Source organism: Quercus suber, unplaced genomic scaffold (genome assembly GCF_002906115.3).
Source record: "Quercus suber isolate HL8 unplaced genomic scaffold, Cork oak 2.0 scaffold_409, whole genome shotgun sequence".
NCBI lineage: Eukaryota > Viridiplantae > Streptophyta > Magnoliopsida > Fagales > Fagaceae > Quercus > Quercus suber.
In genome coordinates, this window is record NW_027069860.1 from 204,842 (window position 1) to 258,163 (window position 53,322).

At 34.4% G+C, this 53,322-nt stretch overlaps 2 protein-coding genes across 2 annotated transcripts; both read right to left on the reverse strand.

Moving 5' to 3' along the window:
- Nucleotides 1-17,514: 17,514 nt before the first annotated feature.
- On the reverse strand, nt 17,515-25,361 carry LOC112005651 (la-related protein 1C). Its single transcript, XM_024037943.2, has 6 exons — nt 24,481-25,361; nt 23,496-24,030; nt 23,284-23,422; nt 23,055-23,145; nt 18,897-18,968; nt 17,515-18,646 (listed from the first exon to the last, which is right to left on the reverse strand). Exons 1-6 carry the CDS (start codon nt 24,982-24,984, stop codon nt 18,365-18,367), a joined length of 1,623 nt encoding a protein of 540 aa, XP_023893711.2. The 5' UTR covers nt 24,985-25,361; the 3' UTR covers nt 17,515-18,364.
- Nucleotides 25,362-43,297: 17,936 nt separating this feature from the next.
- LOC112005649 (uncharacterized) lies at nt 43,298-49,714 on the reverse strand. Its single transcript, XM_065761382.1, has 5 exons — nt 49,376-49,714; nt 48,657-48,775; nt 44,479-44,536; nt 44,259-44,336; nt 43,298-43,649 (listed from the first exon to the last, which is right to left on the reverse strand). Exons 1-5 carry the CDS (start codon nt 49,557-49,559, stop codon nt 43,456-43,458), a joined length of 633 nt encoding a protein of 210 aa, XP_065617454.1. The 5' UTR covers nt 49,560-49,714; the 3' UTR covers nt 43,298-43,455.
- Between the last annotated feature and the right edge of the window lie 3,608 nt (nt 49,715-53,322).

A 53,322-nucleotide genomic window follows, 5' to 3' on the forward strand; every position in this document is an offset into this window, starting at 1 on the left:
AATCAACACTCATAGCATCCTTTGTAGCAACATTGCAAAGATTATTGTCTGCTTTTTGTAAATCTACATCCTTAGAGAGTTCCTTATTAGAAGGGTTCTCCTCAACAGAAACACTCTCAACAACTATAGCAGCAGCAGTGAAAGCAATGAAATTTCTATCCTCATCACTACCAGACTCATTGTCAGAAACTTCATCATCACTAAGGATTACAGCCATAGCCTTACTCTTAGACCCCAACTATGTAGAACATTCAGATTTCACATGACTATACCCTTGGCACCCCAAACATTGTTGACCCATATAATTATTTGAAGGTTGGCCTACTTTCTCTTTAGGTTTTTCAATGTTATTAACCTAGTGGGATCATTCCTCCTAAAATTTATAGGTTTAGCCGTGTTCTTACCTCTTGCTCTTCTGTTACTATTCCTAATAAAGTTTCTAAAGTTCTTGACATGATAGGCAATCTCTATAACAGAGAGCTCATCATCAAATCCATTCACCTCAGCATCATCAATAGACTTAAGAGCCATTGATTTGGATTTGCTAGTCTTAGGTAGGTCCAACTCATAGGACTGAAGTGATCTTACAAGTTCATCAACAGGTATGGAGTTCACATCCTTGCTTCCAGTGATGGCAGTCACTTTGGGTCTAAAATCTTCAGTCAAAGATCTAAGAATCTTCCTAACAATTTTAGGTTGATCATAGATTTCACCCAAATTATAAATAGAATTAACAATATTATTAAGCTTAGCATAGAATTCAGCAAAAGATTCATCATCAGACATCCTAATGCTTTCAAATATAGAAGTTAATTGTTACAATTTATTTATCTTAACTGCCTTTGTGCCTTCATGCACAGTCTGGAGAATATTCCAAGTAGTATAAGCAATCTCAACATTAGAGATTCTTTTAAATTCCTCCATAGAAACAACATTAAAGATAGCATTCATAGTTTTGCTATTAAAAACGACTGCTTTTTTCTAAGAAATTTGCCACTCACTCACAAGAGTATTGGGCTTCTCCCATCCGTACTCAACGGAGTTCTAGACTCTCTCATCAATAGATTTCAGGAATGCTTTCATCCTTTCTTTCCAATAAGCATAGTTATTCCCATCAAAGTGAGATGGAATAACAAGAGAGTATCCGTGTTCCATAACAACAAGGGTCAAAGATCAGCTCTTAGATCAAAAGATCTATAGACAGAGAGCTACCTGCTCTGATATAACTTGTTTATTTTTAGACCCCATAAAACACAACCAGATTAACCTAATTAATTAACCAAGTGATTACTTAGTCAAATTATCAAATCTAGGTTAACACAAATATATCATATCAATGTAAAGTACGAAAAATAAAGAATACAAAGATATGATGACCCAAGAAAACCAAAACAGTAAAAAACCTGGGGAGGATTTAAACTGAATGATTATCAAGTTCTTGACATACTCTTGAATTTTGGAAACTCTAAGTATGTGTGAAGACAAACACCTTTAGATCTCACAAAAGATTCATACACACAGCATAAAGAGCAACCTTAAAACGTGGCTAGGGTTTTCCCTTTTATACTTAGAGTAAAACATAAAACTCTACACGTCAAACAAGCTTGGGCTGAATTGGAAAATCTGCAGAGAAAACAATTTGCACAACTTTTGATCGGTCGAGTCTAATTCTCGATCGATCGAGCCAGGCAAATTTACACACTAAATCCTGCAGCAACTCGATTCCAACTTTACATAAAAAAACATATACTTTGAGCAAGTGTAAACAAAACTTAAAACGTTTTGATCATGGTTTGCCGACATTACAAAATGAAGTTCTAATACATTAGTTCCCAATTCTTAGAACCTAACACTTTCTTTCAATTCCCAGCCCCTTTTTTGCAATGGGATTCTTCTCCTTTATATTACCCCCTATCTTCTATCTCAGCTCTCCACGTGTAGATCAAATGGCTGGCTTTTATCATTGTCCCATCAACACCTTCTTAAAGCTTTTAGTGGCAGCTATAAGGCTGAACATCATTGTTCAGGCATTACTTTCACATTAATGTGGTCAAAGAGTTAGTTACAGAGCATTTAATGCAGTGGTAGCAGCTTTCCCTCAGATATTTCTCACTTTCTTTTTACCTTATCCCTTCCTAATGTTTATCCTTACCAGCATAATCACCTAGAACGTTGTCCCTAATGTCAGGCCAACCCTTTTGACGTCTGCCCTGTTAAGCCGAGGTGAAATTTGTCCTCGAACATACTTCCTGGAACCTTAAAACCAAACACTTTTGCCCTTTCACTATCTTGCACTCCCACACCAACATCTACCTGTCCTCGGACTGTAGAATGTCTTCGGATAGGGCCCATGGCCCAATATATCCTTCTGGGCCTGACATCCCTACAACTCTTATTTTAAAATAAAGGGTTTGATATATAGGAATATTTTGGGAGTTTTAGTAAAAAAATCATTAAATCTAATTTCAATCCCTCTCATTCTTCCCAATTTCGGGGGGAATGAGAAATTGAGGTTTTAAGAGAATAGAGAGGAATGAGTGTTCCTTTCTATTTATTTCATTCCCTCCTACTTAAACTCTCAAACAATAGAAGGGACTTCCCATTTCCTCCATTAAAACTCCCAAATAAGGGAATGAAAAAATATTCTAAAATTATTCTTTTCATTCCATTCCATTCCAATCTCTCCTCCCAAATAAGGGCTTAAAGTTTTGAATAAGTTTCATTTAAATCTCAAAGTTTGAAATAAATTAATGAATCAATCATGTGATGTTAACGCTCTTAACATAAATAAATAAAAAAAAAAAAACAAAGTGATAAATGAAACATTTTTTGAAACTATAAGAATTAAATAAAACATTTCAAAATTTTAAGGTTTCATTAAAATTTGGTTGAGTTAAGCAAAGAGTTTCCAACAAAAAGACTTTGATTTAAATTCTCTCATCCTCAAATATCAGTGTATTCAAAATAATAATAATAATAATAATTATAATACCTTACTTGTGCTTAAAGTACATCTCATAACATGATAGATAAATTACAATTAATTCCATGACTTTTTTAGGAGGTGGAGTTGAGGAGCAAACCAGGTCACTTTATTAAGATGATACACTTTGTCTATGAAATTTCTAGGGTAGTAAACTAACCAATTTTACGTGCTGCCCTAGAATGCAACAAGCCTAGGGGCTATTTGAATTTTGTGAAAACTAAGGGCCCGTTTGGTTTGTGTTTAAAAACTGAAAATTATTGTTTAAAAACATTTGTGAAAATACGTGTGAGTGAAAAAGTGCGTTGAAATGCGTAAAATGTTGTTTAAAAACTAAAAATAATTGTTTGAAAATACTCACCAAACACCCCTTAAGTGATATAACTCAGTTTTCATCACTTGTTACTCAAAATATGGGGACTCACAAAAAACCTTCATTTGGGAAAAATTTTTAATAATATTTTCATCACTCAAAACTCTAAAAATTTGAGTTATTGTAATAAAAACTGAAAATACATTTAAGATGTTTTCAAGAGATTAAAAACTGAGTTTAATGGCAAAGTTATAAAAAAAATAAATAAAGTGCTAGAACCCATTATACTTGCTTAAGTAAGACTTTACTACTCTCTCTCATCGGTCATTCTCCACTTTTCTTTCTTTTTTCTTTCTACTTCACTTTTTTGTTTTTTTTGGTCTCTTCTTTGTCAACAGTTAACACCAAGAAGCAACTGAATTCGACTTTCTTTCTTCTTCTTCTTTTTTCTTTTTTCTTTTTTCTTTTTTTCCCTTCCTTTTCGCCATTCTTAGTACATAATTTTTTTTTTCTTATTCTTTCTTCTTTACAGATCCTTTTCTTTGTGGGTTTATAGGTTGAGATCGGTGGGTTTATGGTTATTGTGATTTGTTTTTGCTATCTCATTCACATTAATGAAAAATTTGTGGGTATTGTGATTCTTGTTTTAGTTATGGCGTTGAGTTTTAGCTAGGCATAAACAATACTTTCTTGGTCCCAAAATAAAGTGTACGGAAAGTTTATATATTTAACAAAATTGTTGAGGAATGAGTTTTAGGATTGGCTATTTAGAGAGTAATGGCTACCTCCAATATTCTTCACCCAATCATGTTTATATAGGCCATAGGGTGAGTGGCTTTTACACCAAAGGAACATTAGTAATCAAACGTTTGAGGTTTGACAATAAAAATGATGGTAACGCACGGCTATTACTGAAGGTTTGGATAGCCATTAAGTTACAAACCGTTTGAGCATTTTTATGTTCACTGAATTGAGCAAACTAATGGGACACCGGACACTCAAGAGAAAAGCTGTCAAATGACCATTTTGACTTTAATAAGAAGATAACAGGTATAAATATTAAAATTGATGAATTTATATTCCATCAATAATTTAAATTATGACTGTTTAATCAAAATTAAGTCCCTCAAAAAAAATCAAAATTAAAATATATTTTACAAAAATAGTCCAACAATCCTCCACTTATTTTTATAAAATTATAATTAAGTATATATAAGACCTTTTTGGATTAAAATATTTTTCAGTAACATAGTTTTAAAAATCAATAATAAACCATAGGACCTGAATCTAAGCTTTTTGGGTGAAGTATTCAAGCCTTACTAACTAAACCGATCTCATTAACTCTATTCGATTCTTCATTAACTTATAATTTAAGTTTGGAAAATATATATTAACAAATGCTGCTGTTAAAAAACATTTTGTTAAGAAAATGATAAAATAATTTTTTATTATAATTTATTAATAATTACCTTAAAAATATCAGTTAGCTCGATCGTTTTTTTGTCCAAAGTGGAAACCACTTGCAGCGCTGCAGTTATTTTGCCACCTAGGTGGTTTGGGGTGAATGTTCGTACAAGTTTTGTGTTAGTACTTAGTATTAGTGTTTACAGTTTGAAGTGAAATGTCATTGGCGCACTTGTTAACTCATTGAAATTTCCATCCTCAAATCTGTGAATGGAAAGAGATCATTTTAAAAGAAAGAACTTATGATTTGACTGATTTAAAGAAATTGATATAATAATACGTTTTGTTGTTATATTTTGATAAGAAGACGTTAAGAGAAGCAGAGAGTACGATCTTCTGCTTTGAATTAGGGAAGGGTATGCGTCACAAAAGAGTACATCTTTGGGTAAGCTTGTGGCATTGTGCAGCTCACGTTCTCTCTTGTCTCGTCGTGTAAACGTTTGTTCATAATACAATTGTTAATCAATTATTTAAAAAAATATAACACAATTTTTATAAAAAGTATAAAAAATTATAGTTTTTTTTTCTTTTTTCATAAAATTTTTATGAAAATAATCTCCAAAGTCCAAACCAATTTCTTTAGAACTTCTTCCCTTTATATTTTGCCCATACAAAAATACAAGAAACAAAGTACTATCAGTCTGTGAGAACCATTATTATTCATGGGATAAGTCGTTGCTCGCGGTTTTCTCTTAGACACTACCCCTCAGTACTTGCTTTCCTTGGAGAAGCCACGTCTCACGCCATTCTATCTGTGATCATTTTCCTTTGATCCATAGCTTTCACCCTTTATTCTGCTGTGTGTGCTTTTTGAGGGTAGCAGGTACCGTCAATAGTCAACACTTTTATTATCTGCTCTGCCTTGTTTTGATGGGATAAGGTCTCTTTATTTAGAAACTTTTCTCTTTTTAAGCAGGACAGGACAACATGAAGATTGTAGGAAAGTCACGAGCATAAATTTCAATCTCCTTTTAGAAGTAATCTGATTTTATTTCCTTCAATATTTTCATTTCCTTATTTTGTGTTGGCTTAATTCTGTGTTAATTTTGTTTAATTTATTATATTTTGTGTGATTATTTGGAATTTAAGTACAAGTATTTGAGCTGGAGTTACTGCCGGGAAAGGGACTTCGTTCAAGCGAAATGACACGTGACATGGGAAGACTCCAACATTATTGTTGTGAAACTTGCTGGCAATTTCATTCCCGCGAAATGCTGAAGATGGTGCTAAGGGCATCCACGTTGCCGGTGGCAAAACAAATGGCAGCAAAAATTTTAGCTTTCAACGTCACAAAAAAGGTTTCTCCAAACAAAAAACAAACGTCACGAAAAAGTGAAAAACTATTCTATTTATTTTATTACCCAAAAAGTATTTACAACGGTAAAACTAAATTTTTAGTTAAAGCTAAATTTTTAGTTTTTTTAGTACCATAAAAAGTTATTTTATTTATTTTATTTTCTCACATCTAACAGTAATAGTTTTATTTTAACTTTTAACACAACAAAATAATATAAACACTATAATAAAATAATATTTCATTTATCTACTAAAACACAATCACAACCAAAAGTAGTGTGAACGCATGGTGGACATTGGAAGAGACACAGAGAGGTAGTGAGAAGAGAGACAAAAGCCGTGTGAACGCAAATTCTTTTTTTATGCCCCTCAGTAGCAGCTATGCACTGTAACTGTGGAGCCAAAAAAATAGCTATATAGCTATTTAGCACCACAATTGCTAATGCTCAAAACATCTAACATCAATGATTTTATTTTAACATTAAACACATTAAAATAATACAAACAATACAATAAAATAATATATACACTACAATAAACAACAACCACAGCCATGGAAACTACTGCATAGTCACAACCAAAACCACCACAAAGAACATAAAACACCACACAACTAAAGAGAAAGTAGATCTGAAAAAAGAATATGATCTCAGAATAAGCAATGTGCTGATTTTGAATAGACAAAAATGTGGAGCTGGATTGTGAATAGCAGTGCACCTCATATTTACAATGTGCAAAGAGAGGCCGAAACACAAAGAGAAGCTGAAACACAGCCCGAAACATAGAGAGAGGTTGAAACCCACATCCGAAACACAAACCCAGCACAAAACCCTCGCCGAAACACAAACACCAACAATGGAGGCTTAGGGCTTGGGCTTGGGTCGACTGCGAGTTAAGGAAGAAAAATGGTCGGAGGAAGAGAGAACCGAAGAGGTTGGTTGAGAGAGAGAGAGACGAAAAATAAAAAAGAATAAAAATGGATAAAGAAATAAAAATTAAATGAAATGCTAATAAAAATAGAACCATTGATATTGGGTGTGTTATATAGTGATGTGTTAAAATAAATAAAGTGAGTTTTTGAGATGCTAAAATCTAAAAATTTTAGCTCCATCAATGCTAATGCTTTAAGACAGTTTATTTGCCTGCTTTGCCAACCTAACCTAAATCTATATAACTTGTTCTTACTCACGAAATACGCGAGGGAGAATTAGAGAACAATATTGCGTATTTGAGAGAGAGAGAGAGACATACCCATTTGTAGAGACATACTCATAGTCTTTCTCTCTTCTCTTTCCCTCTCACCATTTTCATATCAATAAGAGGAGATTATCTCATCACTAACTTCACTATACTTGAGTGTTAAGATTTGTCTAGTGTTAGGAATCATTGGAGTAATACCACAAATCCAAGGAGACTTGATTGCTTACAATTGGTGGCTCAACTTGCAGATCTAGCAACTAGATAAAGAAAGGACTCGACATAGTCAGCTGTTAGTTGAAACTTTGAGGGCCCAAGTATTAGGTGAGGATGAGCTCAAGCTATCTTGCAAAGGAGATTAGCGATAAGTCCATCCCTATGGTGTAAGATAGTGTTAAGTTGCAGAATTTGGTGAGGATGAGTTTAGACTCTTAATGGATCCATATCCCTTCCTGTTGGGATGGGGTGTATCTGCATGCACTTTTGATGGATGTCACCGACTAAGTTACAGATTATTGGAGGTTTAGCCTTAAGCTCTTAATGAATCCATATCCCCTACCTATTGGGATGGGGTGTATTTGCACACACTCCTTATGGATGCCACTAACTGAGATGCAGATTATTGAAAGTTGAGCTTTAGGCTTTAATGGATCTATATCCCTAACTATTGAGATGGTGTGTATCTACACATACTCTTAATGGATGCCACCGACTAAGTTGCAGATTATTGAAGGTTGAGCTTTTGCCTCGTAATGGATCCATATCTGTTGGGATTAAGTGTATCTGTCCGCACTCTTGATGGACTAAATTACAGATTGTTGGAGATTGAGTTTTAGGTTCTTAATGGATCCATACTCCCTACCGATTCGGATTGGGTGTCCTGCACACACTCCTAATTAATGCCACATATGTATGAGTGGAAGTTGTGCCGCTTCCAATCAGACTTTTTGAGTAGGTCTCTAGAACTCTCATGAAACCCAGTGGTTAATGGTTTGGATAAGGCGCCAACCCACTTAAGAACAATCTTGGGAAAGAAAGTTACATGAGTGGTAAGTTTGGTTTACTAATAACTTGGTTAAGAGAGTTTTAACTCCACCATTGTCTTATAGTTCCTACTTATTTATCCTAAGTATGGTTAAAACCTTTTGGTACCATATTGATGCATGATTTCTTTGGTTGCTTGCCTTTCCTATTTTGTGTTTGTAACATGTGAGGGATTGTTGGTGTAAGTGTATGTTTCAAACACTTTTATTATCATTTATTTTCTTGTAGTTAGGAATTTATGAATAAAATAACCGTCGGGCAATTATAAGAATAATAGCTGTTGAGAAATAATAGATAATATAGTCGTTGGACTTTTATAAGTTATTAGTAACTAATAACTATAGACTGTTATTGTCATGAATAGCCTATAATACCCATCATTGCACTCTTTGATTTATTTAAAAAAAAAAAATCATATTTTACTACTCTATATTTAGATATACACAATTCTATTATATTTCTCTCCCACATATTTTTCTACAATTATATTTTTGTTTAAAGGAAAGGCAATAGAGAGTTGTTCTTCAATCTTCGTGAGTGGAACTGCATCCATCACGAAGGTTGACACTATAGTCTAATCCTAGGGGGTTGTTTGGCCAAGAGAACCAATCCCTTCGAGTTTTACTCCAAGTAGCATGAATCAACCTTTAAGAACAATATTTTTGCAACGTTATTCTATAACATTGTGAAATTGTTCCTATATTTACACACACGCACACACACACACATATATTGTTGTTCTTGCAAATTATTTAGGATATTATTTGTTGAATCAAAACTTGTTTATTTACTAAAATATTTCCATCAACATGCACCCAATTCAATTCGGAGACAAAGAATTTATTGATTACTAACAAAAGGGGTAAAAATTGGTTAATTAATTTGATATATTTTGAATTAAATTTTTGAGCTTGAGGATCAAGAAAATCATAAAAAGAAGTAAAAATTCAGACGAAATTATATCGCAACTAAAACAAAAGTTGACGAATTGAAAAGGAAAAGATATAGAAGGATTTGGACCCAAATCCCTAGACCTCCTTCCCTGCTTCCAATTGGTGGAGTTTTTTGGTTTCTCTCTCACCAATGTGTTTGGTTATTACTAAGAATAGAGTGCATGGAATAGGTCACAAGTATTTGTGTGGAGTATTACTTAGATACTCTCGGAGTATGGAAAATGATACTCCCTCTTCTCATGTTTATGTTGCGGTTTATTCATTAAATTAATGGTGGAGTTCACCATAAATGCAAAAAGAGGGAGTACTATTTCTTCGTACTCCAAGATTACCTAAGGATTTTCCATTTGTGTTGGGATGGTTTTTCAACTTTTTGGAACCTAGGTTCATCACAAAGTTCTTCTCCAATAATGAATTAGATATATTGAGGTTGATTTTTACTTTTTTTTTTTTTTTGGTACTTTTTTGAGTTTCTTTCTTAAGAAAATTTTTATTTTTTTAGAAAATGAGAAAGTGTGTTTTTTTATTTATTTATTTTTTATATAGAAAAATGATAAAGGTAGTCATATCAGAGAAAAAATATAAGAAAAAAAAATGGTAAAAATGGGAAAAAAAAATTCTAGCAAAAAGACAGAAATTTAAAAAATATTATATATTAAATACTTTTTTGACATGGACAACAATCATCATGATGTTCGTTTTAACTCATTAAAATTATATTATATTATTTTGAGCTAAGGTGGTACTTAATGGCTACCTCGTTGATGGACATGAACAAAAGGACTTAGATAAAGGATTTAAATAAAAATGAAATGTAACATTAAGGTTATGAATCCAAAATTTGAAATTTTAGAGAGTAACAATAAAATTACCCTGATTTTTAAGTGTGTAAATGCAATTTAGTCTAAAAAATAATTGAAAGAATAATTCCTATTGGAAAGAATTTTTAGTAAATTGCAAAGTACACTCTTAAAGTTTGAGATTAATTGGATTTTATATCCTAAAGTTTGAAAAATTAAATTTTATACCGTGAAGTTTGCCTTTGTTAGCAAAAGTAACCCCTCTATTACACGTCAAATGCTAGCGTGTCACTTAACGACCACGTAAACGAATCTACTAACGAAGGGGTTGGTTTTGCTAATGGAGGCAAATTTTAGGGTGTAAAATCTAATTTTTCAAATTTGAAGGTGTAAAATCCATACATTGCCAATCCTTAGATGTATACTTTGCAATTTACTTGAATTTTTAACTGTGGTAGACATATAAGTACTTGTTAATTTCAGAAGGATTAATACCTATTTTATTTAACTATATAAAATAGTTATTTTATCTTGTTTGACAATGCAATTATCTTGATAATTTTAAAAATAAATTTATCAATTAAAGGACGTAATAAATAGAGAGCCCAATTAAGCTGAAATCCCTGAATTATCTCTTAAGAATTTTGAAAATTTGAATTAAAATCGGAAAACAAAAAAAATAGGACCCACGTAAGTGTTGATCGACACTCTAGTTCTAATTCTAAGTCTGCATTTAAAAATAAATGGTTGCAGACATATAAGTTGTTGTTTCAGTTTGTTTTGTTTTGGTGTTTTTGTTCTTTTCCCTTTTTATTTTTTTTCCTTTTCTGTTCCTGTAAACGCGGTTTTTAAATCAATGGATTTTGGTTTTGTTTTTGTTTTTAATTAAATGGTGGTTTTCAAAAATACCCTTAAATCTTTATCTAATTCTTTTTAAAGAGAAATTATGATAAAGCATGTACAATGAGAATATATATATATATATATGCGTGTGTGTTTAATATAATGAAAAATATTTTTTATTATTTAATAAGTACAAAAAAAATATTTATTATATTATGTAATAAGGTTATAAAATTAATTTTATACAACTTACAATTTTTTATCCTTTTACGATTTGAGCTCAAAAGCCTACAGTAAAGCCAACAGACTCTAGAAAAGCCACCAGATCCACCACGGGTGTGGGCAATGGTGTCTAAAGAAATCTCTCTCTCTCTGTCTCTCCAACATGTCATTTAATAGCCAAGGGTAAGGTTTTTATTAACTGAATCAAATTTCAGAGTATAATTTCAAATTTCTCAAACCTAAAGGCATAAAATCGAAGTAACTTCAAAGATATTCTGGGCAATTTACCCTTTTATCTAAGTATAAAAATAAAAATTATTGTGAAATAAGTTTTGTTGTTGGATTTTCTCGTTTAAGTCCGAATTCATGAAAATTTTCACGAAATTTTTTATTTTTTTATTTTTTTTAAAAAGAAATCTTTTATGAGTACCCCAACTAACCTAGCACCAGCAAATTCCAACCATTCTAAAGCATGCGAATTTGGTCAAGAGTGGAAAGATTGAGGGGTTCCACTACTAGAGAGAGGTTGATCAGAGTTTACAGAGTCTTGTCCTGAAGTCATGACAGCTGTCGACACTGTATTACTCTGATCGAAACTCTTTCACATCTTTTTCAGTACTTTCTGCCAAACCGAACCTGTCCTTTTTCCTTAGGTCCCACCACCCTTGTTTACTCGGTCACTGTTTTCACCTCTCTCTTACTACAAACCACGTTGGGTGCAACCCCCACTCACTTCCCTTTAAAAAATTTCTTGTACCAACCAAAAAGACAATCAGAAAGTTTAGGGACGCGAGTCTTGCCCAAATTCACAAAGTTTTTAGATGTGACATTTTTAAATTTAAATTATTATAAGAATTTTGTGTGAAATCCAATCACAAAATCACACCTAAGTAAGTTGTGAAATTTATTCTCAAAAGGAAAAGAAAAAAAAAAGAGTAAGTTGTGAAATTATATATGAGTTTGGGTGTGAGCGTTTTTTGTTGTATTCTTTTTTTTTTTATTAAAAAAAACCTAACTTTACTAATTTTATTAAAATTCCCAAGTTATGATTTATGACACTAGCCAATTATGACACCTATTTGTTTGGTGGCCTAGTGAAAAGGGGGAGGTATATCTTGTACTTAGCATATATGTCGAGTACTTCACAAGGAGGCGGGATCCACATATTGTGGGGTCCACCTCTTAGTGAGATACTTGGTATATATGTCGGGTACATAATATACAAAATTAGTGAAAAGAGCCTTGGGCCAATAAGGCTGTGTGAATAAATATAGGTTTGACTCACCATTCTCTCATTAGTAATGTGTTGGTGCTCATTATATTTCATCATAAATGAAGTCTTAGCTTGAAAACAGTTAGAGGCTACTATGATAAAGCCCCGATTAGAGAAGGTCACTTCGGTCTACAATTATTTCATTGGGATAAAAAAAAAGAAAAATATATATGAGTAATGTGGTCTCTCATTCACCCGTACCCAAAATTATGGACCAATAGAAATTGAGTCCAATTAAAATTCTTGATTATATTCTAAAAAGAGTGAGTGTATTGAATCATCATTCATTTTCAATTTTTATAACAATTTGAGGCTGTAATTTTTCTAATTCAGTATTTTACATGATAAATTGTCAATATTAACTACTTAATCTTCCATGCAAAGTTAATTTATATCTTGTACACAAAACTATCTCTCTCTTTAACTTAAATTAAAATTGAAAATTAATTTCAGTTTTCTTTCATTTGACATTGCCTTACTCAAAGTAAATTAAATCTTGTTTTTAAAAAAGAGAAATGATATATCCACAATATTTCCACAACAAGTTTTAAGTGGCTGGTTGTTACTGATTGTTATTATTGGAGCAAAAAATTAATTTTAGTGTTAGGTTCAAATTTGAGCTAATAATAACTAATCACCTATGATTTGTTGTGAAAATGTTGTAAAAATGTTGTGAATATAGCATCTCTCTTTAAAAAAGAAAATAAAAAATTTTAATATCTTGTTATTTAATTTTACGGCTAAACTATGATGTTTGTTTCTTTATATGAAATTAATATTTGTTCGATTATTACTAATACATTGAGTTATATGTTGAATACGTCTTTGATTTGAGCAAGTTGAGTTTGTTAAGTGATTTATCATTAAATGAATTTGCAATAGTAACCTTTGATAAATTAGATTCTGTTGCCTTAAAATTTAAAATTTATTTTATTTTTATCATATGAAAAACTAAGTAAAGAAGAAACCAAAATTAATTGAATCTCAAATAGGAGCTTTATGTAAATTTATTGCTAAAATATGAAAAATATAATAGAAAAATTATATGTGATAATGAACAAGGAATTCATTAAAAAGAATCAAAATCATGCAAATAGAAAGTTCTAAATTTTGTTCGGATGCATGTATAGCTTGCATAACTAACTGCAGTTAATTAGCAAAAATATGCATGGACCAGATTTTTCACTTAAAAAAGAAGGTTTATGGATGGCAAAGATTTAAGGACATTCCGTCGGCAATTTTAAATGGTATATGTAAATAAAAAAGTAATTTTTTAAGATGATAAAATAGGATGTGAAGAAATTTGTAAATGCAAATGCTCTTATCGGACGACCAGACCTAAAGATGGTACTTTCTATATATAATGACTTTCCGTATAGAACATATTCTCACTCTTCTGCGCGGTGGTTTTATATGATCGAGACCCATCGAAATCCCAAGTGTTATAAGGTCCAGAGGAACTTGGATGATAAGATTCTGATTCCTTTATATTATCTTCATAATTTATATACATGGAACCGGTTTGTTTAGGTCTTTTCTGTTCATCAACCAAAAAAAAAAAAAGTTTTGGTCTTTTCTTATTGTCCAATGGAAGTAAGAGTGTACAGAATTTATACCCGATGGACATTCTTGTTATGCACGATAGCCAAGGCAATCAATTGGATATGGTGGATCCCCTAAAGCAAAGCTGATGGCTCCTGAGTCCTGGCACCAAAAAAGCAAATACCGCTCCAGAGGGTGGGCATTAATTAGTGTTTGCCAAATCTATGAGCTCTTTTGATCCTGGGAATTTGCCAAACTTTCAGTTTTAACCAGCCAAATCCACGCAAACCGTTGCTTTCTTGGGTCTTTTTTGCAACAAGGTTGACTTCATTTTATAGCCATGTTATCTGTTACCATCATCATCATCTATATATATATATATATATATATGCCATTTTGAAACAAATTGGGTAAGAATGAATATGTCTAAATAAGAAGAGCCTAGCAGTGTTAACCTGCTGTGGTTGAGACATCTTTGCTTTGTAGGGAGTGAACCGAGAAGAAAGAAGTTTAGAGATGTGATAGCAAATATTAATGGAGTCTACAGACACGTGGATAGCAGACAGCAATGACTGTTTTTGATGTTAACTCTCAGTCTCTCTTACACGAAGAAAGTTCAACTAGCGCCCTCTCCAACGTGAGAAATGTTACTGTTATAACAGTTTAACGGCTCTCTGCCGATTCTTTTCCCCTCTGTTAATATTGCGTCTGGAATTAGAGGATGAAGTTAACTTATTTTTATTATTATTTAGTTTATTTTAATATTATTTATAAATTATATTATACTTTTTGATACTATCATGAGTCTTGTTATACTACTTCAGTTAAATTTTATCTTTACTTATAGTATTTTCAGCAAAAAAATTTTAATTTCAATTAAATAAGTTCTAAATTACAAAGCTTGTAGTGACTCTCTCTTAGTTTTAAGTTACATGTGATTGTCTCCTAATGATAATATAGTAGTAATGCCTTTCTCAAAAAAAAAAAAATATATAGTAGTAATGAAATTTTGTACGGTATCTAAGAAATAAATAAAAATAAAATAACACCTGATTATTCTGGTAACCCTTAGAGCTCCTATAATTGTCATAAATCATAATGTAATAGTGCTCAGTTAACCTTATTTACAGGGATAATGTGTCTGTTTTGGTAATAACGTTTATTAAAATGTAAAAGTTTTGGTAATTCTTATCTTAAACTTAAACGTGTTTCAAAAAACCTAAAAACTAATTTATTTTGAAAAAGCTAAAAGTTAAAAGCTAGATTCTTTGAGAAAAAAATAATAATAAATACAAAAGGCAAAATGTTAATATTTTTCCACAATTTCAAAATCTCACACTGAATTATTCAATTTCCACAACATAGTTGGCTTTCCATGCATCATAGTTTTAAAAACCTAACTAGTCAAATAATCGATAATGGAATAAATTTTTATTTTGTGATCTAATTATCGTCAATATTCGACTGATGATAGAATCTGTGATATTATACGTAATTTAACAAATATATAACTATTTTTTAGTAATATAAATAAACATAACAAATTTATAATAGCTAAATGGAGCTTTGAATAAAATAGTCATCCCACAAAAATATTCCCCCAAAAAGCTAAGCAAAATCCAGACAACATTCTTTATAAAATTAAGAATTCTTAATTTCTCAATAACCCATCTCTTGACAAAGGAAATTTTACGAGTGCAAGAGAAGCATGCCCAAGAGTCAAGCCATGAATGTCAAATCGAAAGTAGGTCTAACCCTATGCATTTATTGTTAAAGTTCTATCATCCTATCTTTAACTTCCTTTACTAACTTGATTGTTGGAATTTTTCCGTTGCTCTCTAACCCAGTGAGTAGGTAATTCTCGTTTTGCAAGCTTCTTGATATTGTTTTTATTTATTTATTTATTTACTTATTTGTATTGAAAATAAGACAAAGACAATATTATCAAATTTCATTTTATTTTTTATTATTAATGTTTGTATTTTAAAAAATATATTTCGGTTGTTTTGGGTTGATCCAACCCTTTAAAGACTAGGTAAAAGTCATAGGTTTTACAACTTGTTTAGAGCAACTCATTCTAGTCCAACTTGATCTGGTATGAATCCACTCGGGTTAAACCTAAAACCAGTCAATCCAACTTATTTGCCAGGTCTAGTTAAAGGGCCTATACAATATGCCTAATTCTGTTGCAATTGGGATGATGAGAAGGCCATTTGAGAGAAGGGTAGTAGGTTGCAAGAATGCAAAAATGAAAGGATGAAAGTAAAAATAGATTATCAAAACTCAAGATTTCTATTTTTTTTTAAAAAGTATCAGATGAAAAGAGAGGAAGAGGGGGGGAAACCGTACCATATGCGTAATGCTCCTGGAGAGTTTTGATTCCTAGATTTGAACTTGCAACATGTTACTTAGACATGGAATACTTGGTATTAAACCAAGGCCTGGCCACTAGAGATATGAAGAACAAAAAGGTAAAAAAAATTGAAATTTGGATTTATTTATTTATTTTGATATTTTCTTTAAAACAACTTTTTAAAAATAAAAATAAAAATAAAAATCATGCAGGATGTTTGGTAAGCGCTATTCTTATGGTTAATTAACCGGTATAAATCAACCTCTACTCCACCTCGACCTAAATTGTGATCCAATTTGCTATTTCAACCTATTCATTCTAAATTCCAGTTGGTGTGGTGATTTCAACGAACAATTTTTTTTTCTTGTCATTTTTCTCTTTCTTAGAATATGTTATTTGAGTTTCCGTGTTTGATTTTATATAATTGCCATGAGAAATTTGAGCAACTTGATATATTGATTGATTTATCATGATTTCTTTTTCTTGATTTGATACTTGAAATTTTTTCTTAATAGGCTAAGTTATTAATTCATCCTAAATTACTTCATTTTTATATATCGCTAAAAAGGTACATCAGAATTGTCTAATACTTAAATATTTTGTTCCAATACACAACCCAAAAAAGGCACTAGACCAAAATTAAGACTTTGTGTAGTACTCCTTAGTCCTTACCAATAAAAGCAAACCACCTATTAAAAATTTATTTTTCATTTGCCTTTAAAATGATGTCATACTTTTATTTTTAGAAGTTTACATCAGCCATATTCCTGAAGCATTTAATATGATAATTTTACCGATAAGTCAGTTTGAAATTGGCCCCTCGTTAGATGGGTATGATTTGCATCTTGCCCTTTAAACCATGACCATAATCGAAGTCAGAAGTGCCTTCAAATCAAATCGGAGCTTTAAAATTTAATTGGCTATAGGATCGCAGAGACCTATTTTCCCCCACAACTTTCAAGCATTGTGGGTATCATTTGTTCTTGACTCTGTATACTCGGGAAAGACTAGACATTCACAGTAATTCCGACAGAGCGTGTTTAGCAAGTCCAACTGATCATTACCCTTGACATTAATGAATGCAAAGCTAACTTCATACGCAAGCTTTACCAAGAAAACCAAATTCAGACAAGATCCAATAAGCCTCACATTTCAATTTCCGCATGCTATCATAGCAATACTAATTATTTAGAAAACAGGAAAAGGAGAAGAAACGAGACAAAAGAGAGAATTAAGGAACAAGCAAATTCCGCTTTAGAGCAGGTAAGTTCCACAAGCTCTAAATTTTTAAGTATCATGAATACCAATCACAGCCAGTCCTAACCTGGATAATGCAAAGGTTTGTCCTCAGGGACCATTTTTATGCAGTAAATTCTTCAAAGAGTTTGAAGAAATAAGGTATACATATCAATGTAATTCTAAATATAGTATATGTGACAAAAGGGAAGTCCAAAAAAAGAAAAAAAAAAGACAACCGGATCAAGAATAAAAGGATAGTGATTGTAGCAAGAGCTGCAGCTTCCAGCAGGAACCACCCTCCTCTCGTCCCCTCATTGTAGGCAGACATGAATCCATCAAACACACTTCCATCACTCTCAGAATTTATGTATACCTCCTGAAAGTGGAGGTGATCTGACCCCAAAGATTCAAAAAACCAGCTCAGGGGCAGCAAGGGAAATGAAATCAAAATTTCCCCATTGGAAAACACTGATCATGCCACCATTGAAAAAAGAAAAGAGTTTAAATGCATAACCCCCACAAAAACCATACAAGCATTCCCAATAAACCCATACTACTAGCTCGATTCATATAATTGTTTTTTTTTTTTTTTGGTTTCTGTTTCCTGCTTTAATCTTCCTGTTCTATAATAGGTTCTCTTTTTTTTTTTCCGTTGTAAATAATGACTTTCCATGTGCTCACAAGAAATCATGTTTAATCGTGCCATGGCAAGATCACTATCTTCAAGAACATGCTAGATAATCACCATCGTCATCAAGTTACTCCCCTCTTTTCTTCCGAAATTAGCTCTTGAATAGAAAATGTGCAAAACTGCACATCTCTCTTTCTCTTTGATTACTTGCTCAATTGGAGTGATCTGAACCGGCTTGGATACCGACCTGATCTGTTCCGTCCCTACCAGAAAGCTGTGACTGGCTGCTCAAGTCCCCAGATGAAAGTCCACTATGGAATCCCTCAGCACCAACATCTGCTTGAGCTCTTGCAGTATTCTCCTCCAGTGCCATGCTTTGGACATAACCAGCCAGGACATCATTTCCCAGGGTCTGATGGCCTGAAACGTTACGACGCTGAACTGGTGGCATTATCCATCTCACCCAATCTTCACGCTTTCTTACTTTGTCGCCCTACAAGATAAAGGCATAGAGATTGAAATTAGAGAAGCAACAATAACATTATAGAAAAGGGGTGAAACCTAAGTACAATTCTTCGGGTCTTGTACCTTAAGTTCTTCAATTAAATTCAACCATGTGGTCTTGGAGGTTGCAACTATACACAAGTACATTGGCAAATAAGCCACATGGTTGAATTTAATTGGGAACCTAAGATACAGCATTTAAGGAACAATTACCTAAGCCTGGCCCTTTAGAAATATACCTGTATTTCCAAAACAACTGAAGTTCGCACAGCATCCAATATAAGCTGGATATTATCTGTCAAGAGCATAACCTGAGAAGGAAGCCATAGAAAAATGTCAAATTTTCGCATCAATAGAATTTTTTTTTTTTTTTTTTTTTGGGCGGGGGGTGGTGGGGGAGATCTGGCACTAGTGCAGCATTAGGACTTGCACATCCAATCTATAAGGTTTTTTTTTCTTTGGCTTGGAAAAGGGAAAAATACCAAAAATGCATACTGTATCCCAAATACAAAGAAAACAATTGTCAGATTCTAAATAATGTAAACATGTGCAATCAACTATCATTAGAACCAAAAACCAGCAGTGACTCATAAGATGTGCAGAGATATAAAAATAATAAAATACTCCATGTACCTATCCATCTGTCTGTTTATCATATATCAGAAATTAGTATTGTAAAGGCAGTTCACGGGAAAAGATGCCTACAACCGAACTTGGAAACCAGGAGAATCAGTTAAACCGTCCTGTATACAGTCCAACTTTATTATCGACATGGCTTACATTCACATCAATAGTTCAAAAACTTAGATCTTATCATCGCAATCCCAATGATGGGTCCCATGAAGATATCTCTTTAATCATATAGAGACTTCAATAATATCACCATCCACAAACATGAACCTTGCACTTCAATGAATGCCTCGATTAAGAGAGTATAATACAAGGTAAGTTCATCCTTTGGTAAAAAAATAAAAATAAATGTAAACCTTAAAAGATTGGCCAACAACTTTTCGCTTAGTTTTGCTGGTCAACATAAAATTTGAAATTAAAAATAAAGAAGAGAAGCAACACCATGGACCAGCAATGCAAAGGACACTTAAAACAAACTTATTTGAGTGAAAATGGCAAAAATCCATATTTTAATTTGCAATCAAACACCATTCAATTTCCGAACAAATAACAGTGTCGTCAACTTATGAGCAACTCAAACAGAGAACTATCTTCTAGTGAATAAAGCAATGGTACTTCAATGCAAAATCCTGGGTTTCACAAAGTGTAATCTAAGGCATCTGCAATTCAAGGAGGCAATTCATCATAATATCATTGTTGCCATCCACATGCCAGATTTCAATGTATTGGACTCCAGCCCACTACATTATAGGAGAGAACACACAGTATGGTTTGGAAACTAGAAGTCTATGATGGCTTAGGTGTTCACACTCAGCCCTACAAAATCACCTACATAAGAACTCTAGGTGAAGATATAGCGCTGAGAGAGACTTTAGTGGCATAAAAGCTCATTTTCAGAGCCTCAGGTCTCATTGACCTTCTTGAAATATGTGTCACTAAATAAAAATCCATTATGCCTAGTCAATCAATGTTTGCTTGGCTCATGTCCATCTTTAACCAGCCCATAATATATGCTTTTATGTTTTTAAGTAAAGAGCACCTTTACACACACAGACTCACAAAAATACTCTTTTTTCCCTTCTTATTTTATATTGCAGGATTTATACTTTCTAAGAAATTACATAAGCATCCATGTCAATAAGGAAGCCATTAAACTAACTTAAAAACTTATCTTCCATAGTTTTGGTGAGTTTGTTTAGCATCCAAAAAAAAAAAATTTAGCGTGCGTTTGCGTAGAGATGTTTCTATGTTTGCGTTTTTTTTTTGGCCGGTCCCATGGCACTGTTCATGGACCAGCCAACACCTGAAAAAATGCATGAACAGTGTTTTTGCCTTTTAAAAAAAATTTGCTACAGTATTTTCAGCAATCAATTTTCAATTTTCAACAAAATAAGCGGTATCCAAACAGACTCTTAATCACAGAAATAAAAATTTCAAAAAAATGCAAACCCACACAGATTTTATTTTATTTAAAAAAAATTATAAATAAATAACAAACTCAGAGAGATAATAAGAAATCAGAATCCAGAAATAAGAAATAATAAGACCTTTCATCAACATAAACGAAGTCAATTCATCTATGTTGTGGGATACAAGTGTAGGTATCTCAGATAAGGTTGAATTTGGGCTAGGATTTCTAAAATTAGGAGTATAGTTAAACTGGGAGTTAATTGGATGGTGATGATGTAGTTGCAATGTTTGACTGGGATTTGGGGTGTGGCAATTGTTTGCAAGGGTTTTGGTTAGTTGTGGATGATCATGGTCTCGACTCTTGTGGTTGGTCTTCTGGTGAGAGCTATAGGAAACATGAGTGGAGAGCATTTTAAAGGATAAGTATAGCTATTTCCTTCTTTTCATTTTTATCTTTTTTTATAATTAAATAGTTGGGGTGGGGGAATCTAAATCTTGGACGTCTCCGTTGAAAACACCAGGAGGTGCCAGTTGAGTTACAATGCTCTTGGCAAGATAACTATAGATCTTTACATGCTAATTCAACTGTATGAGACAAGAAAGTGAAAGAAACCCTAATCTTAAACACTAAAAAGTTGGTGCATTACAAAATAAAACCTGTGATCTGCCCACATCAATTTGCCTCCATCATCTAAATATATTCCCTATTTATATACATTTTTGTACTAGAGGAGGCAACACAGATTATGCATGGCAAAAGGGAGCAGTTGAACATAAAAGGTGGATGAATTATGCAAAACCTACAAGCTCTCCAGGCTGTCATTTGATCGTCAAATACTAAACAAATATAAAGAGGCCAGCCAAGCTTCATAATGTCCACTAGGAAATCTAGAAAAAAAATAAGCACACAATGCTTGGGCAGATGATGCACATAACTAATGAAAGATTGAATATTGTTTTTAATAAGCACAACTGCAGCATTAAGAGGAGATGAGGACAAGATTAGATTATAAAATATTGTCAAAGATGGTTTGTGCATTTGCAGCAAAGACAAGAAACTTCGCCATTAAGTAGAAGTAGTGGACAGAAGGAAAAACAGAAGAGGGTTAAGAAACCTTGCCTAAAGTATCATAGGTTATTAGGCCCTTGCTTAAGTTCAATGGTGATGAAGGATTTGTTCATTAATTCTAAGTAGTTGAGCTAGCATATGAGGCTTTGACTTGTTGAACAAAAAAGAGTTAAATAAAAATACTTCTGTATAGCATATAAACATTCTTAGCCCATTAAACTTGAACGAAGCATATCTTGAATTCATATAAAATACAAGACTCCACACATCAGTAATACTTTTGTCAAACAACATATACAAAGAAATAATACACACAGGACCATGAAATAATTTTTTAAGGAAAAACTGACTTCAGACTAAAGAAAATGAAAGCAGTAGCACAGAATGATTATTCTAAAACAACACTACATAAGCCAGGGCTCTTCTTGTCACGTTTCAAGCATTTACCAAATACTCTACAATAGCTATTTATCCAAAAGTGAATGCCGAATCTTTTTTTTTTTTTTTTTGGATAAGTAATAAACTTTATTGATAGAAAAAACAGTACAAAAGCCAAAGCACACAGGGCATGTACTAAGGTAAGCAAAAGAACAGACAAAAGTAAATGCTGAATCTTGATTGCAAAATCTATTAGATTCACATTTATATCACAATCATCACAGGATAAAAGCTACAGACAATTTTCCACAAATAGAGCATCAACAAAAGGAGCTATTACAGTCCAGAACAAATTGTGAGAGCTCAATTTTTTTTGGATTTTTCCGGGAATTAACCTCTCCAAAATGAGGGCTAACGTTGCCCACATTCCACCTCTCCCAGACCTTGCAAAAACAAAAGCTTTGGGTACGACCATTTTTTACAATCTGAAGTACAATGATGCTAAATATGTTAAAATCAAAACAGATTACACAAATAAGAAAGCACAGTTCGAAGTGCATTCTTTATTTATTCATTATGCTGTCACTTGCAACCAATGAACTCTAGCTCCAATGGCAGGTCCTCCTCTTGTAAGAACAAGATAGAGGGTGAGGTCATTGGTTCAAGATCCACTAGTTGCGTAATAACCAATAAAATATAATTATGTTGTCAATTGGCATTAGTCATACCATTAGATGATAGCTTATATATCACCAAGAACTTAAAGAACTGTTAACTTGCATGTCCAATAAACATAAGTTGAAAAAGCTTAACATATAAGAAGCTGATTATAAACAATTAGCTATAAATGCAGAACATTAGATCGCTAACACATAAGCAAAAACTATTCAAATATCCCCAAATGACTCACTTTGTTGAAGCCAGCTATCAATTTAATAGGAACCCAGCCCTGGTCATCCATGTTCTGCCTCAAGTATGTATCTTTAATTAAATTCTCATTACTGCAATAATAGAAAATGAAGTACAATCACGATTAACATTCCAACATATTTAAATAAGCGATGGTGATAATAACCAAACAAAAACAAACAAAAAAAAAACTAATGACATTTCCTATTAGGCAAAAAGCAAAAAGATACCTGAAATAATAATCTATCTGATTAACTATCTTAGCATGCAACTGAGGATCTGGTGGAGGGAAAAAAACTGCAGGTGGTATTGGTGCAACAATAGGCATACCTCTGAGTGAATCAACATATACCATGGGAGGCGCCAGTTCTGAAAATAGATAGAGACTCAGAGCAAGCCCACACACCAAAAAGTCCAAAACTAAAATATTAAAACAGCTTACCAGGGTAACCCATAGGACTTCCAAACCTCACAGGTGGGGGAATAAATGGCGGCGTAGAACTTGGTGGTGGTGGTGGTGGGGGTGGCCTTATATATCGAGGCACAACTCTCTGAGGCTGCATGTGGGTGTCTCTACCAGGGAAATTTCGATGAGCATTCCAATCTTGATTTCCACGTTCTTGATCACGCCTGTTTCCGTAGCCGTGATGGTGAGAACCATCTCCACGTGGATGTGAACCACCATTGCGGTTCCTAAATGAGTTACTACGTTGTGGAGGGTGATCATTACCACCATGGGATTGTGATGAAAATCCACTCCTATGTGTATAGTCCTTAGGCGAAGGGGTATTTGGAGCCATTTCAGCTACTGGAACTGGTGCCAATTGCTGCGGAGGAAGGCCACCATTAGAGGATGTGCTTGGATTATTACGCTGCTTCATTGATCTCTGGCGTGTGGGTACATGGTTCGGTGTTGAACTAGGATTCGCATTATTACTCACTTGCTTCTGTGCAGATGAAGATGTTGCTCCAGTCCCCTATAGTGTACACATTGTATAATCTGAATGTATGTGTTGCAGCTAGAAACAAGCTCATTAACCCATTATAAAAAAATACATAAATAACTCAGTATGACAGTTCCTCCATTATCAAATTCACACTCAATTTGGTTGCTGAACATAGAAACAAACCAATACAAAAACAAATAAATTTCAGTCTGAAAACCATTTTATCTTCTAGCTTCCAGATATAGGTAAATAAACTAAACTAGAAATCTATGTTAATCTCACTTGCTTTGAGTGAATTTAAATGACACGCTTGGACGATCTAGCTGGCATCACCAAGATTGAATTTTTTTTATGCATACATACATACACAAAACATTCGCTATTGGTATATTCAATTTCCTACATTTTCTGAGCAACCAAACGATCTCCAATCCACAATGTAGGAAAAAATAACAACTCGCAATGATTAAAGAAGCAAACCTGAGAAGCGGGTGAAGATGATCCATCTGATGAGGGTTTGATTGAATCGGAAGGCGATTTGGCCGGAGCCCGAGTGGACTCAGATAAAGCCGGCCAAGAAACCGCACCCATGACCTGCCCAACCTCCGCGACAGCTCCATTCGAAGGCTTGTTCCAGGCTGGCCTCTTTCCTCCATTGCCATTCTCCGAGTTCTCCGCGATCGGTTCCTCCACGGCCAAGGTCGGAGGCGGAGCTGCGAGAGCCGAGGGCACAGCTGGCTCAATCGCAGCCGCGGGTGAAGACGGCGATGTCGTCATGGCCGGAAAGGAAGTAGCAGCGGCAGCGATCATCGGCTCGGATTCTCCGCGGACAATTTGCGTCCACGGCGGCTGCGACGACGGCGACGACGACGAAGACGGCGAAGACAACGACGAAACTGCCCTCGCGGCGCGTCGCGATTGAGGACTACCGATTGTGTCCCCGGATTGACGAGGCGAATTACTGCTGTTGTTGTTGGCAGCCATTGACGATGATGATGATCAAAATGGGACCGAAAACTTAGGGTTTTTTGAGTGTGGATGAGTCGACGAGTTTGATCGACCTGGATTGCGAGGGTAAAAAAGGTAACAAATTTTCAGTTAAAAAAAAAAATCTGATAGTTTTTTAGAGAGAGAGAGAGTGAAAAAACAAAATTTTGATTCGAATTTTCAGTAATGCGAGGATGATTCCAAAGATTTTCAGCGATCGATCGCAGAGAAAAGGAGAGAGAAGAAGAGAGCGCGAGACAATGGAGAAGAGCGGTGGCTCAAATTCTCTCTCTAAAGTTCTCTCTCTCTCTCTTTCTTACTATTTTCTTTTTTTTTCTTTAAAGTTTGGTTGCTTTGCTCTTGGAAATTCTTGATGGTGCTGTGCTTTTTGGTGCACCTCCTCTCAGGTTTTTAGTTGTTCTCGCAATTACTGATATACCCCTGAGTGTTTTTACCGAAAATGCCCTCGCGAGCTTTGTAGCGCGAGCTGGGGAATTTTGGTACTCCACTGTGGTTTTGATTGGACCGTGGTTTGGGTTATGCGTTACTTTCTTCTGTGGCCACAACAACCAACTCCCTTTTTCTTTTCTTACACTTCCACGTGTGTATAAAATATTGTTACCATGTAAGGTCTTGACAAATGGAGATTATTATTGTTATTATTATTTTTGTTTGGGGATAGGAATTGAGATTTTTAATTTATGGTGGGTGATGATAATAACAAAATTAATTACTTTTTATGAATAGTAATAAATAAAAATAAATATTTATTTTCTTTGTTCGTAACCGCGTCAACATGTCTTACTAGAATATTAATTTTTATTCTCTTTCTTTGACCATGGTATAATTAATGTGTGGCAAAATCGGTATTTTTGGGAATGAAGTCTTTGAAAGGTATAAATATAGTAATTTTTTTTGCTGAGTGTATAAATATAGTAATTAATATATGAAGATGGTGGTTAATATATATACAACCATAATACTAAAAGGCTTTTACTAACCTATGCTCTAAGACAAAGAACACATATTAATAAATTATTTTAAAAAAATGAAAAAGTTATTAATTATTTTGACAAGCTTTTTAATTCTTCATAAAAAATTTTATAAAATAGTATATAATTAGCTGGACCCATGCTAAAAAGCTTTTTGTTTTCGATAAATAAAAAAAATAATTTTTTTTTTGAGAAATAATTACAACATGCTTCTAACCCCGCAGCTCGAACCCTTTTTTCTTAGACCCTTAAATACTTTGTGCATGAGAAAGTGTCAATTCAATTAAAAAACCTTTAGCTAAAAAATGATTTCAGATGTGGACTTATCAATATGACCGCTCATTTTCTTTAATGTTTTTACTTTGTAGTGTTTTTTAGAAGATTCTTTGTAGTTCCTACTGACATAGGGGGGAAAAAATTATTGTATTGATATTTAGCAATGTGTCCAAGGCTTTCAGCTTTTGGAAGAATCTTTTCCTTTGTTGAGTGGATGATAACAATTAGACTTGAGATCACTGGGTAGATACCCTTACTGGTGGCTGCTATTAAGTATGGTGTTAGAGCACTCGCAATAGGGTTGTAAAATTGATTAAAAAGGCAACTTAGCAATTAATATCCTTAAAAGTTTAAAGTAGTTCCACCCCAAGGAAGGGAAATGTTAAAAAAGAAAATAAGTATGAGCTAAGTAAGCTGCTAACTCAAAAACAAAAATTAAAATTTTAATGTGTGGTGTTAAAAAAAAATAGTATTTTAATGTGTTCGTAGTTATGATTGTTATTTATTATGTTTGATATATTATTTTAACGTGTTGAATGTTAAAATAAAATATTTGATACTGGGTGTATTATAAAATGAGATGTTAAAATAAATAAAATAGTATTTTTGAGTTTTTAAAAACCATATTTTTTAGCTTTCTTACCGTAAATAAGTGAATCCAATTATACATTGTCTATTTGTCATTTGTTAATACATCATGGTTATTCAGTTTTGCCCTATCTATTTAAGGTTATTTAGAAATGATAGCACGTGAAAAATGTCAAAAACTGAACTACCCCCTCCTGCAATCACCTTTTATTTCTTGTAAACGAAGCAAGATCATGATAATTAAAAATCTTACTTTAAATAAAATGAGAATTAAATTTCTTGTGAGTTTTTTTTTTTTTTTTTTGAGAATCAACTTCTTGTGAGTTGAAAAACCTTTAAATGTCTTGTCAAAAGACTGTAATCTTATCTTAAGATTGAAGAAGTAATCCAAAACGGCACCCATTTAGTCCACATGTTGTCTAAACATATATTTCAATAAAATATTCATTTTATTGCATTTTTTATTATGGCAAGAGATAAGACTATTGCAAGAAGAGAAAGAAAAGATGGTGTGACTATGGCAAGAAGAGAGAGAACAGAGAGAAGAAAAAGAAATTAATAAAGTAATTTATACAAGGCGACAATAATCCTGTGTATATAAACACGATTACTATAGCTCTTTTGTAATGTACAATTATAGAAAAGTTGATGTGAGAGCTTTTCATGTCATATTGTGTAAGTTTTATCACTTTATGTATTTTAGAAGTATTGATAGAATTGCTCTTACAAGTAAAATGTAGGACTTTGCAATCAATAAAAAACATTTTTAAGTTTTACTAAATTTTACAATGAAATAAACATGGTAAAATACTGAAACATTTTATAGTGAAACAAAGTATTAGGCTTGTAGTTTAATCTCTCACATGCAACACACATGTCCTACTAATACAAATACAATTGTCATCTGACGATAAGCTCATTTAGTTAGTGGAATCAGTTAAGCCGTTAATATTTTATAACAATCGGTTAAGCTCATTTAGTAAGTGGAATCAGTTAAGCCATTAATATTGTATAACAGTTGATTATTTAGGGTCGTTATTTTCTCTCTCCTCTCTCTCATTTATATATAACAGAACTTTGATATAATTAAGTTAACTAATGTGTAGTCCCGTGTATATGCACGGGAACAATTAGAACAAATCACAAATATACGGTTCAAATTATATATATATATATATATATATATAATTTAGATTTTAATTAGTTTTAAAAAAAAGAAAATAAGTATGAGCTAAGTAAGCTGCTAACTCAAAAACAAAAATTAAAATTTTAATGTGTGGTGTTAAAAAAAAATAGTATTTTAATGTGTTCGTAGTTATGATTGTTATTTATTATGTTTGATATATTATTTTATTATATTATTTTAATGTGTTGAATGTTAAAATAAAATATTTGATACTGGGTGTATTATAAAATGAGATGTTAAAATAAATAAAATAGTATTTTTGAGTTTTTAAAAACCATATTTTTTAGCTTTCTTACCGTAAATAAGTGAATCCAATTATACATTGTCTCTTTGTCATTTGTTAATACATCATGGTTATTCAGTTTTGCCCTATCTATTTAAGGTTATTTAGAAATGATAGCACGTGAAAAATGTCAAAAACTGAACTACCCCCTCCTGCAATCACCTTTTATTTCTTGTAAACGAAGCAAGATCATGATAATTAAAAATCTTACTTTAAATAAAATGAGAATTAAACTTCTTGTGAGTTGAAAAACCTTTAAATGTCTTGTCAAAAGACTGTAATCTTATCTTAAGATTGAAGAAGTAATCCAAAACGGCACCCATTTAGTCCACATGTTGTCTAAACATATATTTCAATAAAATATTTATTTTATTGCATTTTTTTATTATGGCAAGAGATAAGACTATTGCAAGAAGAGAAAGAAAAGATGGTGTGACTATGGCAAGAAGAGAGAGAAAAGAGAGAAGAAAAAGAAATTAATAAAGTAATTTATACAAGGCGACAATAATCCTGTGTATATAAACACGATTACTATAGCTCCTTTGTAATGTACAATTATAGAAAAGTTGATGTGAGAGCTTTTCATGTCATATTGTGTAAGTTTTATCACTTTATGTATTTTAGAAGTATTTATAGAATTGCTCTTACAAGTAAAATGTAGGACTTTGCAATCAATAAAAAACATTTTTAAGTTTTACTAAATTTTACAATGAAATAAACACGGTAAAATACTGAAACATTTTATAGTGAAACAAAGTATTAGGATTGTAGTTTAATCTCTCACATGCAACACGCATGTCCTACTAATACAAATACAATTGTCATCTGACGATAAGCTCATTTAGTTAGTGGAATCAGTTAAGCCGTTAATATTTTATAACAATCGGTTAAGCTCATTTAGTAAGTGGAATTAGTTAAGCCATTAATATTGTATAACAGTTGATTATTTAGGGTCGTTATTTTCTCTCTCCTCTCTCTCATTTATATATAACAGAACTTTGATATAATTAAGTTAACTAATGTGTAGTCCCGTGTATATGCACGGGAACAATTAGAACAAATCACAAATATACGGTTCAAATTATATATATATATATATAATTTAGATTTTAATTAGTTTTAAACCCTTCAGTTTTTGCACCCAATAATTCACTTGCCAACAAAATAAAAAAACATAGATGGACAAATGACGAAAAATTAGACTCCAATTGAAATCCAATTTAGAATCTAACTGGATTTGAATTCTTCGATTTTTACACTCAATAATTCACTAAAAATTAAATAAGACATGTGGCACAAAATTGAAAATCCAACTAAATTTGATTGGATTTTCTCTAAGCTTTGACTATTAATATTTATATAGATTAATCTCACTAAATGAGAAATAAAGATTTTCAACTTAAATTCCTTTTAAGCATTTTGCTCCACTTCCGCTTGAGTTAGCACAAGAAGAAAGTTCTTGTTGATTTCCTAAATTTGATTCTTTCAATTCATCTTGGTGCTTTGGCGTTCTCTCTAGCCTTCTGCAGCTCGGCCCTGAGGCCTTTCACCAGCTCCGTTCGGTCGCCAAATTAATCTCTGTAGTATGCAGTAGTTTTCGCTGATCCTCGGCTTGTTTTTCAGTATTTTTGAGCCCGGCATCGAGGCTTCGGTTCTGGAGATCAGCTCTTTAAGCTCTCGGACATCTTAGAATGCTCCTCCTTCAGCATTCCAAGGGATGCCTCTGCCTCAAGCCGGGATTGGGTTGCTGCTTGGGCTTTGACCCAGGAATCCTTGTTCAACCCCTCGGCCACATAGACTTGCTGAGTAATCTGCACGACACCACTTTCAGTATTGAGAAAGAAACGAAGCCAATTAAAGTATAAAGCTTAAACTCATAAATGGTGCACTTACCATGGCTAAGTCCCTCTTGAGAGACATGAAGAGCTCCTGCTGGTTGAAGCGCCTGTAGGACTCCATGTCGTGGGGGAGGAGGAGTGGTTGCTGCAGGGCTTCGGCGACATAGCCCGCTCTCCCTCCGTCATAGTTCCTGAGGGAGGTATCCCACAGGATTGGAGCGCCATCCAGCTCCAACTTGGGAGACCAGATTCGTGGTCCTCCCCCTCGGCGTACATCTCCCACAAAGCCTCTTCCCGGCTTTCAGTAGATGAGGCCTGTAGGCTCGGCTGTCCGACACCTTCTGCTGCTTAGCCCCCTTGCCTGGCAACGCATGTTTTTCCTTGACCTCAACGTGGGCCTTTTCTTCTTTAAGTCTGGAATGGGCTTCAGACTTGGGTCAGGAACCTGCGTAGGCGCTGGAGGCAGTGTTATTGTTACTTTTGACGTCCCAGCATCTTTCTGCTCGGACTTTTTCCCCCTGCCCTTCATCAAGCTCCTCAGGTCCATATGTCGTCCGAAGAGCCTTCAGAATGAGCAGCTAACGGATCAAGGTGAATGCCCGAGTGCCTGTCGGTATCCCCCTCGGCGTCCGAAACCTCTATCACTCGATCGGCCCCTGAACCCTCGCCACTAAACTGGAACTATCTATTTGTTCCTCTAGCGAGGAGGTAGAAGAACCAACCCCTTCGCCTTCAGCTGCCTGTCCGAGAGGGACTTGCTGGAGTGGTTGAGCAAGAGGGGGTATAGCTTGAGGGCGTGGATGTGGTACGGGTTCTAGATCATATGGCGCTAAAAAGCCCTTCCAACGACGTCAATACGGGCGAGGCGGGATCTCCTTGGACAATTGCGTTGCCGACCGGTTGATAACCCTTTGGTTTTCCTGTGTAGCCCAGAATCAGAGGAGCCGATCGGAGCTGTCCGTCTCGCTCACGAAAATCTCGAATCTCAACAGGAATTGAGGGCGGCGACGTTCGTAAGACTTAGCCGAGGAGATACGAAGTTTTTATCTGTTCCAAGGCACAGCAAAGCTATGTTAGACTCAAAATAGTAGCACAAAAGGAACCAAAGACGATTAAGAAACGAGGATCCTAGGCCTATGGTTAGTATGCCTAAATCTAACATGGCCCACCTGGCTTTCCACGCTTGGTTGGGCAGTGATACCGTCATGCCATGCACCCGAGACGATCACATAGTCGTCTTTCATCCCTTGTTGGATTTGGGGAGGCAAGAAATGAGCCTGACCACGTCCGACCGGGATTTTAAGTAGTACCCTGCGTCTTGTTGGCTGTGGCATTCGTACAGATGTACTACGTCGAGCCAGGTAGGCCCAATCCTAGGTGAAGGTTAAGGTGGTCAATGCCCCTAGAATCCTAAACATGTTGGGTGCGCACTGCCAGGGAGTGAGCCTATGGTTTCGGAGATAGCTAGTGGTAATGGGACCCATGGGATGGTCATTCCCCCTTCTTTTAAGGCGATAAAGGGAATAACTACTTCTCCCGTCTCTCGGTCTGTTAGAATCTTTTCTGGGGGGCAATACCTCACACCCACGTTGGGAGGTATGTGGTACGTGGCCCTAAACGCTTCTAATCGCTCAGGGGTATCCACCATGTACTCGAGTTTTCCCATGGTGCTTAGATGAAACTGTTGGCCGAAGAGAAAACTAAACGGTTTGGTGAATGATGACTCACCGGGACTAATCGGGGAGATGATTTCAGGCTTGTAGGAGGTTCCGGATGGTTCTGGAGAAGCCTGAGAGCAGCGACTGAGAGGTTTGAACGGGCGGCGCGTCTGTTCTCTCTGGAGCGTCTGAAGATTCGCGAAGTGAGGAAGAAATGGTGTCCTCTGAAGCTTTATACGGAGTCAAACGAAGGGTCAGGGACACTCCCGCCCAAATTTCGAAGAAAAACCGCAGCCGTTGGATCATTCAGTCACCATTGGATACGAAGGACAAAGCGCCACCTGGTGCAATTAATGCCGCGCCTGGGAATAAGGAAACCGCAGCGGCATTAATGAAGCGACAGCTCCTACGCTTATGCACGTGCCAGTTCAAAATTGCCTGTTTACAAGCTTTTGCTCCGGGGCAGGTCAAAATCCTACTTTTTCTCTTCGGATGCGAACGAAAAACTACAATTTTGAGGGGCTAATGTGGGGGGAGAAAAACCCAACCCAACTTATTGGGCCTAAGGCCCTGAGTGAGGAACACTCTTAGTCGAGGAGGTGTGACCTTCAATCAGAGGCCCACGTCAGAAGGGGATGCCTTGAGACAAGCCCGCATACCATCCGAGGAGATGCTCATATGTCCGAGTAGTCCTGCATCTTCGGATCCGAAGAGGCCAGACCCAACACGAGTATGGGAGGTTCAAGCGATTTATTTGACAAGTGTCAAGAGGGAGAGGAACCTCGGACACATAAAGATAACGGGAGCAGAGAAATATCAAGGAGGCATACTTCAACCACCACATTTAATGCACTGCACCTACCTTCTTGGCCGCATTTATGTGGATAGGACCTCTGAACAGTGCTTTCGCAGCTACCGCCACTCATAAGGTTAAAAGTGGGGTGATGGGACATGCACTCAAGTGGATGCCTGGATGATAAACAAGTGGACGGAGAGATGTAAGAAGACAATGCTATATAAGGGAAGGGTGCCTCTGATAGGAGAGGGGAAAAACAGGAGAGAAAAAGGATATAGGAGATGGTTGTAGCCCCAGGAATTGTAACCTTAGATGGTCAATGAAAAACATCTCTTCGGACGGAGTACTCATATTAGTCCGAGAGCACATTAATTCAATTCCTCCCATTGGTGTTGTTGTTTAATACCATTATTACTGTTATTTTCATTATTAGCCTAGCCCTTTCACCCACTCTCTACAAAATCTATTGTTTTGGGCTCGGTGGGCTCCGAATCCATACCTCCTTGGGCTTGGGCCGTAAAAACTGACCCTACAGTGGGTAAAAAATAATATCAGTATTGAGCTCAAATTAGAATCAATACACATTGGATTTTTTATGAAATTATTGTGAATGTAGTAGCATTACTCTTATTTTTGTTTAACCCAAATTTTTGTAATTCTCAAATCAGGGTGTTTAACATATTTATTAAAGTGGTTACAATAGATTAGTCTAGCATTTTTTTTTTGGCAAGTGTGTGTGTATATATATATATATATATATTTGCAAATTAGAGTGGCTATATGAATATCATAGATTGCATGTAGAGCCGCCAATGGCTAAAGCCATCTTCATTGATCAAGGCCACGAAGAATAGTTCTCTCAGCCAATGAGAACCTAAGTAATCATAACAAAACCGAGGTTATTCCCATGGTGTAAGTAAAAGGGATTTGAGGGGTCCTCTATCATAGTTGAGTCTAAATTCGAATGAGATGTTGACACTATTTAGGAATGGGGATTGTCAATCTTTTGAAACAATAATGATGGAAAAATGATAGCAAAAAAGGGAGGGTTGGAGGTGTGGGAGGAAATCAAACTTAGGAAATCAACAAGAAATTAGCAAGGATTTTCTTGATATGCTAAGACCAAGATGAATTGAAAGAATCAAATTTNTTAATAATTTGAATAGCAAATATAGAATGGTATTTATGGTCAATTAAATATATATATATATATATTAAAATAATGACATGCAATATTAAGAGGTTAACCAAAAGTCAAACAATTTCAATTTTATATACATATTATAATTTATAGACTAATCAATAAATTGCATGAGAAAAAAAATGCATAATCCTCTATTTCTTTGTAAATATGAGTTTTGATAACTATGAGAATTAGTAATTGGCATTTTAAGGTATATGTATGTACATACATAGAGATCGTGTTCATAATATGTTGAGTGGAGACAATAATATTACAACCAACTCCCTTTTTCTTTTCTTACACTTCCACGTGTGTATAAAATATTGTTACCATGTAAGGTCTTGACAAATTGAGATTTTTTATTTTTTATTTTTTTGTTTTTGTGGGGATAGGAATTGAGATTTTTAGTTTATGGTGGGTGATGATAATAACAAAATTAATTACTTTTTATGAATAGTAATAAATAAAAATAAATATTTATTTTCTTTGTTCGTAACCGCGTCAACATGTCTTACCCAGAATATTAATTTTTATTCTCTTTCTTTGACCGTGGTATAATTACTGTGTGGAAAAATCGGTATTTTTGGGAATGAAGTCTTCGAAAGGTATAAATATAGTAATTAATATATGAAGATGGTGGTTAATATATACAACCATAATACTAAAAGGCTTTTACTAACCTATGCTCTAAGACAAAGAACACATATTAATAATAAACCATTTTAGAAAAGGAAAAAATCATTAATTATTTTGACAAGCTTTTTAATTCTCCATAAAATTTTTTCTAAAATATATAATTAGCTGGACCTGTACTAAAAAGCTTTTTGTTTTCGATAAATAAAAAAATATCAATTAATTATTTTGACAAGCTTTTTAATTCTCCATAAAAATTTTTCTAAAATATATAATTAGCCGGACCCGTACTAAAAGCTTTTTGTTTTCGATAAATAAAAAAATGATATTTTTTTTTTATAAATAATTACAATAATTACAATATGCTGCTAACTCCCGCAGCTCAAACTCTTTCTCCTTTAAACCCTCAAGCACTTTGGGCATGAGGAGATGCAAATTCAGTTACAAGACTTTTAGCTAAAAAATGATTTCAGATGTGGACTTATCGATCCCGTGTTATATGACCGCTCATTTTCGTGAATGTTTTTACTTTGTAGTGTTTTTTAGAAGATTCTTTATTTGTAGTTCCTCCTGACACAGGGAGAAAAAAAATTATTGTATTGATATTTAGCAATGTGTCCCAGGCTTTCGGCTTTTGGAAGAATCTTTTCCTTTGTTGAGTGGATGATAACAATTAGACTTTAGATCACTGGGTAGATACCCATACTGGTGGCTGCTATTAAGTATGGTGTTAGAGCACTCGCAATAAGGTTGTAAAATTGATTAAAAAGTCAATTTAGCAATCAATATCCTTAAAAGTTTAAAGTAGTTTCACACCAAGGAAGGGAAATGTAAAAAAATAAGTATGAGCTAAGTAAGCTGCTAACTCAAAAAACAAAAATTAAAATTTTATTGTGCGGTGTTAAAAAAATAGTATTTTAATATGTTCGTAGTTGTGATTATTATTTATTATGTTTGATATATTATTTTATTGTGTTGTTTATATTATTTTAATGTATTGAATGTTAAAATAAAATATTTGATACTGAATGTATTATAAAATAAAATTTTAAAATAGATAAAATAATATTTTGTGTTTTTAAAAGCTATATCTTTTAGCTTTCTTATTGTAAATAAGTGAATGCTCTTATACATTCTCTTTGTCATTTGTTAATTCATCGTGGTTATTCAGTTTTGCCCTATCTATTTAAGGTTATCTTGAAATGATAGCACGTGAAAAATGTCAAAAACTGAACTACCCCCCTCCTGCAATTAACTTTTATTTCTTGTAAACGAAGCAAGATCATGATAATTAAAAATTTTACTTTAAAACCCAGGCTTTCGGCTTTTGGAAGAATCTTTTCCTTTGTTGAGTGGATGATAACAATTAGACTTTAGATCACTGGGTAGATACCCATACTGGTGGCTGCTATTAAGTATGGTGTTAGAGCACTCGCAATAAGGTTGTAAAATTGATTAAAAAGTCAATTTAGCAATCAATATCCTTAAAAGTTTAAAGTAGTTTCACACCAAGGGAAATGTAAAAAAATAAGTATGAGCTAAGTAAGCTGCTAACTCAAAAAACAAAAATTAAAATTTTATTGTGCGGTGTTAAAAAAATAGTATTTTAATATGTTCGTAGTTGTGATTATTATTTATTATGTTTGATATATTATTTTATTGTGTTGTTTATATTATTTTAATGTATTGAATGTTAAAATAAAATATTTGATACTGAATGTATTATAAAATAAAATTTTAAAATAGATAAAATAATATTTTGTGTTTTTAAAAGCTATATCTTTTAGCTTTCTTATTGTAAATAAGTGAATGCTCTTATACATTCTCTTTGTCATTTGTTAATTCATCGTGGTTATTCAGTTTTGCCCTATCTATTTAAGGTTATCTTGAAATGATAGCACGTGAAAAATGTCAAAAACTGAACTACCCCCCTCCTGCAATTAACTTTTATTTCTTGTAAACGAAGCAAGATCCTGATAATTAAAAATTTTACTTTAAATAAAATGAGAATTAAACTTCGTGTGAGTTGAAAAACCTTCAAATGTCTTGTCAAAACCCAAAAGACTGTAATCTTATCTTAAGATTGAAGAAGTAGTACAAGACGGCACCCATTTAGTCCTCATGTTGTCAACAGTGACTTGACCTTTGGGAAAAAGACTAACACTTTAGTTTGTTTTACGGTGTGCTTTTATAAAATATTTTAAGTTTTTAGAGCTATGGCTGAAAATTTTTGTCTATTTTATAAAAAGAATTTCCTTTTATTTTTATTTTTATTTTTTACAATCACTTTTACAAAGCACCTACATATGTTTATCTATTCTAAATATATATTTTAATAAAATATTCATTCTATTGCATTTTTTATTATGGCAAGAGATAAGACTATTGCAAGAAGAGAAAGAAAAGATGGTGTGACTATGGCAAGAAGAGAGAGAAAAAAGAGAAGAAAATGAAATTAATAAAATAATTTATACAAAGCTACAGTAATCATGTGTATATTTACACGATCATTATAACTCCTTTGTATATTTGCACAATTATAGACAAGTTGATGTGAGAGCTTTTCATGTCACTTTGTGTAAATTTTATCACTTTATGTATTTTAGAAGTATTGATACAATTGCTCTTACAAGTAAAATGTAGGACTTTGCAATCAATAAAAAAACATTTTTAAGTTTTACTAAATTTTACAATGAAATAAACATGGTAAAATACTGAAACATTTTATAGTGAAACAAAGTATTAGGGTTGTAGTTTAATCACTCACATGCAACACACATGTCCTACTAATACAAATACAATTGTCATCCGATGATAAGCTCATTTAGTTAGTGGAATCAATTAAAGTTGTTAATATTTTATAACAAACGGTTAAGCTCATTTAGTAAATGGAATTAGTTAAGCCATTAATATTGTATAACAGTTGGTTATTTAGGATCATTATTTTCTCTCTCATCTCTCTCATTTGTATATAACAGAACTTTGATGTAATTAAGTTAACTAGTGTGTAGCCTCATGCATATGCACATGTACAATTAAAACAAATCACAATTATATGGTTCAAATTATATATATAATTTAGAATTTAATTAGTTTTAAACTCTTCGGTTTTTGCACCCAATAATTCACTTGCCAACAAAATAAAAAAACATAGAGAGACAAATGACAAAAAATTAGACTCCAATTAAAATCCAATTTAGAATCTAACTGAATTTGAATTCTTCGATTTTTACACTCAATAATTTACTTAGCACAAAATTAAAAATTAAATGAGACATGTGGCACAAAATTGAGAATCAAATTAAATTTGATTGGATTTTCTCTAAGTTTTGACTATTAATATTTATATAGATTAATCTCACTAAATGAGAAATAAAGATTTTCAACTTAAATCCCTTTTTAAGCATTTTGCTCCACTTCCACTTGAGTTAGCAGAAAAAGAAAGTTCTTGTTGATTTCCTAAATTTGATTCTTTCAATTCATCTTGGACTTAGCATATCAAGAAAATCCTTTCTAATTTCTTGTTGATTTCCTAAGTTTGATTTCCTCCCACACCTCCAACCCTCCCCCTTTTTTGCTATCATTTTTCAATCATTATTGTTTCAAAAGATTGACAATCCCCATTCCTAAGTAGCGTCAACATCTCATTCGTATTTAGATTCAACTATGATAGAGGACCCCCCAAATCCCTTTTACTTACACCATGGGAATAACCTCGGTTTTGTTATAATTACTTAGGTTCTCATTGGCAGAGAGAACTATTCTTCGTGGGCTTGATCAATGAAGATGGCTTTAGCCATTCGCAGCTCTACATGCAAGCTATGATATTCATATGACCACTCTAACTTGCAAAAATATATATATATATATATATATACAACAACAAATATTAGCTCAAATAACAACAAACATAAATCAAACAAAAACAAAACAAGACAATACCAAACAACAACAAGTGAACAAATTATTTAACAAAAAGCCTATTATAAAACAAAAAGATAAAATTTGTAACTCGTTCAACATATTCAATAAAAATAATCTCTAATCTTATTTTTTCTTAAAAAATGGTACCAAAAAAAAAAAAAAAATCATGGTTGTAAGTTCACCTTGATGATAATGACAGTTATACTCTTTTTGGCTTTGTAGTTACAAGAATTTTTTTCTTCTTAGTTACTTGACTCGCAGTTGTAGTAAATATTTAACTTATTGCTTTATTAGATTTTGTATAATTTAAATTTCTTAGTGAATACTCTCAAAAAATTCTTAGAGCCATCACTAGCCATTAGTTTTTAGAAATAAAGTTGGGTTCATTAATTTAAACTAGTTTGCTTGTCTTGGTCAATGCTTGGAAGCATTGCAATTTGCAACAAATGGTTTTTTCTTGGATAGTGAATTATTTAACAAAGGAGATTGCAGCAAGCGTTTTGTATCTCAACATATTAGGAAGAGTGAGATGTGTATAATCAATCTATACACATCATCCTGAGAGGGAGTGTACGTTAGAAGACTGTTAATCTAAAGGTTGAAGAAGAAGTCCAACACCACATTATTTTAGTCCTTACGTTGTCAACAACGACTTTTGGTTAGAAGATTTTAGTGCTATTGTTTAACCTCTCACGTGCAACGTATATATCCTACTAATACAACTATCATCCTACGATAATGCTCGTTTGGTTTGTAGAATTAGTTAAGCACTTAAGCTGTTAATACTCAATAATGGCTAGTTAATTAGGGTCATTACTCTCTCTCTCTCTCTCTCTCAGAGCATTGATGCAATTAAGTTAATCAATCTCACTAAATGAGAAATGGAGGGTTTTCTCTCAAATTACTGACACGTTTACTTGTTCAATTATTTTATTTTATTTTTATTAAAAAAAAAACTTAATTGTTCAATGCAAGAGTGTTATTCCCACAAAAGTCAAATTAGGTGTATAATGGTATAGAGTAATGTTACAGACACAAGCTATTTTATAATATTTTTATCAACTGATGATGTTACAAATTCTTATTAGTTATAATAGAGGTTTATTACTAACATCACATTTTTACTTATAATAACTATTTGAAAAATGTTAAAGTCACATCAGCAGTTTGTAAAAATATTGTAAAATAGTTTGTGTTTGTAGCATTACTCAATGATATATAGTAAAAAACTTAAAATATTTTCAAATGACGATTTTCATGTACTTACTCATCATTCATCAAACTAATTAATAATTAATAATCTGTATAGCAAATATAGAATAGTATTTATGGTCAATTAAAAATAATATTAAAATAAAGACGTGTAAAACTGTGGAATCTAGAAAAAATTTTATGCTACACAATATTAAGAGGTTAACCAAAAGTCAAACAATTTCAATTTTATATACATATTATAATTTGTAGACTAATCAATAAATTGCATGAGACAGTTTTTTTTTTTTTGAAAGGATTGCATGAGAAAGTTCAATAATCTATAATCCTCTACTTCTTTGTAAATATGAATTTTGATAATTATGAGAATTAGTAATTGGCATTTAAGGTGTATGTATGTACATACATACCCAGAAACATGATTTTATTTTTTCGAGTGGAGACAATAATATTACAAAAAGGCCTGATTATAATATTTTTGATTATTTCAACAACTTCAATAATATATATATATATATATATATATTTTCTCTAATTGAAGTTGAACTACTCCAATAGATGATGATTGATGAGAGACTCCCTACAAATTTTTCTATATTTTAAGATATAAAACACGTATCAAACGATTTTGTGCTGTATTTTACAAACATACTCCCTAAATATATATATATATATATATATATATATATATTTAGAGAGTTTCAATCTATGGCGTCAACTCCTGATGATAGCTCTTTTATTATCAGACTAAGACACCAATTGATTTTTGGTGTAGATTGAACCTTAGATCTCTTATTCAACCATCAGTTGAGCTAACTGGAACCCACACTCCCTAAATATATATTTGATACTATTGTTGTCAATATAATTGTTCATTGTGTGATGAGTGTTGCTATATATGAATAAAAGTATTGAGTTCAATATTTTTAGTTTCATTTTTTTTAATTTGTTATTAGTGTCGGAATTATATAAATTACACAATGTAACAACAATATCACATCGCCTAATAATTTTTTATTGAATTAATATTTTGAAAATTTCATTGTTGAAGTACATATTTTCTATGTGATTAACACATATAGCATACTAAATATTGTACCAATAGAATTTTATTACTATTTGATCTATAAATTCATCTTTTATGCATAATTTTAAAATACAAAACTTGAAATTTGAAAATTTTATAAATGAAATAAATAACAAAAATGTAATACAAATTCTCAAAATATTCATTAAAAAAATGTAGTGGAATGGAAAAATGTTACTTGAAGTTATATCAAGAATAACTTAAACCCAACCTTTATTATTAACGGTCATTATTTTATTATAATTCTGAAGTTTTTCTTTGATCTAATAAGATTTTCTAGAATTTAGATGATTGATATTTAGATCTTAATGTCAAATAATATGTAAATATATTAGATTTTAAATAAACACAAATAAATCATTTTATTATTTAAATTATATTAGACAATAAATAAATTTTTTTTTTTGCCAAGTGAATGGATAAATATAATGAACATCTTCTCCATCATTACATATTACTTTGCATGGAAACATAGGCAATTGGGAAAAATATACTAATTAAATATTAGACTAGTTGAGTTTTATAACATCTTATGATGTTATCATGTTATTCTAAAATGCATAAGTATACTAAATTTGAAATATAATTAAAAAAACTTAAATTATATTATCAATTTTTTACAAGAATTTTCATTCAATCCGCAATATAACCATAATTGATGACTATTTTATCTTTTCCAAAAGCTATACATCAACGCCAAGTGAATCAAATTTGGCATGAATAACAAAGGTTACAAAATGGATGACCACCCATAAATGAGAAAATAAGGGTTGCAAACTCACCAGGGTTGTGATCCAACTCATGATCCAAGCTCATAATGGGTCCAACTTCAAGAAAAGTCAAAGGAGGATTTCAATTTCTTCACACATATATACACTTAGATTAGATGAGATACACTTAGATTAGATTAGATGAGAGTAGGATTTCTATCTTGTATAAAAAAAGTTAAAAAAGTTTATTGTCCATGTGAGCTGTCATCTATAGACATTTAATGCTTCCAATTATCTTCATTACTTCTAAAGTCAACTTAAAGTTTGATTTGTCATAACACCAATCAAATTTAAGGGACAAAAGAACTTTTCCCTTTGTAACCAAAACTAGAAGTCACTTTCCTTCCATTGATTACTAAACTCAATAATAAAGCTTACATTGTAGAAGACAAAAAAAAAACCCACAATTCTAGGCAAAGACATGCATTTTGAATATATCTAGAACCACTATAAAAAAGAGGTAGATTTGTCTTGTAAAATCATTAAAAAAAAGCCATTGCCCACTCCAGTCTCATCATAGAAACAATCCATTTCAACTTCTATGAACGAAGCACAAAAACAAAACATGTATGCCTCAATGCCAATCTCTCCCTATCAAACTAATCTCTTTGAGCTTTTGGTTAACGAAAGGCCTATAAAAATTGAAATCGACCAAGCTAAGCAAATTGACTCCCATCAAACTTCATGGCGCGAACCTCTCTAATCTCTTTAGTGTTCAAAATTAATCTTGTGCTGAAAATCCTTTTGTACAACATTTTATCCAGTCTCATTACATACACATGGGTAATAGATGCATGCCATAAATACATCCATTTCTAGGCATCCAACAAAAAGAGTGTAGAGCAAGTGAGCAACCATCCCAATAAAAATAAGAAAGTATGTGAATACAACTTTGTCACAATCTTGACATGTGCAACTGTGAGTGGTGGAGAAAAAGTAATACGTCCATGCGAAAGCGATGGTTCACCAATCACAATCGACACACGTCATCAAGTTGTTGTGAATTCGGTGGTCCTAGTCGAACTAAATAAAAATTGACATCAGTCCTCCCTAAATTTCTTTAGCTACCTAGAGAATCCACATATAGACTTACTCACAACAGCATAACGAGGGGCAGTGCAGTTGTGCAAGGGTAGAGTAAAACCAGGCCCTACTAGGACCAAGTTATGCGTCCTTTTAAAGAGAGTTATGACGAATCTGCGTTGTTGTCTTGTAATTCAATATTGGCACCACAAGTGGCAAAGCAGATACTGCAGAGCTAAAAGCAGGTACATGTACATCTAAAGACACGAGTCCAGGGCATAGGTTGATTTTACAAACTAACTCAACTCAGTGAAATTCCTGTAAGTTAAGCCAAATAAATAAATGCAGAGGCCATACTCCTTGGCAAAATTTTCAAAACAGACAAAGTTCATATATGTAAGAACTTCATCACAAATTTTCCAAGAAATCATAATTTTTATTGACTAAGACTTTAAGAGCACTACAGAGACTTGGGTTAAATCCCTGGCAATTTGGTTGCCCTAGATGAGTTAGGTACAAGGAGACTGACACCCTTAATGAACTATCACTCAACCACAGTAAAACGTAATACACTCACCACTCTTTACCTCTAGGGGTTGGAGGATTTGACCCCCACCCACCAACACCGCCCCCCCGCGCGCATGCGCCCACGCATATTGCCAGCTCAGCCATAGGGGTAGGCGTAAATGGTGGAAAAGACAATTGTTATTCCTGAACAAAACAATTAAAATTGACCTTACAACATCATCCTGCCTATTTTCAGGATTTCATATTGGTTATCCTAGTTTCATGAGGCAGCAATGTATTCATTTCACTTGGAACTATCATAGTATCCCTACACTCACAACCACAACCATGCACTTGTAGAAAAAGAGAGATCATTTGCAAAAGATCCAAGACAGTTAAATGGCAAAATTTAAACAAGTTGGATATTCAAAAGAATCCATGTCAGAAGAAAATTGACGTTTGTGAGTTGTGCCGCAAGCTTCAGCAATTGCTAGGGTTTGAAACACTACATTTTACAGAGGCAAAAGTACGACAGGGCAGGGAATGAACTCAGCCAGCAGGTTTGCATCTACATGCTTGGAATGAATGGCTTCCATGCTAATAACTACTAAATCCAGATTCAGATCGTCAGCAACCTCACCAATGATGGCCGTCGACTTGTTCCCTTCCCCCAGTCGCTCTAGCAACTTAAATTCCTCGAACCCACCTATCAATTTTGTGATGGGTGTTAAAAATAATCAGCTAGTCGGAAAATATAAATGAATAATTAATTGAATAATCTAAAAGCATACTATCAGTAAAATAAAGTAAAATGAAGAATCACATGCTCTATTAAGCTGACTTCTAAAAATTTAAATTGGTCAATAACCAATGGAAAACTGGCCCAATTCTAATACGCCCAGTAAATGAGAGAGCAGAAAAAGAGATGGACAAGAACACAAGAAGATGATCCTACCTACAGCCCCATTTTCACTTTCAATAATTTTAGCACCCCATCTTGGAATTCACAGGTTCCCTTTCTAAGCTATGATAGGCTGCCTAATGTTTCCTTCAATGCAGTTGTTCTGATTTATGCATGTTTTGATCTAGTTAACACACCTATACATTTAATTTCAATACTAGATAGTAGTAACAAATCGACCATTGCTATAAGAAATTCCAGCCACAAAATACTTAAAAGGCAACTTTATATGCATGTGTGTACATTCACTTCATAAATATATTTGAAAGAGTTCCCACTTCTCCTTTGAGAATATCGTAAAATCAAAATGAAACCGTCCCAAACTGACATAAAATGTTGAGAATATATACAAACCTTCAGAGAGATGCCAGCGGATGCTAGAAAGTTGGGTCTCATGCTCTGGCAATGATTCTTTCTGCCTTTCATCAATAACTGCAAAGAACATAAAGTTCTACATTCCTTGTAATCTCGCATTAAAAAGACTCTGTAGAAAAGAGAGAAAAGATTCTCCTACAGCTTAGTTTATGACACCTAAAATATGAAAAACAGTACAAAAAGAGGTCACTTGACATACCAACAACTGTGATGTCAGCTCCATACTTCTTTGCCAAAGCAGCAGTAGTTGCTACAGCCTATGAACAGATTTGAACTAATAGTAAGCCAAGAGCAAAGAAAAGCATAGGTTTTAAATTTTTAATAAAAGAAATTGTGCATGGTGGTTAGCAATACGGCCAGCAGAATTCTATATTTCCAATATCAGAAAAATTTGGGCCTTCTCTCAAAAATTTCCATTTCAAGTAGATTTATGTAGGATTTGAGTCCTTGCCAACACAGTTCCAATTTCATTGCCACGGAAAAAAAAAAAAAGCGCAGAAAGGCACTGTTGGTTGCATTTATCATACCACCTTGATCACTAGTATAATATCCCCATATGCTAACAATGACACAGTCTGTGTGGGTTAACATTCAAAAGGACGGGAAAATTCACAAAAAAAGAAAGGTTCATAACTGGTACATTCAATGCTTTAGCACAGAACCAACCTAGAAGACTTTGTATTAATATTAAAACCAGATAATGCAATACAGATGACTCCCTACATTGCAACAAAATAATCATGAGCAAATCTTTTAACGAGTCCAGTAAAAGATTATGCCATTTGTTTAAATAGAAGTATTTATTTCAAATCTTCAAAGCTCCAAGTCAGGGCAGGCTCTTCCATTTAGGCACTTAGGCAATTGCCTATAAAGATCCTCAAGTGGAAGAGAGGACCCAATAACTTTTGTCCTAAAGTAAAATATTATATTTTCAAACAAACTGTTTGACATTGTTATATAAAACAAAGGAAGCCATCCATGTACCTTTTTTTTTGCTAAGTTTGACTTTGAAATATCAACTTCTGTTATCCTATGTTTTAAAATTCATTTTTTATTCTAGTCATGGAAATTCCAACTGATAAAAACCATAATGAACCTAAAAAAGGGATAAAGGCTCAGTACACTTTGTTCATACATGGGCTTTTCTAGTACAATACAAGCCTCTTTAAATGGGTTCATTGCTCTGGCAATTAAAGGTAGGGAATTTCCCATTTTTATCTGTACCAAGAAACAATTGACTTTCCAATTATAGCCCCTCTGTAATTTTATGTATTAGATAGCATTTCTTTTATTTGTAAATATTTTTAATTATAAACTTTTAGTTGAACATATGATTGTGGATATGAAAAACTTAAAGAGAGAGAGAGAGAACAGAAAAATTAGGTGTATCTCAAAAATGATGTCTTGATAAATTTGTTGTTGTTGTTGTTTTCCATTAGACAATGCAATTAATTAAAACATTTACACCCAAAAAAAAAAAAAAAAATACACTCCTAAAAGAAAGAAAGCACCCAACTGCTATGCAAATAACAAGAATAAAAAATAGTAGTAGGGATTCTCCATAAAATACAAAAAAAGGACCCTGATCCAAATAGTATGCATGACATTTTTACACCAAAACAACTTTTATCAGAATCATACACAATTCTATAACTATTCCCATATTGTTGCACAAGTGGCTCATCTTCATGCCAAACAAAAATGCTCTTAGCTTCAACAAGAACCTGGGCTCCCCTCTTGTAAGGAGAATTTTCTTCCATCCCCATAAGCTCTCACAAGGAACAGAAGCCTCACACAAGATCTACCTCAAAGGGAGTACACTTTGACCCAAGCAACCATAATGATCCAACATTAGCGAAGAGATTTATTCCAATCATGGATTTTAAACAAACCCAAACCTCTTTCATACTTTGTCCACACAAACACCAACCACCCCCCCCCCCATCCCCCTTCTCTTCCCCCAGCCCTCTACTTTAGCCCATGCACTGCCAGTAGCAGGACCATTCCACAAATAGGAATTAAGCTTCTGTTCTAAAAGATCAACGGTGTTTAGGTAGGATGAATAGATTGGCCCAATAAACTTGAATGGTGTATAGCACATGTTTAATCAATTGGAGCATCCCAGCAAAGGTGAACTGCTTGGTGCACCAAGAATTTATCCTACTAGTAATTTGCTTTCCACTGCTGGCTTACAATCCAATCTAGACAATTTACCTGAAACGAACTCCAAATATTTATAGGCGGACTCTATTCCTTGAACTTAAATATATCAATAATTTGCTGCTTGAGCTTATACAATCATACTCCACCCTAGAGAATAAATCTTCACTCTTACTATCATTTGCTGCAAGGCCTGACAAGATCTTAAATTCATCAAGAACCTCAAGCAATAGATCCTGCATGCCTTAGGCCTGCCAAAAAAGATAAAAAATTGTCTGCAAAACATTAACGAGAATGCTAGAGCTTAGCGCACATTTAGGGTAAAACTCTCAATGGGTCTTTGCATCAATAATAGAAAAAAGATTCCATCACAATAACAAAGAGATAGGGAGAAGTGGAGTCCCATTGCCTTAACCCCTTCTTGCTGTCAAAGTAACCCACTAATTCACTATTCATAAAAGGTTATATCTAGTGCACAAAGCTACCACTTTTGCAAGGCCTAGGAGATGTCATGGCATGAAATTTTACCCCCAATTTATTGGAGAGGCTGATTCCCCGAACTTTAACTCATGACCAGTCGCTTTTGGTGGAAGGCACTTGCCATCGCACCAAACTGTAACCTAGGTCACAAACTTAGGAGAGGTCCCGCAAGCTCTATCCTAGGCCACAAACTTAGGAGAACAACCAATTTCAACCAGCATGCCAAGCATGAATTCCCATCTAAAGAATTATTAAGCCTTCATGATGTCCACCTTGATAGTGCCCCTAGCTGGCTTGTTATCCCTATGATAATTCTTCACAAGCTCCTAAGCAAGGAAAACCATGTCAGCAATCTTCATGCTCGGATGAAGCTTGTTTGACAAAAGCTGACAAAGCCACTTGAGCAACCCTTCTGCATGTTAGTCAATATCTTGAAAACACCTCTGAACAAAGTGTTAGTCAATGTTAAAGCTTATTTGATTATGTACAGCTTTTTAAAACCCAATTTTTCTAGGTACAAATGTACATTTGGCCAGCTTCTTTTTTAATTAAAATAAGCTACATCAAACCAATTTATAGCCATCTGGACCAAGAACTTTATCTTTATAAAAAAAAAAAAGCACATCCTTAATTTCATCATTTGTAACTTCCTGTTGCAATAACAGCTTTTGCACTTCAATAATTTTATATCAAGAATTTGAGGACAACTTCCCTACCAAGCCATCAGCAGGAGTCTTATCAGAATGGCCAGCAGCTTCTGATAATACCCCAAAACTAGATTCTTAATCTGATCCATTTCTTCCAACCTGATCCCCTCACTATCATAGAACCATTTCATTTGATTCCTTGTTTTCCTCACTTTCACTTATTTGTGAAAATAAGAACTATTCTGGTCACCTAAATTGATCCAACACACCCTAGATTTTTGTCTCAACAAAGCTTCCTCAGGCTTCCCTAAAGACACATAATAATGGAATTTCTCCTTCCCCTTTTGAATGTACTCAATTTGACCTGCATGAGAGTAAATTTCTTTGAACTGCATCGAGATCCTTCTTAACCTTCTAGACCTTACCGACATTATTCTCAACTTATCTAATGAAGCACTTCAAGTCCATCTTAAGAAGCATCAACTTCTTGCACACTCTAGACATAGGCACACCTGAAATATGTTTATTCCACTTTGATTGCGCCAATTAAAAATAACCAGGCTGATCCACCCAGAAGTTAAAGCACTTAAAAGGTTTAGGAACTGAATTTCATAGGATAATAACCATAAGTACCCGGGTTCATAGACTCAACAAGAGCATGATCAAATTTCCCTAGGCAGCTATCATTGACCAACACCTTATTTAATTTTCTACCCACCAACCATTCTTTTCCCCTTAATTTGATGTCTCTAACATAATTTCCTCCTTGTCACCCTATTATTTGCACCATATACACAGGAAAAAAATGAATCTACTTTCTAATGTAACTAAGAATCTTGATAAATTTGTTACTAGCAATGAACAAAATATAATTAAAAAAAAAAAAACGTAATTAGTAATATAATTTCTCAAAAAGCGAGAAGAGAATTTTAAATAAAAACTTTTATAATACGAAAAAAATAGATAAATTTTATTTATTGCTATTTAAAATATAAGAAAAGACCTCACTTAAAGTTGTTGTCTTAGCCCTAAAATTACATCGAGCCTGCCCTGCTCAAATTATCATAAATTTTAAACACAACCATTTCACCTGTCTTGTTCCCTCAGAGAGATAGGGTTTCCGATCAGTGATTGGCAGAAGAAGATGCTTGAAATTAGTGAAGGCATCAGCAGCCAAATTGACTTCAGATTCTTGCGGCTTACTCTTAGCTGATAACAGTTAACATTAAAAAATCACAACACAGAACTCTTCATTTATATACCGTTTCTAATAACAATATAAAAGTAGAAAATCGCAAGCAACGATGTAACATTGGATTTCATTTTATAATGATGTGAAACTCATTCAAAGTGTTCACAGAATGGCAAGTTTTGCAGGTGCTCACTGTCTAATCTAAATTCTAATGTTTGTGAATGCTAGAAAGCTTTTTAACAAATAGAGAAAAATAGTGGCATCATTTGGTACTACAATATCCAAATTTCATTTGATTTTAAACGAAATATTTAACCATAATATATCCGGAAAATTCAAATCAAGGCTGACCAGTCCTGATGTTTGTCTACTCGTAAAAGCGAATTTCCTCAAACAATTCGTTCCATGCTTTGACAATTTGATACTCGTATTGTACGCTACTAAATCATCAATTTTCCATTAGACAAATAATAACAATTTTGGCCATAAGGCATTTGAATTGGAGCTCAATTCTGATTATCAGAATCCTAATAATTTAGTAGCACGTAAAAAATGGACAAAAAATTGAGGAGAGTAAGTAAACTACAGGCAGCAGAAATTAGAGATGAGGAAATTACCTTTATGTCCGATTTTACGAAAGGTGGAGAGGATAGAAAGGTTAGGAGATTTGGATCGGCGCGAAGAAGAAGAAGAAGCAAAACAGAGAGAGTGAGAGTGAGAAAAAGATGAGTTCAGCGCCGAGATTTTGGGGTGGATTGAGGGCTCAACTGGAACGGCTAGCATATAGTGAGCGAAGGCCATGGTCTCAATCCTCAAAGCTTCAAAGTTTTAGCCCTCTCAGACTGTCTCTCTAGGTGAGGATTGAATTTGAGAAAATGGGTGGGTTTCGAGTTTCGAGAAAGCGCAAGAGAAATATTCAAAACAAGGAGCGGATAATGATTGCATGGGGGTGCGACGTGTAAAGGTACGTTTGCTATTTGTATTTGGTTTACACAAATGGCCCCACCCACCGCCATTTACGGTGCATTGATTGATTAATTGTTGTAGTCCGTTTGATCTGATCTAATTCTGGTAGGATCCTCTAGGCTCTATCCCATCTCAAGTCTTCCCGGTTCATGTTCATCACAAGTAAGAGCGTAGATTAACCAAGTTGTTGGCTTAAAAAAAAAAAATTGTTTATGTTTGTCTATTTAGAAAATAATTCAAGTTTAAATCTTAAGATTAGGCTCGATTTGAGTCAAGTTTAAATATAATAATGTATTAATGAATGTTGATGCTCATTTTGGAGAGCCCAGTAACATAGACATAAAATAGTTAGTAAGTGGATAGAAAAATCATTAAGCCCAAATGACAGAAATAATGGATCATAGACTCATGAAATAAACAAATAGGCCTTGAGGAAGCAAATGAGCCTAAAGGAGCACGAATAGAGAGAAGTAGCAAACTCATGGATAGTATGTAATGTAAAAAAGTGAGAATGGGCCATAGCAAGCCCGAAGTAATGTAAGTAAAGAAAGTAAGGGGCTGATGGAAAGTCCACGAGCTCTAAGGATGAAGGATAAGGTAATTGGGCCAGGAAAACTCAAAGGAGTTAGTAAAAACCCATGGGAACGCTGAATTAGAAAAAGGATCGAGAATGTCCAAGGAAAGCAAATGGGCCAATGATGCCTAAAAGGAAATAAATGGGACATAGGAGCTCGCAAGTAATGTAATAAAAAGCCCAATGATCATATTGAGTCATTGAGAGAATAATAAGTAGTAGGCCTAAAGAGGCTCAATAAGCTTGGGTCAAATAACATCACAGTAGAAATGACAGAGTGGTACGGCAAGAAATTGTAGCAAGACTGCATAAAGGAGTAAAAGAGTAGGTTGAAAGAAGAAAAGCCCACAATCAAGCAAAGCCCAGCCCTTAAAGAGAGCAAGCTATAAGGAATGAGAAATCAGAAAATAGCTCACACTATAAGAAGTCAAAGATGGGCAATAGAATGTGCAAACAAGCCTCCAGACCAGGGCAAACGGATAAGCAGCGGGCAAGTTTTGGACATACATAGAAGTAGAGCACGCGCAAGGCCCAGACATCACCGTCATGTACCTAGCCAATACAGGAAGTAGTGGGTCATGGGTTAGAGGTAAGAGAGGGCATGGTCTGGCAGTGAAGATAGGAGAAAACCTATTTTAGGGTTCTTGCTTAGGCTCTTTTTTGGGAATAATGTCCAGTTGGGATGATATACCGTCCAAAAGAAGTAAGAATGAGTTGAAACTACTAGGTGCATGCCATGAGGGATAGGGAGAGAGAGAGCACCCACACTGTAGCAGATAGGAGTGCCATGGTGAGCAAGCAAACAAAATAATCTTTTTTATCTGGTAATGGGGAGTGATACAGCTAACATAGGTAAGTGGTGGTGGTTGGATAGCTGACAAACTAGTGGTGGTCGGCAAGGACACCCAAACCAGACAAAGGTCATTAAAGGCTAAAATGGTAAAAGCCAGTCACGACAAGCATTATAAAAAAGACCCTTGCCGTGCACAGTAGGGGGATCATGATCACGGTAATAGTAACCTCTAGGAGAGAATCACAACATATAAACAAGCACTAAGAAAAGAAGAAAGAAAAAGAAAAAGAAGAAAAGAAAAAAAGAGAGAGCATAGAATGGTAGGGATGCATCAATAGGTTGATCTTCTCTCTCCTTCTAAAGTCCTGCTCTTTGTCAAAGACAAATGATTCTTTTAGGCACAGACCATTTAGGCCTGTTCCCTCAAAGCGATTAATTTCTTTTATGGGGAGATTATTCGCATTGAGGAAATAGTTATCTTTTTAGTTTCGGTCTTTTAATATAACTTAACATGGCAGACTGACATTTCCCTCTTTAATTCAACAAGTCATTACTATTTCTTCCCCACTTATTTCCGTCATTTCATGTACAAAGCTCTTCTTGTCATTGCCCTTTATTTATTCTGTCTAAGTAGCAAACGTATTTCTTTTGTTATTCTTATTACATCTGCCTGCCATAACTTTCACATAGCAGTTTTGCTTGTCATGAGCATGTGACCAAAATTTTGGCAAACGAGGCGTAGTTTGTGCACAAGCCGGACCAAGGTGGGTTATAGTTGGACTGGTCCCAACTCCCTCATCCAAAACACTTGGGCCCAGTACAACAGAAAGCAGCCCAACCTAACATCACAAAAAGGCCCACCACAATTGTACGGCCCCCGCGTCGTACCCTATATTGGGCCTTGGACCCTGGCCTGGGTATATGGCCCATGAGGCCAATCCCCTTATACCCGGCAGCCCACCCCGGGCCACGCATACTGCAAGCCCGAGCCTTGCCTCTTCATCGTTTCTCGGCAACACCTTCCCAGGCAGTGACAGATATTTGACTCTCGGGAAGCCCCGCGCTGTACCTACCCGGCCGTACCTCGGAGAGCCACCGCTGCCGAGAACTATCGTAGAAGTGGGAACCAAGTTCCAACGCCACCCTCACAGTTTCCCACTCCTACCTGACCACCCACTTACGATCGATAATAGTGGACCGCCGGTTGCACTCGTTGACAAGTGATTATGACCTCTCCACTAAACTATGGACTATAAATACAGGAAGTTTTGAGAAGAGAGGGGTTAGAGAATGGACGGTAAGAAGAGTGTATGCAGAAAGTGAGCAGAGAGAGAAGGTGACCCAGACCCACGAGGAAAGAACAGAGAGGACGTTTAGTCTTAGCGAGAAGAACGACCCAGAGTAGGAAATCCAAGCCCACCATACAAATAAGTTGTGAGCCCAAGTGAGGCCCAGCCCAACGGGCTTTGGTATTGGGCACGCACAATTGGCGCCGTCTGTGGGAAATCCTACTAAGCAGTGGTTCCGCTGAGACTTGTTTACCGGAAGATGTCTGGAGGTAACGCAGAGAGCGGTTCGGCAGGGTCTTCCCGGGGATCCACCTGGCGGGAACGGAGGCAGAAGAGACGCGAGGATCCGGCTTACGAGCAACTAGAAGAGCGATCCGGTCTTGGAGAAGGGTCCTATCAAACGGGGAGAACGGCATCCCATGCTTCTCGGCACGGACAGCCCGACGTCAGGGATGAAGAGCTCGAGCGGCTGCGGAGGTTAGTACAAGAACTGGAATTGGAAGCGAGGAATGAGCGCCGCCGAATGGGTCAAGACGACCAAGGGGGAAGGCCTGATGCCGAGGAAGAGAGACGCGGGATGGGGTCGAATCAATCAGGATCCCACCACCGCAGGGAGCGTTCACACTCGAGAGAGTCCCGTCGCCGACGAGACCGCTCCTATTCAGCGGAATCTCGCCGAAGACGACATCGCTCTCGGTCACGGGAGTACGGGAATCGGGGCTCGGGCTCTCCAGAGGGACGGCCGAGGAATGCGGCCATGGATGCAATGAGCCGTGCGTTGCGCAGGGCGGCTCGGTCCCCATTTTCAGCGAACATTGAGCGAGCACCAATGCCGGACAGATTTACACGACCGCCGTTCAATTCGTACGGCGGGAAAACGGATCCCGTGGAGCACGTCAGCCACTACATCCAGATGATGTCTCTCCATACCCGGAATGACGC

Bases quoted from the DNA above. Each gene is read 5' to 3' on its own strand.
- LOC112005651 (XM_024037943.2), bottom strand. From the start codon at position 24,984: ATGGCTGCCAACAACAACAGCAGTAATTCGCCTCGTCAATCCGGGGAC. The intron at 23,423-23,495 runs GTAAGCTGTTTT...ATCTATTTTCAG, and splicing joins AAGTCCTATGGGTTACCCTG to AACTGGCGCCTCCCATGGTA. The intron at 23,146-23,283 runs GTATCTTTTTGC...CTATTATTGCAG, and splicing joins CAGATAGATTATTATTTCAG to TAATGAGAATTTAATTAAAG.
- LOC112005649 (XM_065761382.1), bottom strand. From the start codon at position 49,559: ATGGCCTTCGCTCACTATATGCTAGCCGTTCCAGTTGAGCCCTCAATC. The intron at 44,537-48,656 runs GTGAAATGGTTG...ATCTGTTCATAG, and splicing joins TCTCTGAGGGAACAAGACAG to GCTGTAGCAACTACTGCTGC. The intron at 44,337-44,478 runs GTATGTCAAGTG...TGTTCTTTGCAG, and splicing joins AGCTGACATCACAGTTGTTG to TTATTGATGAAAGGCAGAAA.